Source organism: Citrus sinensis, chromosome 4 (genome assembly GCF_022201045.2).
Source record: "Citrus sinensis cultivar Valencia sweet orange chromosome 4, DVS_A1.0, whole genome shotgun sequence".
NCBI classification, from domain to species: domain Eukaryota; kingdom Viridiplantae; phylum Streptophyta; class Magnoliopsida; order Sapindales; family Rutaceae; genus Citrus; species Citrus sinensis.
In genome coordinates, this window is record NC_068559.1 from 17091693 (window position 1) to 17163781 (window position 72089).

General features: G+C 31.8%; 3 protein-coding genes across 6 annotated transcripts; 2 read left to right on the forward strand and 1 right to left on the reverse strand.

Moving 5' to 3' along the window:
* Positions 1–26855: 26855 nt before the first annotated feature.
* On the forward strand, positions 26856–33655 carry LOC102610610 (uncharacterized). Of its 4 annotated transcripts, none has more exons than XM_025100604.2 (6): positions 26856–26978; positions 28214–29948; positions 30087–30365; positions 31113–31193; positions 32154–32735; positions 33434–33655. In XM_025100604.2, the coding sequence occupies exons 2-6, from the start codon at positions 28680–28682 to the stop codon at positions 33488–33490; spliced, it is 2268 nt and encodes a 755-aa protein (XP_024956372.1). In that variant the 5' UTR covers positions 26856–26978; positions 28214–28679; the 3' UTR covers positions 33491–33655. The 4 variants fall into 4 exon arrangements, with proteins under 4 accessions (XP_024956372.1, XP_006485122.1, XP_006485126.1 ...); XM_006485059.4 differs by lacking the exon at positions 26856–26978 and adding an exon at positions 26990–27257; XM_006485063.4 differs by lacking the exon at positions 26856–26978 and adding an exon at positions 26991–27257 and having other exon boundaries at positions 30087–30338.
* Positions 33656–40119: 6464 nt separating this feature from the next.
* On the forward strand, positions 40120–41232 carry LOC102630470 (CASP-like protein 1F2). The gene is made up of 3 exons (XM_006485112.4): positions 40120–40430; positions 40523–40628; positions 40798–41232. Exons 1-3 carry the CDS (start codon positions 40216–40218, stop codon positions 41017–41019), a joined length of 543 nt encoding a protein of 180 aa, XP_006485175.1. The 5' UTR covers positions 40120–40215; the 3' UTR covers positions 41020–41232.
* Positions 41233–44979: 3747 nt separating this feature from the next.
* Positions 44980–47115, reverse strand: LOC102610303 (uncharacterized). The gene has a single exon (XM_006485058.4). The coding sequence runs from the start codon at positions 46957–46959 to the stop codon at positions 45274–45276; it is 1686 nt and encodes a 561-aa protein (XP_006485121.1). The 5' UTR covers positions 46960–47115; the 3' UTR covers positions 44980–45273.
* Positions 47116–72089: the final 24974 nt, after the last annotated feature.

Genomic DNA, 72089 nt, shown 5'->3' on the forward strand with positions numbered 1-72089 from the left:
CCACTCTTCTAATCTTTGAGCCCATTTATCTTATTCTATTAATGTGCATGCGCATCAGAGGCACATTGTGTAGTTATTATACCTAGAAAGAGATGTGAGAAAGGTTGGTCTGCGACATTTCCTATCCCTCTAGGTTCCTTCAAGGCAATAAGGGCTCGAACGAAATGCCATGGCCCTCCCGTTAGCACCCTCCTTTTATCTTCTTCTGAATAGAATTTGAACTCGAAGATTTTGTGTCGCAAGCTTTTTACCTTAATCATACCCACTGGACGCCATGCTTGTTGTAGAGTAGCTTTAACTCCTTCATGGCTAATACCTCTAGTAGAAAAGATTATCCCCACCAGGGAACCTGCTGCAATCTTTTCCCCTTTAGCCTTTATACTACCCCCAAATATAACTTTGTCCTCTTCTTCTTCCTCCAATGTTATCGCACTGCATTTTCTTATTAATTCTTCCGTTTCCATCATTTTTTACAGACCTCCTTGCTTTAAAGCAAGAGTAAAAGATCTCACCAACCTCCCCTTTTGACTTCACTTACTGAGCATCTTTTCGGATTATACAAATCCGATTTTAGCTCCCATTTGGTGTTTTCTCGTCATAGAGAAAAAGCACTCAAAAAGAGAACTTATGTCTTCTATTATTCTTGCACTTATTGGTCAATGGCTTTGCTTAAGCTTCAATAACTAAAAATGGACTTAAAAAGAGGGTTTGTTTTTTGTATCCTTCCTCTGCATTAAAAAACATCGAATCTGGTGAAACCAAGGAGAAACAAAGTTTGTGGGAGCAGGGAATGTGCTGCAAGAAAATAGGATACGGGGAAGAAAAATAGTAGATCTCTATCCAGATTAGCTTCGCGAGCTGTTGTGCCTACAACTAATAACAATATAAGACCAACGATGACTCATAGTCGCGAAGGAAGAGCAAGATGACCTAATTTAACAAGTCAAATTAATGATGCGATTCCATAATTGGCTCGTAGAATATATTTAGAGTAAGAAGTTGGTTCAAATAAGAAATTTATTAAAATGTAATTTGGCAAAATGTAATTTGGGAATTAGAATAAAATGTGTGGGTCCCACACAATTTGGGAATACGGAATGAGAATCTCATTCCCATGGGGGGTTGAGAATGAAAATGAGGGAATGAGAATGGAATATATATTTGCTTTTGTATCCCTCTGATTTTTTTCATATTTTCCAAATTACCCTAATTCAAATCACAATTAATTTTATTATTTTAAATGCCATTAATAATAATAATTATTATTATTATTAAATTTTATTAACTTTATTATTTTAGTTATTATTAATTATTTTTATTAATATTATCATTATTAACAATAAAAATAATGATAAAATCTGAAAAATAAAGACCTACCCTTTTTACCACATCACCTCCTATCCCTTCCATAGGTCCAACTTACCATCCCTTTGCCTCTATACTTTCACCCATCAGACAATATGATCCTTCTAAGTTATTCTGCATGACCCATACTCTTTTCAGAGACAATCCCTTACCACCACCACCTAAGCCTAAACTAAAGCCTAAACCACAACTACGACTCGTTACATTTCCTCAGTCATCTATTACCATCCCTAGCCAACCCTCTCCTGGTCATACTCCGGCATCGCCACCAGTACCTCCTCCACCCACTGAATCCCAATCACCATCTCAATCTAAAGATAAACAACCAATGCACCAGTTTAGTGCCCATACAGTCGCCCACTTTTCTACTACAGATGACCAAACTTCTGATTCAAATCTAGCTGTTTCTGATAGCCATACTGAGACTGACACAGAATCCTCAGTCTCCACTAGTGATTCTGAAAAGTCTTATGCTGATATCACCAGAATCTTGATGGCCCAACCTGATCAACCTCCTCAAGGCCAAACTTCCCATACAGAACCATATGTTGATATTCCCTCAGAGGTTGAAGAAGAAATGCCTGAATCCTCTGCCACAAACCAACCCCCTCCAGCTCAAGCCCATACCAGTTCACCCAGTCAAAAATCTTCAAATGGTCCATGGTTCACATTTGATGATCTTCCCTCTCACAAATGGCGTGATCGCCTTAATGAAATGTCTGCCTGGATTGACCTTCAAATGCTACGTCCAGGAGCCACAACTCAATCAGTCCTTAGAGAGTTTGCTACTCGTTTTACGGGTGCTCTAAGAGATTGGTTTGATTCTTTAGGCAACTACAGCTAATTGCAGTTTGTTCAATTACCAGAAGTCTCAAGTGCCCTTGCGGTTATCCATGATCTTAGTACTGTTTAAACCGGGTATCAAGCATAGCAAGACGAGCTGTAACCGGTAATCCTTTTCTCCCGTGAAGGGTAAGGATTAATCTGATACCTCCAAGATGAAGATGAGTATAACCTTCTCGTTTCTAGTTGGAGAGCAACTCAGAGGGAATCTCCAGAGTGACATATTGCTCAGCAGAGGTGGCTTGAAGAGCACACTGATCTAGGCGAGAAGACTAGATATATTCTTTAGGGTGAGGGCGTCTGGTAGAGATAAGGGTGCGGATACTGCAGGTAAAGGAGCTAGGGCGTTTGTACAACTGATAAGGGCTAATAAGAGGATAGGATGACTCACTGATTTGGGCTGATTCAAGGATATAGGAATATTCTACAAGGTTTTCAATCTTATTGGTGGTATGAGAAGTACAAGATCGAGGCAAAGAAAGAGTAGAAGAAAGAGTAACAGGAGGTGAAGATGAAGTGGAAGCCATGAAGGAGAAGTTCTCTCTGCGCCTGAAGTTCTAGAGAGCAAAATAGAAAAAGCCTTAAATTATACCATTTTGGTCAAGAAAACGAGAATTTAGAAAACATGAAAGTTTCAAGGATGGGTATGGCTCTGATACCATTTAGGGTACGTGACTTGTTATCCGACAGTGCAGACCAGACTGGTGCCTATTCAGGATCACCTCTGGAATTTACGTCGTCGGTTTCCCGTCGATATACTCAAATGGGGAATCAGGAAAAACCTTTAAAATAACAATTAATAAAAATATTTAATTTATCATTATTAACAATATTATCATTATTGTTGTTGTTGTTGTTATTATTATTATTATTATTAAAAATAGCAATAACAATATAATAATAACAATATTAATAATAACTAAAATAATAAAGTCAATAAAATTTAATAATAATAATGTAATTTTCATTATCTAGATATAAAAATGATGTTAATTAAATAATAATAATAATAAATGTTAATAATGATAATATTAATAAAAATAATAATAACAATAATTAATAGTAACTAAAATAATAAAGTTAATAAAATTTAATAATAATAATAATAATAATAATAATAATAAATGTTAATAATGATAATATTAATAAAAATAATATTAACAGTAATTAATAATAACTAAAATAATAAAGTTAATAAAATATAATAATAATAATAATAATAATAATAATAATAAATGTTAATAATGATAATATTAATAAAAATAATATTAACAGTAATTAATAATAACTAAAATAATAAAGTTAATAAAATATAATAATAATAATAATAATAATAATAATAATAAATGTTAATAATGATAATATTAATAAAAATAATATTAACAATAATTAATAATAACTAAAATAATAAATTTAATAAATGTTAATAATAATAATAAATGTTAATAATGATAATATTAATAAAAATAATAATAATTAATAATAACTAAAATAATAAAGTTAATAAAATTTAATAATAATAATAAATTTTAATAATAATAATAATAAATTTTAATAATGATAATATTATTACAATTTAATTATTACTATTACTATTATTATTAAATTGTATTAATTTTATTATTTTAGTTATTATTAATTATTGTTAATATTATTTTTAATAATAATAATAATAACAACAATAATGATAATATTGTTAATAATGATAAATTAATTATTTTTATTAATTATTAATACTATGGATATTTTGGTAAATTGATTCTCATTCCCATTCCTCATTCCTATTTATTTTGCCAAGTAAACACATCAATGACATTCTAGTACATTCCCATTCCCATTTATTTTTGCCAAGTAAACATTGAAATTTCATTCCCATTCTTCATTCCCATTTCAGCTCATTCCCATTCCCATTCCATGAAGTAAACGCACCATAAGTGTTTTAAATATTTCTTAAGAGACAAGTAAGACAAGAATATCATATTTATTCCTATTCAGATTCATAGGAATTATAAGAGAAAAGAAACTCTTATTTGGAAAGAATTAAAACATTTTAAAATTTGTGATTTTTGTGAAACGCTAGTACCTATATAAAAAGAAATATTTCACAATTAAATTCGCACCACACAGAGCATAAAGAAGAAAAACAAAATTCGACCTCCTCCCTAGAAAATTAGTATTTGACGCATAATGTTGTGTTGATTTATTTTCTTATCTTCTTCATTAAAAGTCTTGTCGCAAGACTATTTCTTTTCATATATGTGGAGAGTCTATATGGATTTTAGATCACTAGACATTAAAAAATTGAATAATCACTATTGATCAATTTGCGAAGTGCCTTGAGGATCATGGATCAAGAGGGATAACAAATCTTCAAGAGAAGCTGATTCAGTCTAAAGTTAAGTAAGATATATGGTGATAAATAGTAAGTAAAAGTCTTAAGTTTGGTAAATTTATAAGTTGTAATATCTCAATTCAGTGAATTTTTTTCATCTAGGCATGCCCTCGTAGATGTAGGATTCATTTATTCGAACAATGTAAAAAATCTTCATGTCATTTAATTTATGTAATTTATTGTGTTTTAGAAAATTAATATTTCTATGTAGATGAATAGTAACCGTAAATCTTGAAGCTTTTAGAAAATTATTTTAGTTTATTAATTTTGTGCTTAATATAATTATGTTAATTAATTTACTTTTTCCGTAAAAAAAAATGTATATGATCATAGGATGTTAGTTGTCAATAAATGACATTTTACATGGCTTTAAATATTCTCCTAACATTTTAAATTTTTATTATATATATAACAGAACGTGCGTGATATTGATTTGTTCTAAGTCAGATCTGGTCACAAAGGCAGATTAAGTTCTGCATCGATCTAGTCACAACACCACGTACCGATCTAATAAAGCTTAATAAATTGCTTTTGAAGTTAAGATTTTTAAATCTACTTAATCACACCCATCCTTCGATCCTATTTCCTACTGGTATCAGAGCCAAGGGGAGGATAGTGTAATATAGGATAGAGACTTTATGTTTAAAGACTTGTGTTTTAATTGAACATTGTTTGTGTGGTGAGTGTTACCTCTGTGTGCCTTGGTAGTATTTGGTCGTAAGTCCCGATTTGGTTGAAGGGTAGTAAAACCAATTCTTAGCCTTGGATTGTAGCCATACCGACAAAACTAAAATTAGAATATAGGTCTTGACCCATGGATTCTCTGCTCTGTAGAGCATCGCCCTTTTCTAGCTCTTCTTCTGGAAGAACTAGTGATTCAAAAAATGTTGTGAATTCGGAAAAATTTGTAATCGAAGACTTTAATAAAACAATTGATAATTGGGAATTACCAAAGATTAATAAAGAAATGATTTACAAAACAAAAAAGCTTGATTTTTTTAAAAATGATTATGTTATAAAAACTGAAGAACGTGATATAACACTTTTAAAGCCTTTTGAAACAATTAATTTGTTTTCAGAACAATCTTTAAAGAAATTAAAAGATAAAAATTTTAATTATGTTCACATTGGCTTAATACAAGTCGGCATAAAACCCTTTACTAAAGAAGGTCTTAATACTTCTATTCTTGTCGTACTGAGAGATGGTCGATTCATCTCTTTTGATGATTCTTTACTAAGTAGTATAGAATCAAATCTTTGTAAAAGTCCCATTTCATTTAATTGTTATCCGAATATAACAATCTCTTTAAAAGACAAAAACATTCTCAAAAGCATGATTTTGCAAATCAAGACCCATAATTATCACATGATTGAGGGATCTGTCCCCGTTGCCTTGATTTATAAAATCTCATACAAAGCCATGATTTCAGCATTTAGTACGCAACATAAATTCCAGTAAAAAAGAGATGAAACTCTTCTCTTGCAGACTGACCTGTCTAAAGCTAATACTGTTATTCCAAAACCAATCCAGTGGAAAGATATTAATCTTCCAGACGAATGGATTCTTGAAGGAGCCACTGCTCCAGTAATTCCAAAACAACTTGAGCCAAATACAGAGTTGTAAAATGTGACTCAGTATTCTGATGGTAAAGTCAAATCATCCTTTAGGAGATCTACATCTTCTAGATTCTCTGATAAAGATTCGTGTTCAAGTATTCCCTCATTGGAAAGGAAATTTTCAAAAGTCCCTTCTGTTGTAAGTCTCCCTTTCCAACCAGTAAAAAGTCAACCTAGGTTTTCCACCTCGGATATACCTAGTTCCTCTATACACTCTGTTGACTATACCACTAGTGTTCCACACCCAATCTACACTAGCTATCAACACGAACAAAGCTAGGAAGAGAAGGAACCTTCTCCTCCAACCTCTCATACGTTTTCTGCTGTCAAAGAAAATGTGATTAGTGTCATTGAAAAGGACTTCGAATTAGATAAAACTCTTCTTCATAATGATTTTTATTCTGACACTAATAAAGAAAAAAGACTTTGGTTTTTTAAAGATTTCTTAAACCAAAGAAAAGAAATTCAACAAACTTATTATGAGTTTGTAAATTTGCATAAAGTTCATATTCTGTTTTTTGATTGGTTTGAAATGTATGCTTCCAATAACAACATTTCATATCCCTTTAAAGAATCAAATCCCATTATTGTTAGAAAGAAAACCACTGAGTGGAACCTCTCTGGTAGTGGTGGAGTCATAGAATCTGAGCATCCACCTCTTAAGAGTCTAATCATTGAACATGGTGAGCCTCCTATTGAGATTAAAGCTTCACCCTATAAAATCCATAAAGATCCAGAATCAGATTTAGATAGCGTTATCCAACAGAATAATTTCTGTAATGCTAATCTAAATACTATAGGAAAACAGTTGACTAGAATAGAAAACCAATTCCAGAAGTCAACCATAGCTGTTTCTCATGTTTCGTCAAAATCGGATTCTGACAAAAAGCCTAAAGAACCTATTTTCAAACCTTTTCAGGTTTCGAAAACTAGTCAAAAGCTCGTTCAAGAGTCAAAATTAGATTTTGCGAAAACCATTAGAGACCAATTAAATAGAATAGAAGTTTCTTCTTCTTCTTCTTTTTCTTTTTCTAAGGTTCAGATAGCCCCAGATAGTGCCTAATCTAGTAAGATTAGTGTATTAGAATATGAAAATGTTTCTATAGCCTCTTCAGACATAGAAACATTTAAAGAAGAACCGTCTGTTCCTAAAGCTAACAAAATCCATTGGGAATTAGCCCTACCTACTGTCAAATCTCCACCTGACTTAGCCATAGACAATAGACCTAGTGCATTAAACCAATCTCGATTTAATGCATCTTCTGTCTATGAGTGGAATATTGATGGTATGTCTGAGTATAACATTCTAGGATTGTTGCAGCAGATGACCATGGCAGCCAATGCTTATAAAACTCAATCGGGAACTTCTGACAAAGTCATTGCAGAAATTCTCATTACTGGTTTTACTAGTTAATTTAAAGGTTGGTGGGATCATCTTCTCACCAAACAAAAACAACTAGATATCCTTAATTCTATTCAAGTTGATGAAAATGGAGCGCCCATCCTCGATGAATTCAATAGTCCTATTCAGGATGCTGTTGCTACCTTGATTCTGACTATTTCTCTCAATTTCATAGGTGATCCTTCTCACCTTAGAGATAAAAATGCTGAGTTACTACATAACTTAAGATGTAGGAAACTTAGTGAATTCCAAAGCTACAAAACCACATTCTTTACTAGACTTTTCCTTAGGGATGGTGCAAATCATATAACTTGGAAGGAAAAATTCCTTGCAGGTTTACCAACCCTTTTAAGAGAAAAAGTTAGGAATTCTATTAAAGCCTTATATGACAACCATATTCCTTATGATAAACTCACCTATGGTGAATTAGTCAGTTTTGTTAACAAGGAAGATTTAAAGATTTGAAACTTCAGAAACGTCTAAAATGGGAGCTTAGGAAATCTAAGCAAGAATTAGGCAGTTTCTGCAAGTAATTCAATTATGATCCCTTTAAAACTTCCACCTCTAAAGATTGTAATGGTAATTGTTCCTCAAAACCTTACAAAAAACATTATAAATCTAAAATCCAAAAAAACTCTTTCAAGATTTTAGAGAACTTCCTTATAAGAAACCTTTGAGACCTTATAAGAAGCCCAGCTTCTCTAAAAAGAAAGACTTTAGACCCAAACAAAAGACCCCTTTTAACTACAAAGAAGCCACATGCTTTAAATGTAGAAAGAAAGGCTACACTGTAAAATTTTGCAGAATGAACAGAAAGCTTCATGAGCTTGGCCTTGATGAGGAAATTCTTTCTAAAGTAGTCCCTTTATTGATAGAGTCTTCTGACTCTGAGTCTTCCATGACAGGAGACAGTGAACCTATACAGCTTGATGAGTTAATTGACTCAGATACATCTATATCTAGTGATAGTGATTCTGACTCAGAATCCTACTTAAAGAAAATTAATGTGTTGGCTAAAGAACAAAAAACCTTTCTTGAATTAGTTAAACATATCTCTGATCCAAATCTCCAAAAAGAATACCTTAATAAACTTTTAAAAACTCTAGAACTCAATAAAGCAAAAACTTCTAAAACCCCGATAATTAAAAAAGAATACTTATGATCTAACAGAAATCTTGGACAAAAAGAAAACAAAGAAAACAACAACTCCCAATATCCACGACCTTCAAAAAGAGATTAAAGAAATCAAATTTAAAATAAAAGAGTTAAAAGAAAAACAAAAAAATGACTCAGAAACCATCCAACTCCTGTTACAAAAACAGTTAAAGGATAACTCTGATAAAGAAATTGAATCTGATGGTGATAATGAACAAAACCTTGAGAACATTGAATCCGTACCCAATGATTTCCTATTTGTTCTTAAACAAATCACCACTCGAAAATATTTGATTAAAATCACATTAATTCTTTCTAAAGACTTTGAAATTGACACCATTGCCCTTTTTGATACTGGTGCCGATTTAAATTATATTAAAGAAGATATTGTCCCTAAAAGATTTCATGAAAAAACAAATGACAGACTCTCAGCCGCCAATAATTCAAAATTGAAAGTCAAATCTAAAGTTGACGCCTCCGTACATAATAATGGGTTTGAATTTAGGACTTCCTTTCTTCTAACGAATGATATTCATCATACTGTTATATTAGGAACTCCTTTTATCAATCTTATTACTCCCTATACTGTCAATTATGATAGTATATCTTTCAAAGCAAAAACCAAAAAACTCGTTTTCCCTTTTATTGAGAAACCTAAAACAAGAAATTTGAATATTGTTAAAGCATGTTCTGTCTATCAGAACCAAATCAATGCCCTCCTCAATTCTAAGCAAAATGACCTCATTTATTTGAAAAAGGATTTGAGTTTACAAAGAATTAAAATCAATTACAAAATGATTTTATACAAAGAAAAATCTTTGACTTTAAATCATTAATTGAAAAAGAAATATGTGCTGATTTACCATCTGCTTTTTGGAACAGAAAACAACATTTGGTAGATTTGCCTTATGAAAATTCTTTTGATGAAAAGCAAATACCTACTAAAGCCCATCCAATCCAAATGAACATGGAATTGGAACAACATTGTAAAGATGAAATAAAAGACTTAGAATCAAAAGGACTCATTGTAAAATCTAGATCTCCTTGGTCTTGTGCCGCTTTCTATGTTAATAAAAACTCTGAAATAGAAAGAGGAACACCTAGACTTGTAATAAATTACAAACCCCTGAATAAAGCATTAAAATGGATTTGGTATCCCATACCTAATAAAAAAGATTTACTTCAAAAACTGCATTCTGCATTCCTCTTTTCAAAGTTTGACATGAAGTCTGGATTTTGGCAGATTCAAATTCATCCAAAAGACTGTTACAAAACTGCTTTCACTGTTCCTTTTGGACAGTATGAATGGACTGTTATGCCATTCGGATTAAAGAATGCACCTTCAGAATTTCAAAGAATTATGAATGACATTTACAACCCTTTTTTCTGAATTCTGTATTGTTTATATAGATGATGTGCTGATTTTCTCCCAAACGATTGATCAACATTTCAAACATTTAAAGACTTTCTACCTTGCCACTAGAAAAGCCGGTCTGGCAATTTCTAGTTCTAAAGTTTCTTTATTTCAAACAAAGATCAGGTTCTTAGAACATTACATTTCCAAAGGAACCATTACGCCTATTGAAAGATCTCTTGCATTTGCTGATAAATTTCCTGATAAAATCCTTGACAAAACCCAATTGCAGAGATTTCTAGGAAGTTTAAATTATGTTCTAGATTTTTGTCCTAACATCAACAGGATGTTAAAACCCTTGCATGACAGATTAAAAAAGAATCATGTTGCGTGGACTGATGAACACACTAAAGCTGTTAAACTAATAAAAAATTCTGTTAAAAATATTTCATGTTTATTTCTTGCTAATCCTGCATTGCTTAAAATTGTTGAGACTGATGCATCAGACTTAGGTTATGGAGGAATATTAAAGTAAAAAGAGAATAGAAAAGAACAAATAGTACAATATGTTTCTGCCCATTGGAATGAATGTCAAAGAAATTACTCTACTATTAAAAAAGAAATTCATTCTATTGTGTTATGCATTTCTAAATTTCAAAGTGACTTGTTAAATCAAAAATTTTTACTTAGAATTGATTGCAAAGCTGAAAAACATGTTTTGGAAAAAGATGTTCAAAATATTGCTTCAAAACAGATTTTTGCAAGATGGCAAGCCATCCTAAGTGTTTTTGATTTTGACATTGAGTTTATTAAAAGTGATACAAATTCCATCACAGACCTTCTAACCAGAGAATTTCTCCAAAACAGATAATGCCGCCCAAAAGAAAAAACAAGGGCAAAGCTATTCTTAAAGACTCTGAGTCTCAAGCAATTTCCAAAGAACCCCAATCAACCCCCTCTAAAGAAAAATTACTTTCTTCTACCATGCCCATCAAATCTTGGATTGAGATGGTTGAAGAATAAGAAGCCTAATATAAAGCCACTACCTCTGAAGACTAGGTAAAAGAATGGATGAGCTTCATTACAAAGTCCCCAGAGCTTATGCTCGCTTTACAAAATATTTCTCAAACTAAAACCCTTTCTCAAGTTCCTGAGAAAGAAAAACCCGTTTCTAAAGGAATTACAAAAACTTCTTCCTCTAAAGAAATTGTTTCTTGTGAAAGCTCTTCTTCACAAATTGTTGTTTCTCAATCAAAGCTTTCACAGAAATCATCGAATTGGTTTAATAAAGCCTATCAACAAAATGTTTTATCTATGGAAGATGGGTTTTATCATTCTGATCCATTTCAAGCAGTTTCAAAGATTTTCCCGAAAGGGTGATTTTTCAAACCATGGGATTTATCAAAACCTCCAGTCTTTCTACCAAAGCATTCTTGAGTTCACTGAGTCAGTAAAGTTTAAACATTTCTTCCTTAGTGAGGCTCATTCTGAGCCAGCCTATTCCACGGCTACCATCCTTAAAGTCCTTAGCCCAAATCAGTGCGGTGACCAACTTCACAAACCAAAGACTTTTCCCACCAATTTTCAAAGACGTTTAAACCACTGTTTATCTTTCTCTTACTGGGACTATCAACAGGCCTGGTTTAACACATTTTTTATCCAAATCCCCAAAAAATCTCACTCTTGGTTATTTTTCTTTAATTCAAAAATAACCGTTCAAAGCCTTCCAAATTGGTTCCAAATTTGGTGGAACTACTTTGGGCCAAGCCCAGACATTCTAACCCAAAATGCCACCAAATGTCTAAATTTATTTAAAGCCCATTATATTCCTTCTGAGTGTGAGAAGTGATTTCCTCCTTTTCTCTATTTTTGTACAAACTTTTTCCTTCCCTGGGTTTGAATATGGAATTTCCAATACCACACCATAGACACCCAACTAGTCCTACAAAGAACCTTCAAAGTCAAATGGTGGTCAAAATTTGACGAACAGTCAAAATTGTCTGAAGCCACAGTTCAATCATGGCTTTCTTCAAGAGGCCTCCTAGCACCAAGTAAAGACATAACCAAAGCCAAAGTACTTTCCTCGCCCAAAGGGCCAAAGCCCAATCCCTGTTGGCCAGTGCCAAAACCGAGGATGAGTATTTCAAAGTAATGCAGCAACTTCTTGCTACAAGATCTGAGCCATCCGTTGCAAGTTCTTCATCAAGCTCCTCAGGAGAAGCTGAGCCGTTCATTTCCCTCGGAGATGAAAACGAAGATGACTGCTTCGGAATATTCTCTCCTTTAAAGCATTAAAGCTTTGTAAAAAAAAAGGTAAATTTTCACTTCCATAATTTTATTCTACAATTCCATTGTAATTATTTTCGGCTTGTTTACAGTTGTATTTGCATTTCCTTTGTATTTTCCTTTTTTGTATAAATACGTTGTATGTTTAGGTGGTCCCCTGGACACAAGTGAGAGCGCACATGTCTCTTCACCCAATTTTTATTTCTTTTCCTTTAAAGTCTGAAAGTCGGTCCCACTCATGTGCGCTCTCACTTGCTCCCATTTTAGACGTTTCTGAAATTTCAAATCTTGATAAATCTTTAAACCTTCCTTGTTAACAAAACTGACTAATTCACCATAGGTGAGTTTATCATAAGGAATACGGTTGTCATATAAGGCTTTAATAGAATTCCTAACTTTTTCTCCTAAAAGGGTTGGTAAACCTGCAAGGAATTTTTCCTTCCAAGTTATATGATTTGCATCATCCCTAAGGAAAAGTCCATAGTAAAGAATGTGGTTTTGTAGCTTTGGAATTCACTAAGTTTCCTACATCTTAAGTTATGTAGTAACTCAGCATTTTTATCTCTAAGGTGAGAAGGGTCACCTATGGAGGGAATTCACTAAGTTTCCTACATCTTAAGTTATGTAGTAACTCAGCATTTTTATCTCTAAGGTGAGAAGGGTCACCTATGGAGGGAAATAGTCAGAATCAGGGTAACAACAGCATCCTGAATAGGACTATTGAATTCATCGAGGATATCTAGTTGTTGCTGTTTGGTGAGAAGATGATCCCACCAACCTTTAAATTAACCAATAAAACCAGCAATGAGAATTTCTGCAATGGCTTTGTCAGAAGTTCCTGATTGAGTTTTATAAGCATTGGCTGCCATGGTCATCTGCTGCAACAATCCTAGAATGTTATACTCAGACATACCATCAATATTCCACTCATAGACTGAAGATGCATTAAATCGAGATTGGTTTAATGCACTAGGTCTATTGTCTATGGCTAAGTCGGTGGAGATTTGACAGTAGGTATGGATAATTCCCAATGGATTTTGTTGGCTTTAGGAACAGACAGTTCTTCTTTAAATGCTTTTATGTCTGAAGAGGCTATAGAAACATTTTCATATTCTAGTACACCAATCTTACTAGATTGGGCACTATCTGGGGCTATCTGAACCTTAGAAGAAGAAGAAGAATAAGAAGCTTCTATTCTATTTAATTGGTCTCTAATGGCTTTAGCAAAATCTGATTTTGATTCTTGAACAAGCTTTTGACTAATTTCGAAACCTGCAAAGGTTTGAAAATAGGTTCTTTAGGCTTTTTGTCAGAATCCGATTTTAACGAAACATGAGAAACAGCTATGGTTGACTTCTGGAATTGGTTTTCTATTCTAGTCAACTGTTTTCCTATAGTATTTAGATTAGCATTACAGAAATTATTCTGTTGGATAACGCTATCTAAATCTGATTCTGGATCTTTATGGATTTTATAGGGTGAAGCTTTAATCTCAATAGGAGGCTCACCATGTTCAATGATTAGACTCTTAAGAGGTGGATGCTCAGATTCTATGACTCCACCACTACCAGAGAGGTTCCACTCAGTGGTTTTCTTTCTAACAATAATGGGATTTGATTCTTTAAAGGGATATGAAATGTTGTTATTGGAAGCATACATTTCAAACCAATCAAAAAACAGAATATGAACTTTATGCAAATTTACAAACTCATAATAAGTTTGTTGAATTTCTTTTCTTTGGTTTAAGAAATCTTTAAAAAACCAAAGTCTTTTTTCTTTATTAGTGTCAGAATAAAAATCATTATGAAGAAGAGTTTTATCTAATTCGAAGTCCTTTTCAATGACACTAATCACATTTTCTGTGACAGCAAAAAACGTAGGAGAGGTTGGAGGAGAAAGTTCCTTCTCTTCCTGGCTTTGTTCGTGTTGACGGCTAGTGTAGATTGGGTGTGGAACACTAGTGGTATAGTCAACAGAGTGTATAGAGGAACTAGGTATATCCGAGGTGGAAAACCTGGGTTGACTTTTTACTGGTTGGAAAGGGAGATTTACAACAGAAGGGACTTTTGAAAATTTCCTTTCCAATGAGGGAATACTTGAACACAAATCTTTATCAGAGAATCTCGAGGATGTAGATCTCCTAAAGGATAATTTGACTTTACCATCAGAATACTGAGTCACATTTTGCAACTATGTATTTGGCTCAAGTTGTTTTGGAATTACTGGAGCAGTGGCTCCTTCAAGAATCCATTCGTCTGGAAGATTAATATCTTTCCACTGGATTGGTTTCGGAATAATAGTATTGGCTTTAGACAGGTCAGTCTGCAAGAGAAGAGTTTCATCTCTTTTTTACTGGAATTTATGTTGCGTACTAAATGCTGAAATCATGGCTTTGTATGAGATTTTATAAATCACGGCAACAGGGACAGATCCCTCAATCATGTGATAAATATGGGTCTTGATTTGCAAAATCATGCTTTTGAGAATGTTTTTGTCTTTTAAAGAGATTGTTATATTCGGATAACAATTAAATGAAATGGGACCTTTACAAAGACTTGATTCTATACTACTTAGTAAAGAATCGTCAAAAGAGATGAATCGACCATCTCTCAGTACGGCAAGAATAGAAGTATTAAGATCTTCTTTAGTAAGGGGTTTTATGCCGACTTGTATTAAGCCAATGTGAACATAATTAAAATTTTTATCTTTTAATTTCTTTAAAGATTGTTCTGAAAACAAATTAATTGTTTCAAAAGGCTTTAAAAGTGTTATATCACGTTCTTCAGTTTTTATAACATAATCATTTTTAAAAAAATCAAGCTTTTTTGTTTTGTAAATCATTTCTTTATTAATCTTTGGTAATTCCCAATTATCAATTGTTTTATTAAAGTCTTCGATTACAAATTCTTTCGAATTCACAATATTCTTTGAATCACTAGTTCTTCCAGAAGAAGAGTTAGAAAAGGACGATGCTCTACAGAGCAGAGAATCCATGGGTCAAGACCTATATTCTAATTTTAGTTTTGTCGGTATGGTTACAATCCAAGGCTAAGAATTGGTTTTACTGCCCTTCAACCAAATCGGGACTTACAACCAAATACTACCAAGGCACACAGATGTAACACTCACCACACAAACAATATTCAATTAAAACACAAGTCTTTAAACATAAAGTCTCTATCCTATATTACACTATCCTATATATTTTACAGCTTGGTACCTCTAGTAGTGGTCAACTAATACAATGTGTATAACACATGAGTACTTTGTAACATAAAACACAAAACACCAATCATGAAACTTTAGATGTCCTAAAAAACACCCTACATTAACTCATTTAATAAACCCTACATACCTAAATACCTAGTGCCACTACTGTTACGTTCTTTTTCGATGGAACAATACAACAATATAGCTAACTTGTTCTAAATGAGCATTATTATTATTTTTGCTTTGATTTTTAGTTTTTATGTCTTCCATGTAATCCCTAAAACATTTAATTGTTTTATAATAATAATAATAATTATTATTATTATTATTATTTTTATTATTATTTTTATTTTTATTATTATTATTATTATTATTATTATTATTATTATTATTTACAGATTGAGAGATTTTTAAAGATTCCCATTTTCTAATTTCGGGTGATGATGTAAAATCGTGCACCATTCACCCATGAACTAATTGAAAAACTTAGAAATTTTATAATAAATATCCTAAAATTGATTTTAATTTAATTGATTTCATATTGTCTGCTTATTTTATTTTATTTAGTACTTTACCATTTAAATTAATTTACATTTAGGACAATGGAATATTTACCTCTAAATCAATTGGTGATGGAGCTTATTGAGGCGGGCTTTCTGATTAGTGTTGATATTGTGCGTTCGACTAGTTATAGAGACCTGCATCTACTTGCTACCTCCTGATATTCATTGCTGAGTATGATTTTCCTATTGCTGGAGTGGAAAGCTTGACACCTGAACCTTCTTAGACTCAGTAGAAGTGTAAGGAGTAAATGAAGAGAATAGAAGAAATGAAGGGAAACAAATGTTAGACAATTGTTATCAACGCAGTACTACATGTATTCTAACAATGTTATACTATGCGTACACCTGGCAAGCAAATTAGTTGTGTTGATTGCCATATTAAATAAGGTTGCTAGAGTTTAGAATTAATTTATATGAGGTTTTCTTTGTAAATTGTAAGTTAAGTTACGACAGAAAAGAAAGAATACAACTACCTTTATGAATGATGCATTGTTCACTTTCGTCTCTATTAAAGAACTATAACCTATTAACTTATTATTTTGCTTGACATTTTGATATGGTCCCAGTCAAAGCGTAAGTAAGAGTTTGTTTCTACTTAGGGTGAGAAAAAAAAACCACAAGTTAATTGAATTTGAATAATATTGAATAACTTTATTCATGTTTGGTAGAGCTTATTTATAATTGAAAGAACATAGACAAACAACCCAACTACACAACCGGGATTGTTTGTAGATCCTAAGCTAACAACTTTGACTCAACAATTTAGCTTAATATTCTCACTAGCTAAGTAACATATTCGGAATTAAACATGAATAAAAAATAACGAATCTCCACTGAATCAACAAGTGATCCCATGTAGATTGCTCCAACGACTACACGTTCAACGTGTTGCATGTTGCTTGCACCGCATGCATGAATTATACGTACTTGTCATACTTGGTGTTAGACCTTGGAACTGTCGACGACTTCCGTGGCTTATCAATACCCCCTCCACGAAGAGGACCCTTGTCCTTAAGGGCCAGTTGAGGAAATTGATGTGCAAGTTACTCAGAATCTTCCCATGTTGCGTCCTCTTGTGGCAGATGTTTCGAACGTACAAGACTTTATTCCACAAACTTGCCACCTCTTTTAAGCTAGTGAGTATCAACAACTCTTTCTGGTTCTAAAACCATCACACCATTGTCATCAATAGAGGGAATATTTGTGCTAAATTGAGGTAACTCACCAACAAAGGTTTTGAGCAAGGACACATGGAATACTGGATGTATCCGTGAACCCCTGGTAATTGCAGCTTATAAGTCACGCTGCCTATTTTTTAAAGAATTAGATATGGACCAAAGTACCTACTCGCCAACTTCTGATGAGCACGACGAAATACAGTAGACTGCCGATAAGGTTGGAGTTTTAAGTATACCATATCACGCTCATGAAATTCCACATCGCGCCTCTTTCTATCAGTGATTTGTTTCATTCGATTAGTTGCCATCTTTAAGTTCTTAGTTGTCGTAATAGCTCATCTCGAGACAACAAAGTTTGATCGACATCATACACTAGTGACAATCCCACGTGATACATTCAATTTGAAAAAGGCCATGACTAGTACTCCTACACTAGCCATCTCTAATTTCAACGATACTTTTGTTATTGAGATAGACGCATCTGGTGACAGCATAGACACGATACTGCAGCAATAAAGATAGCCCATTGCTTTCATGAGTCGTGCCTTGGGAATCACAAAGAAATCATGGTCCACATATGCAAAAGAGATACTAGCGATTGTAGAAGCAATACGTTGGGATGAAGATTTATCATTCAAATCGACAAACGCAGCCTTAAGTATTTTTTTGGAGCAAAAAATTACCACACTCGAGCAACAACAATGGCTGGCCAAATTGATGGGATTTGAATATGAAATTCAATATCGACCAGAACGTGAATATACTGCCGCCGATGCTCTTTCACTCCGGCCTGAAAGACCTACACTTAACAAATTATTTATGGCACATGTATCTATATGGGAAGAGATAAAAAAAAATTGCCCATGATTATAAGTATATAAAGAATATTACACAACAGGCCCAGACGCAAGTCGCTGGCCCTTATTCCATGGGCCATGGGCTAATTTTCTTTAAAGGCAAAGTCGTGGTCCCTCTTAAAGTTCGTAAATCATTAATTTTGAAGCCCACGACACCAAGATAGAAGGTCATTCAGGAGTCCTACGTACTTATAAATGTTTGAAACAACAATTCTATTGGCCATTAATTTTTCAAATAGTTTATGATTATATGAGTAAGTGTGAAATTTTTCAGAAAACGAAAGCATAAACTCTTAAACCTGCGGGTTTCCTCCAACCATTGCCAATCCCTTGCCAAGTCTGGGACGATATCACACTTGACTTCATTGAAGGGCTGCCAAATTCTCAAGGTAAAAATTCAATTATGGTGGTGGTAGATAGGCTTAGCAAATTAGCCTATGTTATGTCTTGTCCCACCCATTCACGACTAAAACGGTGGCAGAGACATTTATTGATGGGGTTGTAAAATTACATGGAATGCCAAAGTCGATAACCGGTTACCATGATCCTATTTTTATTAGCAAGTTTTGGTAAGAATTTTTTAATATGTTAGGGACACAACTAAAGATAAGTTCGGCGTATCACCCATAAACTGACGGACAAACGGAGGTAATTAATCGATGCCTGGAACAATACTTGTGAAGCTTTGTTCACCAATGGCCGTGGAAGTAGAATTCTTACCTGCCTTGGGTAGCAATATTGGTACAACATAACTTACTACGAGTCCACATGAATGACTCTTTTTTTGGCTCTATACAGGCGACAACCACCTTCAATACCAATGTATCACGTGGGATCGTCACCAGTGCATGATGACGATCAAGCTTTGTTGTCTTGAGATAAGCTACTATGACAACTAAAGAAGAACTTAGAGACGGCAACCAATCGAATAAAACAAATCCTTGATAGAAAAAGGCGCGACGTGGAATTTCAGGAGGGTGACATGGTATACTTAAAATTCCAACCTTATTGGCACTCCATTGTATTTTGTCGTGCTCATCAAAAGTTGGCGAGTAGGTACTTTGGCCCATATCTAATTCTTCAAAAAATAGGCAGTGTGGCTTATAAGCTACAATTACTAAGGGGTTCACAGATACATCCAGTATTCCATGTGTCCTTACTAAAAAAAAATTGTTGGTGAGTTGCCTCAGTTTAGCACAGATCTTTCCTCTATTGATGACAACTGTGTGATAGTTTTGGAACTAGAAAGAGTTGAATAATGAATCTTCGTCCCAGCAAATAAGGTCTCCACATACGTATTGCTTCTACAATCGCCAGCATCTCTTTTGCATATATGGATAATGATTTCTTTGTGATTCCCAAAGCACGAATCATGAAAGCGATGGACTATCCTTGTTGCTGCAGTATCGAGCCTATGCCGTCACCAGATGCGTCTGTCTCAATAACAAAAGCATCATTGAAATCAAGCATGGCTAATGTAGGAGTACTAGTCATGGCCTTTTCCAAATTGATAAATGCTTTTTCTGCTTTTAGATTCCACCCAAATTGCCCCTTTTTTAGAAGATTTGTGAGTAGTCGATCCAATATCTCGTACTGTTGGACAAACTTCCTGTAGTAACTGGTTAGGCCAAGAAATCCTCGTAGTTTTGAGATTTTTTTGGTTGTGGCCAAGAGACAATAATAGCAATTTTCTTTTCATCCACCTAAACCCCGTGGCTCGTAATAATGTGACCGAGGTACTCTAGTTCTTGTTGGCCAAAGTTGCACTTACTCGCTTTAAGGAAGAATTGATGCTGTTTGAGAATTTCCTTTACCTGTTTAACATGCTCAAGATGGCAACTCCAAGAGGAGCTTGTATATTAGTATATCGTCAAAGAAAACAAGGATAATTTTTTTGAGATAAGGACGAAATATAGAGTTCATAATGGCCTGGAATGTCGATAGCGCGTTGCACAATCCAAACAGCATTACTAAGTACTAGTAATGTTCGTTGTGTGTGCAAAAAGTCATTTTATGAATGTCGGCTAGATTTACCCATACCTGGTGATACTCAGCCCTTAAGTCCAGTTTAGTGAAGTATGCGGTCCCATGTAACTTGTCCAACATGTTGTCTACCATGAGAATTGGAAATTAGTCCTTGACAGTGGCGTTATTGAGAGACCAATAATCCGTGCAAAATCTCCAGTTGCCATCTTTTTTTTTACTAATAGTACCGGTGAAGAGAATAGGCTTGTACTACGTCGAATAAGCCTTAAGTTCAGGATCTCCTGTACTTGTTTTTCGATTTCAGCCTTTTCGAAATAGGCATAGCGATATGGCCTAACATTGATAGGCTCAGTTCATTTCTTCAATGTGATCCTGTGATCAATCTCACATCTAGGTGGTAATTTGGTTGGCTTTTCAAATAAGTTAGTTTATTCCCTTAATTAGTTCTGCATGTCTGGAGATGTTGTGTTGAAAGAATCATCCATGTTCACGTGGAAGCATATGGCGAAACCCAACTGCCCTTGCCTCAGCTCCTTTGTAATTTCAGTTAATGATGTTGTTTGGATTAATTGTGGTCCAATGCCCTGTAACCGTCAGCTTTTATTTCTCCAATTAAAATCGATGGTAAGGAGTTTCCAATTGCAAACCACCGAGCCCAACATCTCTAGCCACTGAATTCCCAATACCAATCCTATAATAGAAAGTGAGTAGAGAGTTAATATAAAAGGGACATCTTGCAATAATACCTAAACCTGTTGGAATTTTCCCGTGCACGAGAGTGTTTCCCTGCTCGCTACTCGTACTGAAAATCCTGCTATGGGAATAATTGACAGCCGTAACATGTTAACCATTTGAGAGCTGATGAAGTTGTGAGTTGAACCGCTATTGGTCAGTACCATAATCTTGTATAGTCCCACCTTTGCTGTGATAAGCATGGTCTTTGGGGCTGCCCATCCCGACAAAGTATAAAAGGTGATTTTTGGGTCGACTAGTTCTCTGATGTTAATTTCTTTTTGTAATTCTTCTGAAATTCCTTCACATGCAACTTCATCGTTCATGGAGTCATTTTTTAGAAGTAATAGCTGAGGTTGGTTGCATTTGTGTCCTGTTGTAAATCAATCATTGCAATTGAAATGAAGTCCTAATGCTCAATGTTGTTGCATTTCGTCCCAAGTCAGTCGTTTGATAGTTCCTGTTGATGGGGCATGGGCATTGTTTGTTGGCGTTGGTGCAGCACGGTTGTTGTATTGAGGGCGCAACAACTTCCTTTGACGCGTTAATTGGTCATCCTTCATGCGTGCTAGGCTGATAGCTTCCTTTAATGTTTTAGGTCTAAACATCCGAATATCTTTTGAGATTTCTAGTTTCAATTATCCCATAAATGTCCCCACCAATGCCTTTTGTGTCTAGCCACGAACCTTATTTCCAAGTCTCTCGAATTCCTTCTAGTAGTCACGAAGTGATCTCATATGCTTAACCTTGACAATGCCTCGTCATAGTCTTCACATTCTATAGGACCAAAACGAGCAAAACGGGCCCACAATTTCTCCGCAAAAATTTCCCACGTCACCGTTCTTTTTTTTTCATGATAGGCTCGTTGCAACCATTGCCACCACTGGTTGGCCTCTCCTTCAAGGTGGAAAGAAGCTAAAAATACCTTATGTTCGTCAATTGCTTCTTGATACTCGAAGAATTCCGTTATCTTGTTGTACCACTCTGTTGGATCATCGCCGGAGTATCGTGGACACTCCAATTTGGTAGCTCTTGACGCAAACTGCTGGTGGCTCCCTTCATTTTCTCCACAGTTAGGTTGTGAAGATCTCGCCTGATCATAGATGTTGTGACTTGGTGTCCCTTTAGAAGCTGAGATGGAATTTGCCAGCTTGCTAATCTTCTCCTCTAGTCGATGCAACTTGTCGTTGAGCCCTAGCTCTATGCATTTCACGCCATCTTGCAAGCTACCAAGCTCTGCTTCCACACGTTCAATGCGTTCTTTGTTAATTATCATAGTAACCGCGCTCTAATACCAATTGATATGGTCTCAGTCAAAGCGTAAGTAATAAAGTTTGTTTCTACTTAGGGTGAGAAAAAAAAAACCACAAGTTAATTGAATTTGAATAATACTGAATGACTTTATTCATGCTTGTTGGAGCTTATTTAAAATTGAAAGAATATAGCCAAATAACCCAACTACACAACCAAGATTGTTGGCAGATCCTAAGCTAACAACTTTGACTCAACAACTTAGCTTAATATTCTCACTAGCTAAGTAATAGATTGGGAATTAAACATGAATAACGAATAACGAATCTCCACCAAATCAACAAGTGATCCCATGTAGATTGCTCCAACGACTACATGTTCAAAGTGTTGCATGTTGCATGCACCGCATGCATGAATTATACGCACTTGTCATACTTGGTGCTAGGTCTTGGAACTCTTGATGACTTTTGTGGCTTATCACATTTTAACGCTTGTTGATATTGGAATGGGATGGTATGTTGGAGATACAAAATTTTCAATGTCTCAAATTTTGTAAAAGTGCTTTCTAGATCTTGAAAGGTGAGAGCATTTTGATATCCAAGAGAAAGAATTCTCATAAAGTAGGTTATAAGGGTGATAACAAGTATTTTGTTATCTTATTGAAATATTAGTTTATTTATTTGAGTCCTTTTTATGACAAGATAGTTACCTATGACTATGATTTAGATGAGTAATTAAGTTATTAATGAACTCTATAGCACGTTTGTGTACGTTGGTGTGTCAAAACTGCATGACACTTGATGGAGAATAACTTAAATGAATGTGGAACTAAGTTAGTTCATGTGAGACCGAGACATACATCTTTAAAGCACTTATGAATTTCAAGTAGGTATAAGCCCATTAAAATGCCAAACTAAATAACAAAATTCAAAGAGAGTTTAGAGCTTTAAGTCTTTTACCTCACACAAAAAGAACATTAGGTTATAGAAATTGTAAGTTTCACCAAAGAGGCAAAATTAATTGATTAATATTTGATTCATAACCCTAAAGGCACCATTTCATATACACTAAAAATTCTATGGTGAAGAATGATAATATATTTTAAAATATGTGGGAGATTGTTGGAATTATATTGATGTTATAATAACATCTGGTATTGGAGAGAAGTGAGTTTGTGTTGGATTTAAATTAATCATGTGTTTGACTTATTTACAAATTAGAGTTGAATAAGTTAATGTTACATTTACTTCCCAGATTAGGGAATCAGAATCATTGACAACGTTTACTTCGCAAAATAGAGTTGAAATCAGAATCAGAATCATGGGCCCCACTACAATTTGGAAATGAAGAATGGGAGACTCATTTCCAAGGGGGAGTTGGGAATGAGTCTCTCATTCCCAGGAATGACTATTTTTTCCTCCCCAAAATTAAAAATGCCTATATTGTCGTCATTTATAATTAATTAATATTTTATTATAATTAATATAATAATTAATGGATTGATATATTAATATATTATTAACAATAATTATTAGTAATTATAAATTTTGATAAATAATCACAATAATTATATATTATTATTATAATTAATTAATTAATATAATTGTTATTGTTAATTAATGTATTAACATATTATTAAAAATAATTATTAACATAATTATTTTAATCAATTCATATTATAAATAATAAGATTATTTATTAGTTAATATACTATTATAATAATTATTGATATAATTATTACTGTTATTAATATATTAATATATTATTAACATTAATATATTAATAATTATAGTTTTTGAATAAATTATCACTATAATTAAAATATAAAATATTAATTATGACAAGAATTCATTAAGTATTTTTTAGTAATTTTGTTGCAACCTAACTCATTCTGATTCCGATTCCAAGTTAAAAATAAACACAACAATGGGATCCCAACCCATTCTAATTCTCATTCCTATAGATCAAGTAAACAACTTATTCTGATTTCTATTCCTCATTCTCATTCTAGTCCATTCTCATTCCAGCTCATTCCGATTACTGACAAGTAAACGCAGTATACATATACAAGTGATTTGAATTGTTCAAGTTGAATTAAATTGTGAGATACATGGATGCCATTTCATAATAAATAAGGAAATTAGCTATCTAATTCAAATTAAATTAGAAAAAGTAGAGGTTTTTTTCTTTTTCTTTTTTCATTTAAGGAGACGCATAAAGCCTTTAATGGCACTACAACAAGAACAAAAAAGAATAGTCCAATTATTCAAATTAATGCTTTCAACTTCTTTTGGCAGTTTTGAATTGTTGTATTCGAAGTGCAATCTCACAATAATATCATTATATCTTGGAGGTCAATTTTTTAATTTTATTTATTTATCCTTTTTTTACTGAGAAATCTCCTTTAGAGGAGTATAAAAATTAACCTTTAGGATAGTGTTCTGTGCACACCTCAAACAACTTTATATTTACCGATAAGGTAAAAAAAAAAGTTTCATGTTCTGGGATATAACTTCTTAGTTTTCAGTTGTAAGTTATTTTTTTCTCTTTACATCTTCTGAGTTTATTAACAAGGATTCTATTCTCAAGCCACTGTTCAACACGGTTCTCTGCTAATTGATGTCACTGTTACGCCTGTTTTTGGAAAACAAAAGAATATATATTGACTCAATAGTAGCGCCAATAAAGAGGCTGCTATAAGGAACTTTGGGATGAAATGATGGACGCAATAATAAAAAGTACCATGTTTTATTGAGGCGTGTGTTGGCCAAATGGCAATTACAATTTTATTTGATGATAACAAATATCGTTGCGACTAGTATGCTAGCTTGAGCTCATTTTGTAACAAAAAAAAAAAAAATGTAATCTAACCATGCCAGGTGACAAGATATATCAAGAGGTAAATTCATACAAGAGAGTATGCATTTATGGGTTGTGGTTAAGACGAATGCAAAGAGTGACTCAACATACCCGATCCACGTTAAAGTTATTTGGAATTATAGCATGTCTGTTAATTTTAAACTTGGAATATATTGAGGGTTTGAGGAATTTAAAAAGCTCGTTAAGTTCAGAATTTGACCTTAAATAACATTTATTTTTTTGTCTGAAATCTAAATGAGTTTGAATTTTTCTAAAATCTGAATGAGTCTGAATACGAAAATTTAAATGACATGTTTGTTTTTCTTTTTTTAATATCTGAATATAAATGACATCTTGTTTGTTTTTACAATAAAAATATCTTAAACTTGGTTATTTTACATTTATGTCCTTATAAATTAAAATAAAAAAGAGGATTAGATTTTATAATTTAGGAATTAAGTTATTTTACAAAAATATTTTTGGAAAATAATATTTACTTGTCATTAAGACATTTTACCATTTAAATAAAAGTCACAAAAATTTATTTTTCTTATTCATATGTAAATGTCTTACAATCAGACATAAATTTTAAAAAACAAACAGGTAAATTTTAGAAAATGTTTGAAATTAATAAAATTTTATATTTCAGACATTTAACAAACAACCTCTTATTTTACATTTGAGTTCAAGGAAACTTTTAGATTGGCCCCTTAATCTCCTTCGACACATCTTTAAGGACCAACCTTAAAAAGATATGAATCTTAGATAAATATGCTTGAACCGTAAATAGACCAAAAACCCTTGAGAAGCAAGTTTTGGGTTGAAAATCAAAGTGGGGCGTGTGATAGCTGATCAAGCCCTCGCGTTGGTTATCAATGGACATTTGGTCCAGTGGGAGAACCCTTACACTTACAATGTTGAATGCAAGGGTTCGAGCCTCCATAAAAATATTTATGGGGGTTATTTATAATACTCCCTCAATTATCAAATAATTGAGTGGAGCCAGTCTATCTCTCACGAAATGTGAGTGGAGTGGACAACTCTTGAATATTTGAGAGGGTTTAAAGAATCTGGGCAGCACTTTAGAGGACTACATGCCACGAAGAAGGTCACAATTATAGAATCTGTTTGTAAATATTAATTATAATATCTGATGTAATATCAGTAACAGTCTTATATAACATGTTTAACCAATAATAGGCAAGACCCAAAGAAAAATTTTCTATACCAGCGTTGCATTGATAGAAAACAAAGTGAATTCTATAATGCTAGGTGGCAATAGCAAAGATAAGATAGGGTCTAATAACAAAATTGTCCTTCTATATAACAATTTTTCTATTAACTATTAATGTCACCTCTTCAACTATCATCAAATTTTTATCCGAGTTCATCGTTTAAAAGGTCAATATGTTGTCTAAATAATCTCAAATAATGTTTGAAATAAATATTTTAAAGGATAAGACTCATTATGTTTCCCTCGTTAAGTATGTGTTTAATTTCTTATTAATAAAGTTACGTTATATAATAGAAAAGCTTTGAATTGGACCAAACAAAAAAAAAAAAAGCCACCCAAATATAAGTTGTGGCTTCGCTACTACGAGGTGATATCCTAACTTTACAATTGATTGGATGGCGTTTAAAGCCACATTACGGTGGCCAAGAAAAGGGTATGTCGAAACTGGTGGCACGCATTGGTCTACACCATGATTATGAATGAAAGTGAAACCAAAGGGCATCATAGCAAATTATTAATACACAGAGCAAGTTATGGCATTAAAGTGAGTTAACGTACACAGTACACACACAGACGTGACAATTTGACAAAGGCTCGTAAGGAAAAGAAAAAAGGGCCCCCCAAACGCAACTTGGAACACGAAAGCAAGCATGTGGTGGGGTGGTGCTGTGGGCGTTGCCAAAAAAAAATTGAGGTAAAAATTTTCAACAAACGCAAGCCAGCAATTACGCGCAACTTCTTTCAAACATGGGAGGCTTAAAACAAATCACTAAATAGATATCAAGAGATAAAATTATAGATATGGTGAGAGAGAAATTAAAAAAGAAAAAGAAAAAAAAAAGAAGTATTTATATGGAAATGTGTGGAACTGTAAAAAGAAAAGAGGAGACTGGCAGGAGAATAAAGAAGATTAGAAGAAGAAAGTTTTTGAGTGAAAAAAAAAAAATCAAATAAAAAGAACATAAAAAGCCATGTGGGTGTCTTTTTTTTTTTTTTTTCTTTGGCTTGATTTGATTGACCATAGAAACGCTTCTTGTTCTTGTTTTGATCTGTTGATGTATCTTAGGCGAGCTAGTTTGTTTGTTTTGTTGTTGATGATGATCAAGAGCTTCGCCGGTGGTGTGTTTTAATTGATTGTTTATTAGATGAAACTTGTGACTCTTGACTCTGATTGCACCGACTTTGTTAGTTTGAGTTGCAATCTTTGAGAGTGTTGGTGTGTTTTCTCCTGTTGCTATCTGTTTGGTTGCTTTGAAACTGGGAGAAAGGAAGGAAATAAATTATGGGTTTTAGGTTCTTGTTGTTTTGGTATTGTATAAATGAAGAATGACATTGAACGAATTCTTGTATTGTATTATGCTTAGCTCAGCTATGTGCAGAATCTATCTTTTTGAGCAATTAGTGCCTTTCCCTTCATTTCTTTTAGATTCTGATTGAGGAATTGGCTTTTGGATCTTATCTACTAATATGGCTGATTAATGCATTGTTGGTGATTAGGTTATTGTCGAAGTTTGTGTGAGAATGCCATCTGAGCTATCAAAAGATAATCAGTAATTCTTTAAAGGATAAAAATTTTAAGAAAATCTGTGGTTGTATTTTTATTATTTAAAACAAATGAATTTCTGTAATTCTATCATTTATTTTCAGAGAGAATTTGATCCAAGTTAAGTCATATCTATATGTCATTTACTTTTTATTGAGCTAAATGTGGAAGATGATTAATTGTTGTTTAGTGACAAGAGGGGTGCAAAAATGGTTTAACGAATCAAATTTGTTAATTTTATATCTTATGCTTATGAACTGATAGAGCTTGTTTTCTTGTGAATGTGTTTCCAGAATGGTTCATTGTTTTAGAGAATCAAGTTTGTTGACTGTATATCTAATGCTTACAAACTGATGGAGCTTGTTTTGTTGTGAATGTGTTTCCAGAATGGTTTATTGGTTTCTGATGAACCATGAATGGCACTTGTCTCTTTGCTGGCTGGTGCAGAGATGACAAAGCAAGAGAGAATGTTCTGCCATTTCTGTCTGGACATCTGGACTTTGCTCTTTTTTATTGCCACAATATGATGAAGGAGCTGTAGTTGAGATAGTGATGAATTTGGTAGATAGATAATAGCAGCCTAAGCCATAGGGTTAGAACCCGATTTTGGATAGAGTATTCCATTCATTTGTGGGAATTCTAGCTAGTCAATTAATTAAGTGCTGTTTAATTGTGATGATGTAATTTGGAGACTCAAGTGCCATTGGTTGATTGGGAATATGAAAATGGATTTTGATGTTTAAGCATTTGAATGGTTAAAAGGTTAAGGAACGTAGCACACGAGATTGATATTAAGGTAACAAAAAGAGTATCCTTTGAAAAATTTGGACTGACAATTACTCAGCTTCATAGATGGGCTTGCCTCAAGTATCTTCCACTGGTATTGCCGAGGAAGTGGCAGCATCACTGATCACGTTTGTCCAAACATCACCTCGAACTGTGAACGTAAGCAAATGCGATCTGAGTGGTGTGCATGGAGGAAACTTGGGCAATAGAATGCAGGTGGATTTGCCCTGCTCTTCATTTGGAGAATTCCGTAGTAAAATCATTGCAGAGCTTCCTAGCTCGGATGCTTTGCAAATGTATAAAGATGGCATAACAAATACATATAGGTTGAAGAAGGGATCTCTGGAACTAAATGGCCAGCTCACTTCCAAAACTGGGCAGATTCAAACACCTCTTCCTAGGATTGTGGGTTTTGAATCAAAAGAATTGCATTCTCCCGCCGGTGTATTCAATAGAAACCTGTCATCATCTACTGTGGTTAGTGTCACTGGCAATGCAGCTGAGGCCACTGGTTCACTGGTCAGGAAGCGTGTATTGTCGCCTTTGAGTGGAATGCTTAGACCTAATCAATTTGATGGTGACACTCTGGACATTGGTGGTGGCAATCTTCAAAGTGCCTTCGAGGACAAAAAGTGTGAATACACTTTAAATGTTTCACAAGAGCATAAAAAAGCACACATTGGTGACTCCAATAATTTTGATTCTCCAACCTGGTCTACATCTACTTCTCCAGAATGGAAGAGCTTGCAAGGCAACAATTGTGGAGAAAACTCCAATATTTTTACTGATGGTCCTTTCCTTGGGAACAAGGAGTGGCAATCTCATAATCACTTAAGATCTTCGAAATGTAAATATTCTGCTGAACCAACTACGGTTAAGTCCTCAACTGGTGCTATAGCTGTACCTAAGAAAAATGTGGGATCACCTCCCCTGTCTTTATCTCCACTTGGTCCAAAACTCCCTGAAAGAATAGAATCCATGGGAAGATGCAGGGATGTCGGAAAAGAGTCAGATGACGCCTATATAACTTTGAATGATATGAAACAGTCACTTGATGGAACTTTCTCGGGCATTTTGTCTTCCCAAAAGGATGAGGGTTTTAGGACTCGAAGTCAATCACTGGAAGATTTTGATTATTTGCAGAAAAACATTGATCTGTTTACTGCTGAGGCTGCCACTGGCACTGGATGGAATTGGGGTCCAGATTTAGACCTTGCTCCTCAATGTGTAAAGTTGGTTAGAAGTTTAAGTGGACTGCCGGTTAGGAGGTCTTTGGTTGGCTCATTTGAGGAGTCATTGTTGTCAGGCAGATTGTTATCTGGAAAAGTTAGCCAGGTTAGCATTTATATGATTATATCTTCTGTTTCTTTGTTGGTAGTAATGTGTTACTATTCATGGTATGATTGCCAAATTGTTTATTCTTCCTGTGTCAACTTACGTTTAATTTCTTCAATTTTCATTTCTTATATTCAGAGAATTGGTGGTTTCTTGGCGGTTCTCAATGTGACAGGAGGAAATTTCTCTCCTAAATCTCAGAAACTTCCATTTGCAGTAAATAGCGTCGATGGAGATAACTATTTGCTATACTATTCATCAATATATCTCGCAGGTCATTCACCATCAAACAAGTGTAGAGGCCCAAAACTGAAAAGGAGTCTTAGCACCGATGACTCTCAAGCAGAAAAGAGGCGCCTGCATATACCAATGAAAGGACGCATACAATTGGTAATCGATATTTTATCCTCAAGACTGGTTAGTTATTGAGTTAGGTACATGACGCTTAATCTTGTATTGCATTTAGGTTGAATGGAATGGCCTCAAAAGAGTTTTTGTGCTTACCTCATCTATTAGGAAATGTATTACGCACTTAGCCCACTGGTATATGTTATTATAAAATGAATTTTTTTATGGATATTACATTCCTTCTAGTTACACTTAGCCCACTTGTATATGTTATTATAAAATGATTTTTTTTATGGGTATTACATTCCTTCTAGTTACAGCCAGTGGTGTTGGACTATTCTGGTTTTTTTTTTTTTTCCTTTTTCCTTTCATTTTTTTGGTCTAATTTACTAAACTATGCTGATTAAGTTTTTGGACTTTCAGTTATTAAGTATTCTGCAAATATATTTTGAAAAAAGCTTCCCGCTGATCAATTTCTAATTGCTTTAACATTTAATTTTTGGAAGTTCTTTTATCATTTATTTGGTGTTGTTTTGGGCTTCTATCTTTGTTGTTTACTGAGCATTTTTAAAGATATGTGGAAGTCCCCTTAAAGAGTGAATATGTCATGAGGATAATCACATGGCTATTCAACAAGTGCTTGATGCCATCTGCTTCCATTATGTTTTATGCAGATGGCGATATATTGGCGGTTGTCTAAGACATATCTATTCATCTACAAAAATTGACCAAAAAATAGAAAAAGTATATAACTATGTATAATGGTGATATAGTTTGACAGCAGCCATCATATCTGACAGACTGAACCGTTTGCAGGTTCTCAGTAATCCAGAGAAGACACCTATTCACACTTTCTTCTGTAACTATGATTTGAGTGACATGCCAGTTGGTACTAAGGTAGGCCTGGATAAACAAGTTATGATGCTTTAATGCCATGAGCTATGCTGTGATTTTATGATTATCGGTTGTTTTCACTATGATCTCAATGATTTGTTCCATGGCAATATATTTTTTGCTATATACTATTAGATCCTGCTGCATCACCAATGGTATGTATATGAGTGTATGTTATATGGCACACAACCCTTTTTGTGCGTGTGTTCTCTCTGCTTTTAAAGAAGACGGAGTTTCTATATATGTGCCATAATAGGATAAATATTAATGTTTATTTGAACAGTTGTTCGGTTAGGGAACTTTTCTTTCCACTGGAAAATTATGCCCACAGATGAATTATTATTCTACCACCATACATTTATGTGCTTATGTGGATAATGTAAACATAAATGACATGCATGATATAAGGGAGGTTAGATGGAGAAGTTTGTGGGCGGTGCAATTGGAGCCACTAGGCCTAAATGACGTTAAACCAAGCACTGAACTTTCCTTCTGCAAAGTTCAATCTGAATATATCTCCGAGTATTTCTTTCCAAGCTGTCTTCAATTGAATAACTGAATTTCTGCTGTTTTAGGTTTCTAACTACATTAGTTGAATTAAAATCCCAAACTATCATGCAGCATGATCAGTATTTTGTATGATTTAATGTAATTCAAGTGCATCTTATGTAGAAACTTCTATAAATGATTCAGTTGACCAAAATTTCTGGTCAAGCAGTCTGAACATAGGTGAGTTAAGACCAATATAAAACACCTTGGGTTGTGAAGATATGTATAACACATTCACATTTCTGGTTAATAGTTTGTAAAGAGAATTGTGATTTTTATGTCTGAACCTCTAGTCTGATATGTGTGTGTGTGTGTGTGGCAATCTGTTTTTGTGTTCCTTATTTTTAATTTTATTGGTATGAGCTGTGGTTCTCATAATGGTTGCTTCTGTTTATCCTGTGCATATCCAAATAGACGTTTATCCGCCAAAAAATCACCTTAGCCTCTTCTGCGCCTGCCTCTATACCTGGAAATGGAAGACAACAAGGTTCTGAGATAAGAAACTTTGTCAAGCCATTTCCTGTTCCAGCCATTAGTCAATCTTTACCAATTAGTGGGGATTTTTCCAGTTCAAGTAAACCCGAAACTCTGTGTACGCCTCCAAATGAGAGTGCAAAAGAGACTAAAACTGAGGGCTCTGTATATAAAGGAAATTTTGACCGTTTTTCCTGTGGATTCAGCAGTAGTGAATATGTCAACACAGTTGGGAAGGAAAGCAATTCATCTACATGCCAAGGAAATGTGAGCAAGTCTGTAAATGGTTCTTGTAGGGTCAACAAGAATACTACTGGCTCCGGTGTTCTACGCTATGCTCTTCACCTTCGTTTTTTATGCCCTTTTCCAAAGAGATGTTCAAGGTCGATCCATAGGTGCAAATCCAATCCTTTATGTGCACCAACAGTAAACAAGGATATTGGAGGCGAGCGGCGCTTCTACTTGTACAGTGATATGAGGGTCGTATTTCCCCAACGCCACTCCGATGCTGACGAGGGCAAGGTATCATGTTTATGTGTTTTCAACTGATTTTTTTAGAATTATTTTATCAAGAAGTATGTGCTCAATCTGCTTATTATTTTCTTGCACAATGCTATCTGTTGGCTGAGCATTTGTGGTTGTCATATTTACTGATTGCTTGCTTGCTTTCACTGGGCATGCCGATATTTCCTTTACTAATGCTAAGATATGGAGGTTCTTAAGAGGATGCTGATATTTCCAGATGCATAATAGTTAAAACTAAATCTATAGGCTCCATGTTGTGGTAAAGATGTACATGGTTTGTTATTTCTGAGAGGTTATAATGTCATGGCATCCGATCAATGAAAACTATAGCCAAGAAATAAATGAGGCAATTTAGATTTATGCTTCCGATGTTTACTGGAATCATGTTCTTCGTTGTTGGAATTTATGATCTGGTGATGTGGTGATCAAATTTGTTCTTCAATCATGAGAAGAAAGGAATCGAGTATGTTCCCAAAGCATTTAAAATATATTAAAGCTGTTTTCACTTTAAAACTAGTTTTTTGAAGACTTAATTTCATGTTATTCAAAATCAATATGAATTTGGAAAATATTACTAATGGTTTGATATCTTGTTAAATTGTCTGGTAGCCATTTCTTAGCTTGCAATTGATAAATGCTGGAGCTTTGATTTTACCTTCGTCCTATCTAACAAGGATGTTCTTTTCTCTTTTCAGTTACATGTGGAATATGATTTCCCATCTGATCCAAAGTATTTTGACATCAGCAACTAGAGTTTCCAGTATCTTTTAACAGCTCAGAAGCTGGTTTGTACATTTCTGTATATATGTGTACAGATAATTTCCTATAATCTGGTCTCTGATGAGGTAACCAGCCGATTTTATTTGCACATAGATTTTATTCAATAAAAAGTAGATGATTTAATTTATTGATTTCAACCATTTTCCTGAATGATTATCTATTTTGTAATTTCAGTCATTTTGGTAATCAATCTTACACATGCCTTGGAGTTGTTGAAGTTAATGTTAGATCAGAAGTTCCAATCACATCTAAGAGTGTTAAGATCCTCCCATCTTGTATGAAAATTGAGTGAATCTAAAACAGCCCAAGTCTACATTTTTCATGATTGATGTAAAATGCTTATCTTCTTTCAATAGCTCTAATAGGATAACAGAGTAGGGCTTAGTTCTGCAAGGCTTTTGGAAATGAATTTGATACCATTGACATTTTCCACTTTCTGTCCTTTTCATTTTGCCAAACAATTCCTCAATTATTAGATGAATGAACTGAATGTCAAGGGGGTTGGCCAGTGGTTACTGTAATAATAATCCCCATCATTTTCACCAAAATTTGCATTAAATTGTTGAAACTTTGCTCAGCTTGTTCATTAGGTCCAGATTTGTTTCCATGCGACACCAGCAGCTGCATGAGCTTAGCAGCCCGTTTGGGAAGCGTTGAAGTAGCTCGGCTTTGGCAGCTTAGCAAATTTTATTTCTCAACTTCTACTTCATAGCTGTGGCTTTTATTCCACAGCAGCTACAGCTTAAAAGCTACGGCACCTCACTCTCAAACACACCCTAGATTTTGTTAGAACTTGCCTGCTTAATTACTATGAACAAAGCGTATTCACATTCTTCCCTTAAATGTAGTAGAGATCAAACAGGAAGACTAAAAAGCTCATTTCCTTTTTGTTATTAGATTTTGTTAGTCATCAATTCCAGCTAGGAAATCACAATCAACAAGTTAAGTGGATTAGCATAAAATTTGAAAATGTCAACTCCTAGTACTTTGGAAAGGTATCTATCCCTATCTGCATATGGGGATTGTTTGCATGGGTAGCTTTTGATAATGATCAATGGTTACCATGGATGTAATTTCCTATATTCTCATCAGAAGCATTAATTAGGAAGCTCTACTAGATGCTAATGCACCATGGCATGGCTTGAACTTTGAAGCTATACTTGGGGTTGGCAAAACTATCCGGGTCCAAATCTTCTGGATCTGGAAAAATTCAGATCCGCACATTAAAAAATGCGGATCCGGATACTTAAAATTAGGATCTACGCGAATCTAGATCTGCATTCGGATGTAAATGCATTCGGAAAATCAGATATCCGGATCCGCATTATTTTTTTAATTAAATTATTTATTAAATTAAAATTAAATGAAAAATATGTAAGTTAAATGAAAAAATATAATAGGATTAATTAAAAAAATATAGAAGTTAAATTAAATTAAGAAATATATTGGGATCCGTATTTTTTTAATCAAATTATTTATGAAATTAAAATTAAATAAAAAATATAGAAAAGTTAATTAAAAAATATAATAGGATTAATTAAAAAGTATAGAAGTTAAATTAAATTAAGAAATATATTGGGATCCGTATTATTTTATATGGATTTGTGGTGTTTTTATAATTTTATTTGTGAATTTGTGATGATGCTAGACTTAGGTTTATGTTATTCTTGAGGATTGATTCATATGTGGTATTTTTATTTGTGACTTTATGGCATTGTGTGTTATTCTAAGTATTAAATTGTTGATTGTTTAATTATGATTGGATTTTATTTGATATTATTAGGTAAATTATTGAATTTTAAATTACATTTTTAATTAATAAATTTTAATGTTTGTGATCCGGATATCCAGAATATCCGCCCGCAATTCGGGCGGATATTACTCGCATCCGGATCCGCATATATTTTTGCGGATCTGGACGCGGATCCGGATATAAGAATTTCAATTTGGATCCAGATGCACCTACATTCGGATCCGGATCCAAATTTTATCATCCCTAAATTGCTAACGCACCATGGTATGGCTTGAATTTTGACCATTAAATAGAAAGATTTATAGAGGGAATGAGTTCTCTTTGAAAACGGAATGATACATAGATCAAGAAAAGTAGCAAATTGAAAATTTAGGAGGTTGAAAAAAATGGTCATAGCTCCCTTAACGAGGAGAAAACTTAGGTGCTGTTTTGGCGCCTTCTTATAGCTTTTCATCCATATTTGCAATGTAGCTTATGCTTAACCTCGCCTTTGTATAATTTGTGCTTCATTTTACTGTTATTTATATTTATAAACTAAGAGCCAATTCTCAACTAGCTTTTAAGGTTTCTATAATAGACATTCCCTTTTCGTAGTACATTTAAAATGCTAAAAGAATGTTAGTATATGGCTTTATATGATATTGTTTTACAAATAGGAAGAGTGATTCCTCAAAAAGTAGGGTTGGCGATGGCACTTAACAAGTACTTCTTGGCTTTTGGTATGGTGATGTAGGTTTAGTGGGTGCAAGAAATTGTTTTCATATCCAAAATAAATGTAAGAAAATCTCTTGGCAATTTTTTATGAAAATTCGTTTGTCCGGATGCAAGAAATAGCAAATTTTACTAACGCATCAAAAAATGAGTCCAAAATGATCACGAGAAAGAAATTAAGGAAAAAAAATTTCAAAGCAACGAGCGAAAATATTTTTTCAGAGAGAAATTTATGTATGACAATCACACAACCCGACCATATGTTAGGGGTGGGCATCGGTTTGGTTTGGAAATTTTAAAAAATCGATTTGGGTATTTCTATTTAGTTCGATTTCAATATTAATCAATTCATTTTTTTTAACCTATAAAATACCAAATTGAAATTGAAAAAATAGAACCAAATCAAAAAAATTGGTTTGGTTCAACCCATCCTTAAATGCCATGAAATCAGTTTGGTTCAGCCAATCCCTAAATGTCACGTGGCATTTTTAATTTAAAAATTATTTTTTAAAAATTTTTCGGTTCGGTTTTTGAATTTGAAATTTTAAACCGAAAATTAAACCAAAATATTCAGTTTGATACCGAATCAAAATATTATGTTTTTTCTAAAAAAAATACCGAACCAAACCACCAAAAAACCAACCGAACCCGAGACTTTTTTGGTCCAATTCGGATCTGCCCACCATTACCATATGCAACAATGACCTGTCGTTTAGCAAGTCTGATAAGTTGCATTATAAAACCCAATTTTTTCTCTAATTTCTTGGTAGAAAATTAACTGGCCATTGATAATATCTGTCATAAGATTGGTGCCATGGTCTACCAACTTTTACCGGAAGATTCCGAAGGAATTGTTTTTAACCTCTGAAAGTGTTGCATCGAATTAAATGACTCAGCATAGCATCGTCTACATATCATTATTTAAAAAAAAAAAAAAAAGAATTCAGGATTTGGTTTGTTTTGTTTGGAGAAGTAATGCGGTATCCCAATTTATGCAATTCAGTTCTAAATTCAACTCTTCAGTTATACATATTTTTATTTTGTCTATATCAACTAAAACAGTGGTTTTTTATTTTGATGAATTTCATTCACCTCAAAAGAGTTTTCGCGTAGATATGAACAAGACTCTTCTATTTTAGAAATAAAAATGAAAGTTACTTATAATTAATTCTATGGAAATAGTTGAAAGTATACTATTTCGAAGCTCTCAGATCATGATTACTAACTTGATACAATTCGTAAATTTTATTAAAAGAGTATCATGTTAGTGTTTAATAATAATAATAATAATAGATATATATAAGCTTAAATTGTCGACCTTTTTTTTTTCTTTTGCAGAACCAAATTTATGCAAAGGGGGTAAAGGATCACTCGAATAAAATCCATGGAATAGTGATGATAACCTAGCGGAAACGTGATGATGATGATGTGAAAATTCCCCATGAAAAATAAAAGTTTCTTTGATCAAAGATGATTAACCGTAACATAAATAGAGCAAACCCATGAATCTTATGAACTTAATTACGGAAATAGAATTTCACATAAGAGAAATTTTAGAGACTTCAACTATTATCTTAAAATTTGAGTCTTAACTAATGTGAACAGTTAAATCAATTAAAACTCAAATTTTGAGATATTAATTGAGATCGTTAGTATTATTATTCACCTAAATAATGTGATTTTATTATAACTTAAAAAAAATGTCAGGATTATGAAACAATCTACAAACAATTCTTTTAGTGAAAAAACTTATGAAGTAACTGAGGCATTCATTTTGTTATAAATTTGATTTCGAAGGTTATCTATAAAAATATGGGAAAGATACTCAAATGATTCAAATACTTTCAGCTTAATTAGCTCCATCATCAGCCACTTGGCCAAAGGCCGAGTGGTTAGGGCCGCTGACCTCCAAGTTGGAGGGCAGTAGGTCAAACCCCCACAAATACAATGTAGAGATATTTCCTTCCTTAATTATAATGTATAATTGAGTGAAGGCAGTCTTCTCCCTTACCCTAGTGTGAGCGGAGTATATATTTCTCGAATATTAGTGAGGGTTAAAAATTTGGGCAGAGCTCCATAAACATTGATGTAGTTGGTCTTAGTAATAATCTGATTTGTAAATATCAGTTACAATCTCATGTAAAAGTTGTAGTTTGAGAAATAGTCTCATGTAATAAAAAAAAAAAAATAGCTCCATCATCATTATGATAACCATGTAATAAATAAGGAAAAAGAAAATGCATTGTTTGCATGATTGATAGCTAAATTTTAATAACATAAATAAGAGAAATTTGAGAGTATTTTTGTTGTACTACATTCACTTAATGCATGTATGATATGTGTCTATTTATTTTTAAAAATTATTATGTAATTAATAATTATATTTAATTCATGCACACATATCATATATACATTAAACGAGCGTACTACAATAAAAATACTCTAAAATCTCTCTATAAATGTTAATAGAGTGAGTGACCTTACATATATATAATACGACAACAGAAAACCCAAAAAATTGTAAGAAGCCAGCTTGTAGCTTCCAAAATTACTAGCATTCAATGTGGTGGATAGCAAAGGACCCTCTTCAAAACGTGGCGTGTCTGCCTCCAATTGCAGAAACGGGGATAAACATCTTTGCAATTGGAGAAGCAACCATTTCGTTAAGATCACGTTTGGAAAAATAGATAAAGATCAGCATGAAATTCAACAAAAGGACAAGAAAAAATAAAATAAAAAAACCAAGCAAATCACAGAAGAAAACTAAAATCAAAATCAATTTTTTGAATAATTTCCATAAATAGGATGCTGCTTTTATTAATGGAGGGTTAGTTGACTAGGCAGAATGATTCTAATGTTAGGCAGTAGCCACCTCTTTCATTACTATGTAAGGCTTCAATCGCCGCCCTTAATGCTGGTGTTTTGATTGATTTGAAGGTTCATTTCATTAATCCACTATTTGATTTGTATTAGCAAGGATTTTAATTAGAAGCATTTCCTCTCTCTTATGCATTACTCAAGTACATAACTTAATATGTGTGTTTTTTTGCACATGAGAATTTTCAACAAAACTAAAACAATGTTGGATGATGATGATGATGATCATAATAACAATAATAATAATAATAATAATAATAATAATAATAATAATAATTAATTTTATTATTATTATTATTATTATTATTATTATTATTATTATTATTATGTTGTTGTTGTTGTCGTCGTCGTCGTTGTCGTCGTCGTCGTCGAAGAATTTAAAATAAAAGAGTGAAAAAAATATTATTATATTGTTGTTGTTGTCGTCGTCGTTGAAGAATTTAAAATAAAAGAGTGAAAAAAAAACACAAAATTTTCGTTTTATTTGGCTCTTACCTATTAATATAAGTTTTTAGGTCAAACAATTTTTCTATTGTAATATCTTATAAAAAAATGAAGAAAGAAACTTATATTATACTCAATGAACTGTATTTACAACGAAGGGAACTTCATTTGTGCTCTATAAGAATAGAAAGGAAATACATACACATATCTTGGGGATTCCATAATCGTGTAGGAATTTACAGACAAGATGGAGATTGTTTCCTTGCCAATCATAGTTGTTTTCCCCACACTCAGCAACAGAATTTGTACCGTAATGTTAGGCGTAGATCTAACTTTGCATCTGATTGAATTACTTCTCAAGCTCTTTCATGTGAGTGAAACTTTATAATTATAATTGTGGCACATGTAACGGACACAAGAAATTTAATTACTCACGCACTTAATGAAATTTTGTTTGATTATAAACGGCAGGTTTGTGCTATTCAAAAGCAAAAAAGTGTTACTTTTGAAGTCATCTTTTAATTTTCACTCCACTTTCTTTCTCTGAAATAAATGTAAATAAAATCCATTAATAAATCAGTCCAAAATCCAAATCCTACCGCTAAGTCCCGGTATACAAGAGTCAAAAAATCAAACGACCTACATGATCATCCAGAACCAGAAATCACGAGGAAGATTTCAGATTGTGTTCGGGATTGAAACTTGACATTCTGACCCCACCACCAAATTTGGCGCACCAGGGGAAGATTAATCACATCATTATATTTGCGCTTAAAATGTTGCTTAGTTTTCTCTCCTATAAATAATACTCACTCTCTTCTTCTTGAACCGCATAACCCTTTGCTTTCTCTTTGCTCTTTGCCCCAACATTTCCTTTGTTTTCACTTGCAAGTTTTCCAAATATATCATAATATGGAAAGCTCCCAAGCCATTAAGTTCCCGCAAAGCCAACCTCATCATCAACCTCTAAAATATCAAAAACGTTTCCATGTTGCACAAATTTGCTTGAGGATTTTGGCCATAGCAACTGCATTGGCTGCCACCTGGGTGATTCTCACTAGCAAGCAACACCTTGTCATTTTTGGGATCCCATTTGATGCTCGATACAGCTATTCTTCAGCTTTCAAGTGAGATTTTTTTAAATAAAAAAAAGAAGGGAAAAAGACCCTTTTAGTTTAACCCCATGTTAATTACTAATCCTCCATTTAAATTATTGCAGGTTCTTTGCTTTTGCAAACGTAGCTGCAAGTGCTTTTTCTCTCCTCTCATTGCTCTATCTTCTCATTGTACCCGCAAGTTATTTCTTGTTGTTCCTTCATGATCTGGTATGTGTACATAACTTGTTTAATTTAAAGTCCACGGACGCTGTTGAGTGGCTTTCAGTCCTTTTTTTTTTTGACTAGCCACTTGAGTTCATTCGACTCATGAGAGATAGATGTAAGGTAAAAATTATAATTTTTGTTCTCCAATGTGTGATGATGAATCATCATGCAGTTCACGATGTCCTTGTTACTGGCCGGATGTGCGGCGGCGACAGCAGTTGGATACATTGGACGGTACGGTAACGAGCACATAGGATGGATGGCAATTTGTGAACAGTTTGGCAAATTCTGTAACAAGGTGACGGCTTCAGTTATGTTATCATACTTCTCCTTCCTTTGCTTGCTGGTTCTCACAATCATCTCTGCAAGCAGATCTAGGCAATTTCATGCTTAGAATTTGATTAAGTTTTTTTTTTTTAATGTGTATGTGTTTGTAATGTTACCTGATAAAAAAGCAAAACTCCTTTATGCTTTCTCCCTTTTGTACTAAATAATATGTGTGAGAATAACCACAAGATGTCACAAGGCTATCTTTGTATAATTTCTTCTCCTAGTATTAGAGAAAATGATATGAAGAGAACAATAAATATGGTGTTAATTTCTCTGAGCTTGTTTTTTAGATCTATATTGTAAGATTTTTTTTTTATAAAATTTAAAACAACAATGTATAGCACTTGTGAAGTGTCCTCACATTGTGGATTATTAGAGAAGTTTCATACGATGAGGATGTTTTATGGACCATCCAATAGAATTATGATATATGTATTTTAAATTCTCTTAAAGAAAAAAAAATTATGTGTACTTAAATCTTTCATAATGTATGATTGAAAAAACTACATATTATAAAAGTACGAGAATTCAAAAAACTGAGTGTATCCAATAAAATTATTACGGTATAAGTTATAAAATTTTATTTTTTATTAAATTTTTAAAAAAATAGAAGTGATCAAAGCCAAATTGATTTTTTGAGTGCATATGTCTCTCACATTTAAACAAGGGCTCAATCAAACAAAATTATTTAAAAAGTCATTAGTTAAACCCCCGGAGGCATGACATAAATATATTAAACGGTCTATAAATAATGAATTCAAAAGACGGACACTTGTCCCAACTGTACATTCATGAAGGGAGAGGACAATGGGAATTAATACTCTCAAACCCAATTGGCTATAAAATTGTTGACACAAATGAGTGAAAATTTATTTGATGGTTAATTTTGGAAGAGCATAACATGCAATGCAAAAAAGAGACTAGATAATGTACAAACAAATACGTTGAGATGAAAAGACCCCTCGTAAATAATGTCATGTATTCGTTCAATGGCATTATTTGACTTTCACTCAATAGAAATCTCAATTAGTTTAAATTTTATCTTATATGATATATCATTTATTAAGTGATTGATAATTTTTTATAAAATTTATATAAATCAATTATATTATTTCACCAATTAATTTATGAATATCATACATTATTTTCAATAATTTTTTAAAATAAAAAACTTATGATAAGCAGCCCTACTTTTCAAAGAAAATGTCAAGTTAATTGAGTGTGAGCATGAGCCAGACTTGAATTTTGAGAGAACAATACACAAGTTTAAGCCATTGGAGCATGGCTTTGTGCACTTTCTTGGTCAAAGAAATTATGAATGTAGTGAGTTCAGTTACCATCAGCGTAACCACGCATCATACTATCATCAACTGATGTGAGAGACCAAACAATAATGCAAAAAAAAAAATCTTTCCTATTTTTTAGGGTTTTAATTACGTCAGAATTGGCTTTACCACATTTGTTAAATGAATTGGTGGTAGTTATTTAAAAGAGTAAGAATTTAATTGAAAGTAAGTCTTATTTACTTATTTACAATTTATTTTTTATGGAAGAAATAATTATGTGAAATTTTGATAGATTATTAATTTTATGTGCATGTTTCCTTTTCTCGGTATACTCACCTACTTTTGGTGAATTTGTGGAGTCAAAATGATGACACGAATTTAGAGAGACATCGATGTAACTCAACTCAAATAGAATAATAAGTCGCATTGATATAGGAAGTCTTTGTTGACACCTTAGTATTTCAAAAATGAATATCTTTTTATAAACATAATTCAAAAACAGAAAATATTCTATATATTGAGAATATGATCAAAATCGATTGAATTTTGAAGATTTGAAATTCGAAACAAAAATTTAAATTTTCTTTTGACTTCCTTTTATTTAAAAAAGCCCGAAACGTGGTGAACACAAAAAGGTTTAGGAGACAATCCGACTTTTGTGCATATATTGTTTTTATTCGAAATGAAATGAGACGGAGAGAACCGCTCATTGGAGTTTATTGGTGAAGAAAAGAAGCAGATAAATGCAATAACAAGAAAATGTTGGAAAGAGTTGAAATGAATGAGAGAGAGAGAGAGAGAGAGCGAGTTGCTCGTGGGGTTTATTGGGAATAAACAATAATTAAATAGGATACAAAAGGAAGGCTTTGAAAAGGCTGATAGAGGGGTGCGAATAGCACCACTCTTTTAATAGTAAAGTACCATTTTAGTCATCAATGGGCTTGGAGGAAAATATGTCATATTGCTTTATTGGGCTTTTCTCAATTGGGCTTTATCCATATAAGTCTTGCAAGAAAATTGAAACTGCAGTGATTCTCCATCATCTTTAGTTATCTCTATATTATTGAGGTTCTTCTATTACACATAAAGTCACACTTATAATCTATATAATCTATAAATATCATACTGATAATTTAATATCATGTCGAAATTATTAAACTGCACTATTCTGGTATTGGAAAGATGATTCTCTGTAAATCCCAATGGACATTTTAGAGTTGATTTAAGAAAAGCTTTCTCAATTCTCAATTCACCTTTATCCAATTATTTTCGCTGTGCTTTCACATGCTATGATCTTTATGCAAAGCAAACTCTATACCATGCCTAAACCATATGAACTTTTAGTCCCCACCTCTTGAATGCATGCTTACATTTAATCTAAAGATAAAGCTAAACTTTCCCAGTACTTTTTCATCTATGCATAGGATGCGTTAGGAGTCCAAATGTTGCGCCTTCTAATCCACAACGCCGTAAACTAAAATCACCAGGCGTCAGGTGAAAATGAGTGACATTTAACGCTAGAATTACAAAATGGTTCTCAATCCATGTGGTAGTTTTGAAAGAAAGTCCTGATAAATTTTTATTCTCTCTGGGAAAAGATTCAAGTTATTAAACAAAAATTATAAAAGAGAGATGCACGGTGTCGAACAATTAAATAATTGAAAAAGAAGGGCCACCAAATCCTAAAGGTTCACAGGGGAAACAGCTGTTTTATTTGATTTTCCAACTGGGTTAGTGACATTGCAAGCAACAAAGTAAGGCTACTAATTTTAATCATTCTTTTCCAAATTCCTATGTGAAAGAGAGAGAGGTTTTCACGGAGCTGCTTATTAGCAATGCCAAGGCCCAAGTCAGTTACACAAACAAATTATTGTAGGTCCATGCCTGTTTAAGTAACAGCCAACAGAAGAGTGTGGTTGTGGGAATAGCAGTGAGGAAACGCACATGCTCAGGAACAAATGCACATGGTTTAGACCCACGGTTTTCTGGACGGAAATCTCCCATAAACTACCAAACAAGTCTAAAAAAATAATGACAGTCTTAATCACTACCAATAAGGAAATAGACGATAAGGAATGTAGATTGAGTAATATCATTTTGGGAGCTGAGAATATTGACAGTTCAAAATTGAAGTTGGAAAGAGTAGGCACTTACCAGATTAGAAGATCGCAGATTCCCTGCAGCTTGAGGGATGAATGATGGCAGGCAAATGTACATTGCCAAAATCTTAGCAAAAACAGGCACATCTTGCATATAAAGAAACCAATTAAACCGCAGGAGAAAAGTGACTGTCTAAAATTATTAACACATTCTAATTTAAAACTTGTGTAAAATCATTAGAGTTTATTCAAGTTAAAGACGAAATGGCTTTAAAAGCTTGGATTTGAGATCCTTGACCAAAACGTAGAGGTTAGGCCGAACAATCTCGGTAAGCCCTGAGCGTCCACTGTCCGATGCACCATTTAATTATGGGGATAAGTCAATAAATCGCCTATAGGGCCTAACAAGAAGAGTTAAAAGTCCACAAATCATGCCATGCATATCGAACAGAAATTGCAACCTCCTACAAATGGTGCACAAATTTGCAGCAATCTTCTCACTTCTGCAACTTCAACATGACAAAGACAGTCTTCCTTGCAGAGTGTGTGGAGAAAAGAAAGCCTGAACCCTTACATGGCATAAATAAATCTCAATTGCCCAATCACCATTAATAGCTAAAATAATAAACAGACATCAACTCAAGATAATAAAGCAGTATTTTTTAATTTAGTTCTTGGTGAACACATGAGTTCAAATCTAATTAGATCAACAAACCAAGATTATGTCTTTACAGAGAAATTTTTCATTGGAAGTTTGACTAGCAGCATCTGCTTCTACACAAATTAACAACAATATGAAAAAAAAAAAAGGGACAATAAAGAAAGGAATGTGCAAAAAAAAAAAAATATTCAAGAACTAAGCTAAACACAATTATTGTAAATACAAACGGATGAATCATCCTCATACTCCTGAATGCTATCAAGTGTAAACTGCTATGGTCTGGCAAAAACACCCCAAATTTTACCACGTCCAAGATTTTCCAATAGCTTGTTAGCTCCCTCAATGTCCATCTCAACAAGTTTCCGCAAGTGTAAACAAGCACCAGCAGCAACCATTTGCTTTCTACACTTACGACAATGTACAAGAGCAGCCAAAATTGCAACAGGGTATTTCTTATCCAAATTCTGAATCAAAGGATCCAACAATTGAACTACAGTCACAATCCCTCTCTCGTCCTTTCGAAGAATCTTTCTATTACCTGCATACAACATAAGTGTCGACAATGCTTTAGCAGCCGATTCTTTCTCCTCAACAGCCTTTCCATCCAACATCTTAATCAAAGGTCCAATGCAACCACATTCACCCATTTCTTTCCTGGCCTTAGAATTAATCCCCAACATATAAACAGCTCGAGCAGCAGCAATTCTCACGCTTAAAACACCACAATTCAACACATTAACAAGCCTAACAACAAACCCATCGGAAACTAAAACTTCAGCAATCGGAAGACAAGAGGCCAACTGACTTAGCAATTCAACAGCCACTTCAAGACTCTTAACTGCAGAAACTGAATCCCAGTAACTCTTCAAAGACCCAATCCCTCCTTCTCTAACAATTAAAAGCTTCAAACTTTCATCATCCGAAACCAAATTACACAAACACCCAAATACATTTTCTTGAGCCAATGCAGTCCCAGAAGCCACAAGGCCAAGAAGCACCATAACAGCATTCTCCTCGATGAAATTCTCTTTAATCTCACTAAACCCAGCAAGATTCCTCAAAACCCCGGCCGCAAAAGCCTGTGAACCCGGCGTTCCCGCTTGACAAATTTCTAACAAAGACGAAATCCCACCTCTAGAACCAATCGCTCTGGCGTTTTCTTTCGAAAAACTCAAAGCTTGTAAAGCAACACAAGCTCTTTCCTTCGCAAACCCACTTCCAGATTCAAGAACTCGAATCAAATGATTCAACAACAACAAGCCTTCAGCAATCAACACGTGTTTGCTGCTATCAACCATCGAAACCCTAGCAATTGAGGCAACGGTTTTTTCTTTCATTTCTAAAGAACTCGAGTCCATTAGCTTAACAAGAACCGGAACCACGCCCTGAGCCACGGCAATCACCACATTCTTATCGTCCTCTTGTAAAAGCCCGAGCAACGAGTCCATCGCCGAGTTCTTGGACTCAGCACTCCCAATCTGCAACCGAGTTATCAAATTCCTCGACTCAGCCCTCACGGCCTCCCTCTTCGAACCGGACGAAACAACGCCGTCCTGAAGAACCCCGCTCTTAATCAAAACGTCGCCGTCCTGAAGAACCCCACTCTTAATCAAAACGTCGCCGTCTCTCACGTGCCGGTCCAGCTTCGCCAGAACAGAGTCGATATCGCTCTGGGTTTTGAGCTTCCCTTCCGTCAAACTAACCCCTTGGCATTTCTGCGCCACCGACGCGGCTTCGATTAAGGTGTGGGAAACGGAGTGGACGTGGTCGAGGCACAGCGTATTGGAGGCAGCGGCTGGGAAGTCGGAGAAATCTTTGAGCTGGGTTTCGAGATCGTTGAGTTTAGTTTTAACGATGACCCATTTGCCTTTGAAGTGTTTTACGAGTGGGATTTGGTCGAGGAGGGAAGATAGATGCTGAGTTGAGAGATTGATCGGGTCTGTTTCTGGTGCTTTCATGGCTGTTTTATGTTAAGTTATGCGTTTGTTCCCCGGCTTCCTTCTCAAATTTTATTTTTGCTGGAAATATAAAAAGGCCAAAGAAAGAAAGTCAGAGAGATTAGGGTTTAGAGTCTACGCGGTCCAGAGAGAGAAAGACTCAGCGAGAGTGAAAGTGAAACGAAGATATAGGTGGCTCTATGAGGTTGAGAACCAGACGCAGATCCTGGAGCGTGCATTGCACGATTCTTGGGTCTCATTGATTGCTGGTTCCCGCCAGTCGCAAATTTCTTTTGACCGCCAATTAGCCAAGTAACCCAATGTCAATACAACTTGTACATAATAAATCGATATTTAAGCATACCCCAAAGAATCGTTAAGGAAGCCTTTAATTACTACAATAATCATCTAAGTAGGGATGGCAATTGTGCCCGTAAATTCGTAAATTCATCTAAATTTGTCTGTTAAAATCTACCCACTACGCATAATTTTACAAGTTGCGGGCGGATTTGGTATGAAAAATTGAAGCTCGCACTTGGATGCGGGTAGGTTTGGTATTAGCCTAATATTCGGTGAATACCCGTATAGATATCCGTCAGACCCGTAATATTTTTTTAAAATATTTTTAATTTAATTTTAATTGAAAAAAACTTAAATCTAAAAAATATATAAAGTAAATAATGTAATTATGTAAAGTGCCAAATAACATTGTAGTAGACTTCATCCAAAGATGTTGGAGGCTTTAATGTGTGCTGAATTTAGTGGTATGAAAATGCATTTTTACTTCAATAGAATATAATATATGTTATACATTACAAACTTATAATCATCTATCTTTTTTTCTTGATATACTTGTTATTTGTAGATGCAAAATCTTCGAATAGAGTAGGAAATAGCAAATTCTCCGAAAATAAAGATATTGTTAATGAGGTAAGGAATAAGTTTTTTTAATTTAATTCGTGGATTATTATATAGTTATTATAATTTTTTATGTACTATCTTTCTTTAACTTAATGCATGAATTATTTTATTATTATAATTTTTTTCTTTGGATTAATATTTGAAAAGTATTATTCTTTGAAAAATATTAATTTTAATCATTATTGTAGGCATCATGTTGGACGGGTGCTAATGGTGATGAATGAAATAAAGATATTTTCTTAGAGCTTGTGTTGAATGATAATATGAAATGTAATTGTTATTTTAATATACTAGTTTATGGTTTTTTTTTTTATGAATTTGTGTATTTACACTTAAATTTGAGAATTTTGTGTTGGATTGATGTTGAAATTTTAATTTTTCATTTACATTGGTTAAGTTAAAAAATTGAGTATGTTATGTGGAATTTGAGGTTATTATTGTAAATTGATATATTAAACAATTGTTATTTTAAATGTACAAACCCGCAAAAAATTCACTGGATACCATTGCAAGTTTGGTAATTGTTAAAACCCGCAGCGGGTGGGTTTTCTTTAAAAAATTAAAACCCACTGCGATTGCTAATGGATTTGGTCATGGTAAACTCGCTGTGGGCGGTGTCCATTACCATCCCTACATATAGGTTTCATAATAAAAGGAAGTGCAATTACTAACATGCTTTGCAAATGATCCAATAAAAGTACTATTATGACTACAAAAGACATTATCACATTACCTATTGTATTTTCTCTAATTAAATTAATTTCGTTTTTATTTGAATGAATTAAATTTTAAATACAAAATCATGTAACATATTGTATAGTTTAGTCAATTTTGAGTTATGATTTAAAAACAATATGCAAAACTTTCTAAATTCAAATCCTTATATTATATGAGCTATTTACGTAAGTTATAGATTTAGAAAATCGGCATATTTCTTTGTCTCTCTACATTTCTAAGGGTACAAATATATCTCTGACTAAGAGAAATTAATTTAATTTAGTTGCTACAATTTAAGTGTAAGGTTGGAGTACTATATTTGTGCTGTGTTTTAATTATATCATCTCAAATTAAAACTGACATGAATCTAATTCTTTTATTAATAACATCGTAATTTTATTATCATCCTTTTAATAAACAAACTTGTAATATATATATATATATTTAAAATAACATGTGTATATATATTTTAAAAAATATTTATAGCATTACCTACCCAAAATTACAATAAATTTGAGTTAAATATAACTAAACAAATTTAAAAATACAGAAATATAATGTATTGATACTTGATTAACCAAATAGTTAATTGTTTACTAAGTGACTTGGTGAATGAACTCTAAATTTGATACCAGAACATTTGGTAAACGAGTTACATACATACTTACATAGGACTTGATTATTAATTTATCATTTTAATTTAACCCGAATCTTTTATTTCTTGTCCTATATGTTCTTGTGAGATTGACGGATCATTAAAAAAATACCGTTCTTAGGATGATTTAATGGATAAACAATTTGATTTCTATAACTCTATGTTGTCAAAGCATTAAGGGATTGTTTGGAATTGTATTATAAAAACTTAAAAATGATTTTAAAGAATTAAAAGTTAATTTTAATATGTGGTAAGTTTTTTTAAACTTTTGACAAATTATCTCATTTTGTTACAATTTTTAAAAAGCTAAAGCAAGTAGCTTTTTAAAATTTATTTTTGAAAATCAGTTTTATACTTAATACAATTCTATATATCTTAACATATATTATAAAAATCTAAAATTATCCTTAATCAATTAAGAAATAAAGTAATTACATTTAAAAAAATTATTACTATAATCAATATTTATTTAATTATCAATTATTATGTACACACGTATTTATAAATGCGTGTGTAATATATTTTATAGAATTTATAATTTTTACAGCATTTTAAAAATTAGATGCGTTAAAGACATATTTTTAAAACTCACCAAAAATTTCACTGATTTTCTTTATAATGAATTATTTCAATAACATAATTTACTATAATTATTTTAAAAGCTCCAAAAAATCATCTGAACTTCTCATAATGGTAGCATTATTTATTTTCAGGAGCATTGGAACTTGGAAGAAATGAGGGTCACGTGGCGTTACGCATGTCTAATTGGCACGTGCAACACACTCCCAATGAACGCACGTAAAAAAGGCCGACACCGTTATACAAATCGAAAATTGAGCCAAAAAAGGTAACCATGAGAAATCAGAAATGATTCAGAATCAGAGGGCCGAGAGAAAGAGAAAGAGAGGGAGCAGGAATTTTATGAGCGTATCAGAAAAACAAAGAAAAAAATCGTGGGGCCCATTCAATAATGTGAAGCTTTTTCGACAAGTGACAGGTAACAAAGCGAAAGCTTCCAAAAGTCCACCTCCCCCCATTCGTCGCAGCAATTTTACCACCGTCAGATTGATGTTAAAAAGATGATGGGTGGCTCGGCTGTCACCGAATCATTTGCGAGAGACGCTGTGTCTGTAGTCTCAGTTCTTGTTTTTTCCTAGGGTTATTTTTACATACCTCCCCTAGATTTCACGTAATATTAGTTTAATAAAAAGTATCTTTGTATTTTTATATTCCTCCCCTGCAGTTAATATTTCCGTCAGTTGACCGTTACTAGACCAACAAGAGGACGAAAATACCCTTTCAAGGCTGACATGTATAATTTCCCAGCAAATTTGGCAGTGCAAACATATTCAAAAGCCGAAAATATTAAAATCAAACATAAATTTCACGGTGCTTAGAAGTTGGAGATTTGGGGTCAAAAAAATTTTCTTCTCCCTGCTAATATTACCGGAACACATAAGCAACCCCGTATAGCTCACTGAAGAAGAAGACACTATATAAGAGGCAGTTGAATCCGAACCAGCCCACCCACCAGCACTAGTAGAGGATTACCCACCAAGCGATTCATAAAAATATGAAGTTTATGCCGCAACAGAAGGATGATAAACTTTCTGTAGAAGAGTCCTCGGGAGCATTTTTCTCTTCTGAATCGAATGTTGGGGGCCAAAGGAAAGGCAAGATAACGCGACGAGGATTTGACACACACACACAGACAGAGTCAGGAGCTGAAGTCATTTGCAACGACATCGAGTTGTGCAGAGGTGGAGAGGCGTGGAGGAACTGCCGAATCGAGAGGAATGACTGGACGAGAAAGGATGTAGCTTTTAGGGCTTGTTTTGTTTTGTGAAATTGGGAATTAGGGGAACGAAATCGTGGGCTGCAACGGCGAAACATGGTGCGGCATAAAGGAATCACCGAGAGGGGTGACCGGATCAGAGAGGAAGTGGTTGTTAGGCTGATTTGTGAATTTCTCTTGTCTTGCTGACCCGAATTGAACTGAAACCCGAATATAATTTCGGATGATACTTGGGGGTGAACTTTTCGTGCAAGTGTAAATCTTTTGCGTGCAAGTGTAAATCTTTTTGCAAAAGATTTACACTTTTGTGAAGGCATTATTTTTTTGTTAATGATTTGGACCGGATAATGAAGTGATGCAGCATGTTTTTCGCGATTACCCATACTAGTACAGTGAACTTTTTAAGTTTTTTTTTTAAATTTTAAATGAGCTTTTATGATTTTAGCCTTGTGTATTGATGCTATACATAACTTTATACTAACTGCAGGGGAGAGATGTAAAAATACGGAGATACTTTTTATTAAACTGATATTACGTGAAACTTCAAGAGAGGTATGTAAAAATAACCATTTTTCCGAGAGACATTTTGTAATATTTTTTATTTTGTTGGATAAAGACATTTTGCAATTACTTTGCGTTATGTTCTAAAAATTGAAGTGCGCTATGTACCTGCGGCCTTGGCTACGTTACCGAAAAGAGTTAAATTTTATTGATAAATTACAGTAAGAATATAAATAATTAAATTGGATATATTATTAAATAAAATTTATTAAGTATTTATAAATATGTACATAATTTTTTTATTATATGTATATAATAATTAATAATTAAAATAAATATTTTACATCATTAATTTTATATTTTCCTTTTTATCTTAATAATAATGATAATAACCTCTTTTAAAGTTAATGATTTTATTTCCTAATTAATACAGATAATCTTAAAAATTTTATAATTTACAAGAGGACATATATGAAACTATATTATGTATAAAACTTATTCTTAAATTTAGATTTTGAAAAGCTCTTTCTTTACTTTTCAAATTTTGCTGTAGAATATGATGATTTTACCAAAAGTGATTTCTAAAAAAAATTATCTAACTCCAAATTCAACTTTTAATTTTTCAAAATCACTTTTAAGTCTGCCAAAAGTAATTTCAAACGGATCCTTAATTTTGGTGTTCAATAAATTTTTTTAAAAAAAACTTTTGGCAAAATCATTTCATTTACATCATATTTTAAAAAGAAAGGAAGGAATAACTTTCAAAATCTGATTTTCAGAATTAATTTTATACTTAATACAAAACCGTATATATCCTTGCATATGTAATAAAAATCTAATATTATCCTTATTTAATTAGGAAATAAAGTCATTAAATATAAAAAGATTATTATTAATACCAATTGTACTGAGATAGTAAAATTAAAAATAAAATTAATAAAATAAGAATATTTCTTTTAGTTATCAATTATTATATATATGCACAATAAAAAATATTATATATTTTTATAAATATGTGAATGAGTTTTATTTAACATCATATCCATTTTAATTATTTGTATTTTTACAGTAGTTTAATAATAATATTTACGAAACACATGTGATTACTTTTAAAACTCATAACACTTAAAAATAAATTTTACCAAACGTTTATTTAATTCTCTTCAGAGCTAATTATTTATACTATACAACTAACAACAATTATTTTTAAAGATATAATATTATCAAACTGACCATAAAACACAATCGTTATCAAATAACTTTTTACTTATTTTAACTCCGTTTACTAAATGAGTCTTATTAAGTTTTCATCTATAATTTACATTATTTTATAACAATAAATGGTGTTTGTTATGTTACATAAAAGTGTTAGTAACAAAAAGTGATTTGGGTATGTTATGTAAGTAAATAAAGGAAGACAGATTCACGAGTCCAGAAAAGATCTACGAGTTTTTTGTTTTTTATTTGAAGTCTAAATTTTAATTATTTTCACACATTTAAACCTTTTAATTTGTTTATTTGCTATAACTTATATATGGTTATAAGACGCTTCTATCTGAACAAAAAAAGTTAAATATTATAACTTTTATTGCAAAACATGTAAACAAAATTTTAATATTCTTTCTTAATAAAACCCCTATTAAATGCATTTATTCCTTACTATATCAATCATTCTTTTGTTTTTTTTTTCATTTATCCATTTTCTTTGTTATGTGTATATTCAACTGTCCATTTTTTTGTATTTTTTATTGTGAATGAGAATTTTAAATATAACAGGACTTTATGTGAGTGTGCTTTATAATAAATTCATCTATTTATATTTATAATTACTATTTTTAATAGATTTTGAATATTATTTAATTCATTAATTTTAATTCAAACGATTTTTAGTTGGCTTATGTAACTAACAAGAAAAAATATTATATAATATCCGTACAAATAACATTATAAATATCATATATTAATGTCAACAAAATGCATGTATTAGGTATATTTTTCATGTTTCATGCTTTGTTAAGGTACACATATCAGAAAATTTTTCAACTAATCAAATAAATTTATTTCTAATTTGTCATGTGTTTAACAAATCAATATAAGTATTGTTAATACTTTTAAGGTTAGATATGTCAAAATATTACATTTTAGATGATTTATTTTTAAAAAACAAACAGTTTAACTTTAACACTTATATTCAGATATTGAAAAAAGAAACACAAATATATTATTTAGTTATATATATTTAGACTTATTCAAACTTAGCTAAGTTTAAACTCATCCTGATTTCAGATAAAAAAAAATAAATAAACGTTACCATTGAGTCATTACCTAATGACTCATTTCTTTAAATAGTGATTGATTTTTTTTTTGGGTTAATTTGTGTTTTTATTGAGAATAGATTTTTAAATTTAATATTTGATAAATTTATAAATTATATTACAATATAAATACATGTATCCATTATCCTAATAAATTTTATTTTGCAATATAAATACTGATTGTGGTTATGACTATAGTGTCTTAAAAGTATTATATATATGTCAAAACTTAATTTATCAAATGATCAAATTTTGTGCCCCATAATTTCATACCATCAATATCAAATGCGTCAGATTTTGTAAATTTTTTGACTATTTGAAAGGGTAACTAGCTGTTGATGAATCATCATAGATTGCAATAATTAAATAAAAAAGCCGGTGGGATTTTTTTTTATTATTATTTAAATGAAATTGAAATGTGTTTGCGTGTGAGTACAGTTAAAATTGTAGAGATGATTAAAGACGGCGGCCACATGCCCTAAGTAAACGGGCCTACGTTAAGCAATTGCTTCGATTTCGACGTAAGATAGTGGAAAGTATGCGGATGAGGTGACCCAGCCCAGGTCAATGGTAGCTAAAACTAACCCAGGCAAAGTCACGTTGACAAATTTCCGTCGGTTACATTTCAGTTTCACGCTCGATTTAATTTCACTCCTTTAATTTAATATACTAGCATTTGTAAATGAGCATCGAGCAGTTGGACCTCTCAAAGATTAATCGTGTAATTTTTAAGCAGGACATAATTTTGAATCATTAAAAAAAAGAAAAAAAAATTATAATCTCAACTAAAATTTTCATCTGAGAATACCACTACTAAATATATACAGAACATTAATTATTAAAATGTAGGCTTGTCTGAGATTACCACTACTAAATAGATACAAAACATTAATTATTAAAATACATGCTCGTTTGAAATTATTTTTAGGAGACTCAAAAATAATTTTGAAATGCTAAAAGTTAATTTTAATAGTTAGTAAAATTTTAAAAAAAATCAGATTTGGTAAAATCACTTCAACAGTTTGTAGATTTGAAAAGTAAGGAATGACTAACTTTTTAAAATCTAATTTTAAAAATAAAGTTTTATACTTAATACAATTCTATATACGTCCATCATATATATTATAAAAATATAAAAAATTATCCTTATTAATTAGGAAATAAAATCACATACGTAAATAAATTACTATTATTACCAATTATATTAAGTCAACAAAACAAAAAAATAAAATTAATAATATGAAATATTTATTTTAGTTATTAATTATTATATATACAAAATAAAAAATATTTTATACACATGTTTATGTCCAATTCAATCATTAATATTTTTACAGCGGTTTAACAGTAAGATTTACCAAACACATACAGCTAAATTTAAAACTTAGCATTTTTTAAAATACATTTAACCATACATTTAACTAATTATCTTCATTGTTGATTATTTCTATAGTACAGTTAACATAAATCATTTTAAAAGTTACAACATTACCAAACTGGCTTGTAATAATATTTAAATGATGACATTTACTTTTTTATCATTTTTCTAAAATTTGCGCTTAAGTTATATATCAATATCTTGGTCCCGGGCATCTACCAATATACACACAATGGTCAACCATATTGTTGCTATCCATAATGGGAAAAGGAAGCATTTGCCTATTTATATAATAGATCATATGATAGGACATAAATCGGGAGAATTTGCTTGCATTATCAATTTCGGTGGAGTCTACCTATTCCTATGTATGATCAAGCCTGTTTATGCCTCTCTGGACTTTTTGAGGACCTCGCAATAAAAGACCATGAACTTTCAATACCATATTTGTTTTATAATATGAAGTTCTCAGTTTATAAAGAAAATGATAAAGAGTCCTAATCATGACACAATGATGGTAAAACTAATGGTAAAATTGTGCAATGTTATAATAATAATTGAAAAATAATGCTAATTTTTTACTTAAACACCATAATGCCATATATTTTTATAATTATTCTATAATCATTGTGTCAGATTATTTAGTTCAAATATCAGATTCATTTACAAATTGTGCGGCTTTCATTGTAGAGAGTCCCGATCAAAAGGGATCAGACAACAACGTAACAATACATAAAATCATAATCAGATAATTCGAAAAAGAAAACATAATCGTCCAAATCAAAGAGTGTGAAAAGAGTTAAATTAACTAACATAATCGTCAATAATGTTTCTAGAGTCTAAAGGTTTGTTTCTTCTGGTGGTTCTTTGAGCTTCATATATGGATCCATTTGTTTATTGTAGGGTAATTCAATTTTTTCGCATTAATAAATAATCAATTATATATTATCTTGACTAGTTACAAGTTACATTATTTATAACTTACAGTTGACTCAAAAGTAGTTTTCATGATCCTTTAATTATTTGGTAACTAATAATTAAGTTATACAAAAAAAAAAAAAGATTTTGAATTGATGTAAATTAAAAATAATGTAATTTACAATAACATCCTCTTGATCTACCACAAGAGGAAGGTGTCGGTGTCACCACTCCCCAATTACAGTCACAAATGTTTAATTACTCACTCAATTGGTTTGGTGGCTCTTCGAGATGCTTGCGCATATAGAAATGGAAATAGTCAAGGGTCTTATAGTCCTTGTCAGGGAAAATCATAATAATAATAATAATAATTGCTATAGCCATTGCAAAGTATTGAATTAGTCAAGTTATTATCTCGTTACATGTATTTAAAAATGCATTAGCCTGCAATGAAGTAGGACTCTATAACCATTGAAAATTATTTTAAGCAATATCCTTAACTAATTTCAACTAATACCAATTTGATTTATTGAGCGAGAATATGGTCTGCAAATCCAAACGGACACATAAATTATTAAATTTGATGCGATCATCATTCGCATGCAAATACGTAAACATGCAGGCTGAAATCTGAAATGATCGATCGATGGAGAAATTAATCGCACTCCGTGTGTTGATTGGTCACCTTCAACTTAAAAAATAAATTACACCGACGGTGGTTGAATTGATGGATCATCAGCATAATATAAAATTGCGTCCTGATTATAGAAACCGTACACCAACTAGTTATTTATTTTTATTTCCCCTTTTGTTTAATGGGATTTCGAGGAAGGTTGTGGAGAATCCTTCACTTGCTATTATTGTCAAATTAATTTACCTTAGTTTATTATAGAATTATTATGAGATGCAGAAAGAATATTCCAAGGGTAAAAAAAAAAGGGAAAAATGTGGGCAATTCATTAGGTATGACTGGAGGCGGAAATTTTTGGGTTTCTGTCAAATTTGAGTCGTTCCGAAAGTAAACTTGCATATTAATCATGGGAAGAATTTCAAATATTAATGCAACTAATTCGATACATATCATATTCGTCTCATCAATTTAATATAATTCTTAATATTATTTAATCTAACGGTACACAATAATTAGAGTATTGATATCTTAGTTTTAATCACGACATCATAAAATTTTTCATATTTAAAACATGTCAAAACATATTGGAAACATCTCTTGTCTTGGAACTTGGAATCACCCTTTTCTCAGTATCTTAGTATGGAACACCTAAGAAAAAGCGGATTGAATCAAAAATATCGACGGATTCTTGCGGAGTCCAAAGAAATATCAAATAAAAAAAAAATCTACTGTTTGAATTTCATATGTTGCCCGAGTGACTAAGTGACCCATTTGCAATTTGATTAGGTGAAATCAAAATATCATGATTCTTTTGCCAACCAACAAAGGTAAAAGGCATAAGTTAAGCTTGGAAAAAGCTAAATAATATCTAGGAATTTCCAAACACAATTCTCAAATTATTCTGTAGAAAACAGAAATATGCATTGAAGAAGGCTTACATTAGTTTACGTTTGGCTGATCATCACAGCCATTTCATTCAAGAAATGGCCCATGTGCCAGCGGATTTGGGTTCGAATTCGGCAGATCTTGGCTTTGCATTTTAGAGAGTTGAGGGAGAAATTCATATTTGGGAATGAAGAATATAGAGAGTGTTTTTTGTTATTGATTTTCTTTTTCTTTTCTTCTAAGGTGACGTTAAAACTTGAGAGCATGCTTTTTTACCGCCTTTTACTTGAAAAAAGAAAAAAGAAAAAAATGATTATTATTAAAAAAAGCAACGACGACGTTGTTTTAGTGAATTTTTAATTTTGAACCTTTTTGTTCTTGATGATGTCATAATCGTTATAACACAAATTTTTTGAAATAATTCAAAAATAAAATTGATAGATTTATGATTTTATTATATATATATATACACACCTAAAATATATATAGAGCCACAACTGCCTTGTAAAAAAAATACATACAAACTGATATTGCATGAGAAGATTAGTTGTATAAAAATATTGTGGACACATATAATTAACAAAAATAATGGTATCACTGTTTAGCTAATAAAATTAATAAAAAAATGCAAACAAACTGATGTCGCATGAGAAGATTAGTTGTATAAAACTATTGTGGACACATATAATTAACAAAAATAATGGTTATCACTTTTCGGCTAATCTCTTTATGTCACATTAATTTGTACAAAACTGATTGTGGTTATGTCACTATCAATTTCCAAAATAATATTTTAATATTTTAATCTCAAACGATAGGACATTTTTTTGACATATTGAACTCTTTTGGGTTTAATGATATCTTTGTATATTTTATTTATTATTTCATCTAACATTGTTTGATGAGTGATGATAGAGTTATAAACTCTTGTATAAATTTACTTTATATAAAAAATGACATAAAACTTATAAACAAAACAAAAATTTAGACAAACGACATAAAACTTGTAAATTGACATTAAGTGTGAAATGAAACAAAAATTTTGTAAACCACACTTAGAACTAGTAAATTGATGGAAAAATGAATAATTTAATGTTGAAGTTGTAAATTGGAACAAGAAATTGTGAACAGAACAAAAATGTAGAAAAATGACATAAAACTCATAAATTGATATTAAGTGTGAAATGAAATGAAAAATTTCTATTTCACACATGGAACTAGTAAATTGAAGAAAAAATGGACAAATTAATGTTGGAGTTGTAAATTAAAATAAGAAATTGTAAACAAAACAAAAACTTAGAAAAATGATATAAAACTTGTAAATTTACATTAAGTGAGAATGAAACAAAAAAATTTGTGAATCACACATAAAACTAGTAAATTGATGGAAAAAATGAATAAATTAATGTTGGAATTGTAAATTGGAACAAGAAATTGTAAACAAAACAAAAACTTAGAAAAATAACATAAAAATGGTAAATTGCCATTAAGTATGAAATGAAACAGAAATTTTTAAACCACATATAGGACTAGTAAATTGAAGGAAAAATGGGTGAATAGTGTCGGAGTTGGAAATTGTCTTTGGAATTGTAAACAAAATAAAAACTTAGAAAAATGACATAAAACTTGTAAATTTACTTTAATTGTAAAATGAAACAGAAAATTTGTAATTCACATATGGAACTAGTAAACTGGTGGAAAAAATGGATAAACTAATGTTGAAGTTGTAAAATGCAACACAAATTATAAATAGAACAAAAATTTAGAAAAATGACATAAAACTTGTAAATTGATATTAAGTGTGAAATGAAATAAAAATTTGTAATTCACACATGGAACTAGTAAATTGAAGGAAAAATGGGTAAATTAATGTTAAAGTTGTAAATTAAACAAGAAATTGTAAACAAAACAAAAACTTAGAAAAATTACATAATTGTAAATCACATTAAGTGAGAAATGAAACAAAAAAATTGTGAACCACACATAAAACTAACAAATTGATGGAAAAATGAATAAATTAATGTTGGAGTTGTAAATTAAAAAATAAATTGTAAAGAAAACAAAAACTTAAAAAAAAATCATCAAACTTATAAATTGACATTAAGTGTGAAATGAAACAAAAAATTTTAAACCACATATAGGACTAGTAAATTGAAGGAAAAATGGATAAATTAGTGTCGGAGTTGTAAATTATCTTTGGAATTGTAAACAAAATAAAAACTTAAAAAAATGACATAAAACTTGTAAATTAATATTAAGTGGAAAATGAAACAAAAAAATTGTGAACCACACATGAAACTAATAAATTGATGGAAAATGGATAAATTAATGTTGGAGTTGTAAATTGAAAAAAGAAATTGTAAAGAAAATAAAAACTTAGAAAAATATCATAAAACTTGTAAATTAACATTAAGTGTGAAATGAAACAGAAATTTTTAAACCACATATAGGACTAGTAAATTGAAGAAAAAATGGTTAAATTAGTGTCGGAGTTGTAAATTGTCATTCGAATTGTAAACAAAATAAAAACTTAGAAAAATGACATAAAACTCGTAAATTTACTTTAGGTGCGAAATGAAACAGAAAGTTTGTAATTCACATATGTAACTAGTAAATTGATGGAAAAAATGGATAGATTAATGTTGGAGTTGTAAAATGCAACAAAAAATTATAAACAAAACAAAAACTTAGAAAAATGATATAAAACTTGTAAATTGATATTAAGTGTGAAATGAAATAAAAAATTTGTAATTCACACGTGGAACTAGTAAATTGAAGGAAAAAAGGGCAAATTAATGTTGAAATTGTAAATTAAACAAGAAATTGTAAACTAAACAAAAAACTTAGAAAAATGATATAAAACTTGTAAATTCACATTAAGTGGGAAATGAAATAAAAAAATTGTGAATCACACATGAAACTAATAAATTGATGGAAAAATAGATAAATTAATGTTGGAGTTGTAAATTGAAAAAAGAAATTGTAAAGAAAACAAAAATTTAGAAAAATATCATAAAACTTGTAAATTGACATTAAGTGTGAAATGAAAAAAAAAATTGTTAAATAACATATAGAACTAGTAAATTGAAGGAAAAATGGGTAAATTAGTGTCGAAGTTGTAAATTGGTTTCGCAATTGTAAATAAAACAAAAACTTTGAAAAATAACACAAAACTTATAAATTGACTTTAAGTGTGAAATGAAACAGAAAATTTGTAATTCACATTTGGAACTAGTAAATTAATAGAAAAGGGATAAATTAATGTTAAAGTTGTAAATTGGAACAAAAAATTGTAAACAAAATAAAAACTTAGAAAAATGATATAAAACTTGTAAATTGACATTAAATGTAAAATGAAATGAAAAATTTGTAATTCATACATGGAACTAGTAAATTGAAGGAAAAATAGGTAAATTAATGTTGAAGTTATAAATTAAAACAAGAAATTATAAATAAAACAAAAACTTAGAAAAATGACATAAAACCTGTAAATTCACATTAAGTAAGAAATAAAACAAAAAATTTGCGAACACACATAAGACTATTAAATTAAAGGAAAATGGGTAAATTAATGTTGAAATTGTAAATTAAAACAAGAAATTGTAAATAAAATAAAAACTTAGAAAAATGACATAAAACTTATAAATTCACATTAAATGAGAAATTAAACAAAAAATTTGTAAACCATACTTAGGAGTAGTAATTAAATTGATAAAAAAATGAGTAAATTAATGTTAGAGTTGTAAATTAGAACAAAAAATTGTAAACATAACAAAATTTTAGAAAAATGATATAAAACTTGTAAATTGACATTAAGTGTGAAATGAAATAAAAATTTTTAAACCACATATAGGACTACTAAATTGAAGGAAAAATAGATAAATTAGTGTCGGAGTTGTAAGTGGGTTTACAAATTTTTACATTAATCTCTCAAATCTTTGTAGTACAACATATTCCTAATCTAATCAATTTGGTTTTAAGTATAACAATTTTTTTTTAAATTTTTTTAAAAAGTGGCAAATGTAGAAACTTCTACTCTAGGATAAATTTTCTTTTAGTCTATATATTTTTGGGTTAAATACCCGGTTGATCTTTATATTTAAAAAGATATCTCAAGACATTTATGTGTTAAATATATTACACTTATATCCTTATTTTCCTCAAATTTTTAAAAAATATCATTTCGATAATCTTGGGGACGTTGATAAAAAGAAAAAAAATGTTAATTTATTAAATTAACCATAAAAATAAATAAAAATTAATGTAAACATTTCTTTCTATTATTTCACTTTTAAGGTTAATTTGATATTAATTTGGTATTTGTAAATAAAAATTATTGTAAAGATTGTTGCAAGAGTATTATTGTAAAAATAAAGAAAAGTAAGAGTAAAAGCGTAACGTATTTAACAACAAAGATGTTCGAAGAAATTTTTTAAAATATAGAGATTAAACTTAATTCAAAATATAGAGACTAAACCAAATAGTTTCCTCAATATAATATAATTAATCAAATTATTAATCGTCTTATAAATAAGTTATCGTGTAAGAAACTCTAAATCTAAACCCAACATAATTATTAAGCAGCTTTTGTGAATCATGACTTATTTTATATCAATTTTGATTCAAACCCATTGTTTTGCATAAATTCATTAGTTATGTCAAAAATTGCTCTTTTTTTTTTCAGATTTGATGAACCTAAATAAAAAAAAAAGTATCATTTTTCTTTTGTTTTTGGCTCTCAATATTTTTTTTTTCCTGGTAGTAAGCTTTTAAATGCACATCCGTAATATTTCTCATCACATTCTTTAGTGATAAGGAACAACACTTTTTGCACGAACATTGATGGATGTATAGAGAAATAAGAGGGATGCATTTAGAAGCCGGATAGATGATCCAGCAAATAGGCCCAACAAATAGGGTCTCTCTTATGCCCATAAATTTTCATTCGTTTCATCTATTGAGGGTCCGGGCAACCTAATTAACTTTGAAGCCTCCTCATCTGTATGGCAGTGAGCTAATTGGCATTTGGAAGAGACAAGTGATGGTGGGGGGAAAAAGTGCTAACTGAGCAAAAAAAGAATGCGAACTGAGCCAGCTACTTAGCTTAGCTAGGTTTGCCAAGTAGGGCAATAAACGCTATTCCAAAGGCATAAAGTTGAATGCAAGTGAAGGAATGTGGAGTTAACTTTATTACTGAAGAAGCTTGGAATAATTGGGGCAAAATAAAATTCTTCATGCATTATGCATGCTAAGTGTCTGATAGGCAAGAGTTGAAAATCTAATCGACGATGTGACGAGAATTGCGGTATTGACAGATTTTCAAGTCAAAATAGACCGACATCTAAAGGGTTTGGTACTCCTTGGATTTGACATTATCTTGACCCTTGAGGAGAGCAAATGGCATTAGTTGGAATAATTAGAGAGCTTACAGTAAAAGTGTTCAAATTACAAAGGTGGTCAAGATTTTGTTATGCGATACATTTTTATCATATATATATATATATTATTTGTCCCATCGGTAAACTTTACACCTAAACTTTGTTGAATGACTATTTCAAGATCACGTACTGTTTTTGGTTGTTCTTTTTAAAATACAATTTGTTCAAATTGTATTATTCCTTTGAATATAGCAATTGGTTAATTCTCATCAATGTGGCAGCTGTAAATCGGTAGGTTTAGACTTATTGGTGATGAATATCATTTTCAATTAAAAGTTACAATAATTAAAGATGAAAAGATTCACAGCAAGTTGCTTCGTCAATATGCTTACAGTTTTCACTTACGATCAAGAAGTCTTTGCTTCTTTTTGATTATGTTTATGCAGCATGTCAGCCCATGAAAGCAACACCTAGCTATCCAAAAAATGCTAAAAGAACCGTTAATGGATATAGTTGGTCTCTAGTTGTATTCACAAGAATATATTCGAAACACTATATGGGGTCAATGGGACACAGAAGTACTGATCTTGATGCATGGCTATAAATACATATTTCAAAATGCAGCAATGGCAAGCAGCAGCAAATTCAATCTGAGTGAGATTTGAGGGAGAACTGGAAGAGAGGTCTCGTATGGAGATGAAGAGCTTTGCTTTGCTAGCCAAGGATGACTTGCCTACGTCCATCATTGAGGGTTTTCAAAATAAAAAGAATGAGAATCCTTTTGTGGGTTATGTTGAGCAAGCATCCTGGGCTAATTGAGTGGCTCTTATCTTTCATGTTAGGCCAATTTCTCTTCCATTCAGATGATACCTGACAACTTGATTTTGAACATTTCATTCAAGGTATGACCATTTGTGTTGCTTTGGGAGAATGCCCGATAAATTTTAAAATTGTGATTTTTGGCAAACAAATTAACTAGTATCGATCAGTTTCGTAGAGGTCACAAATAATTAATTTTTATGTGTTTTCTTTTATAATTATTTTACACAAATGTTTAAAGGATAAAATACGATATTTTCTTTTGATGGCATGTGCCGTTTTATGTGATTATTGATTTAATGAAAAGGCTAAATATTACTTGTATAAAAATTATTTAAGTTTGATTTTTGAATTTTGATGTTAATAATCAATTAAGCCAACATTTTTAACTAGATTTGAAAAATAAGAAAAGGTTAGTGAGAAAGAAAAAAAAAAAAGGAGAGGATCCCAATCCTATTTTACCAACAACAATAAAAAACTGACCAACTTTATTAAAGTTTTTTATTAGTTTAAGTAAAATGTTATTTTGGGTTTTGAGTAGGTGTTTACCACTCAACCTATTGGTGGTTTGCAACTTTATATTAAGTTGGAAGAGAAAAAAAGGAAAAAAAACAAGAAAAAAGTAAGACAATTTTTAGCCTTTAACATATGAGTAATGCTAAGTATCCTAATATTTAAGTTTCAATTTGAATTTTAATTGATGTGACATTCATCTCTCGAATTGTTGTTAAGTAATTTTATAAATTATGAAATCTATCATTCAATAGATAAGTGATACATTAGAAACCAAATTGAAACATAAATATTGGGATCTCTAACATTATTGTTAATCTATATATACATAATAGGTTGTTAAAAACTTCAATCCATAGATGACATGTCGTAAAAGTTTATTTTATTTGTATGACTTTCCATTTACCAATTAAATAAGTAGATGACAAGTGCAAAAAATACATGACATGTCGTTTATTGATTAATTGCATAGATGACTTATCATATTAGGAACTGATCGAATTATTTTAATAAAATTTATTAAAGCCTGACTGGTTCATATTAATAAGTATTAATTAAATATGTATGATATAGATAATTAAATTAGTAATATAAATATTGTAAATTATTTATGCATAATAATAATTTAGTGACTACTATTATATCTTGAATTATATAATTAAACTTAAATTAATATTCAATTAAATGAATACTAATTTAAGTTTAATTATTATTTGTTGATTAAACTTAACACCTTAATAAATAAATATTTTCATTTGATCAATTAAATACAAATTTTATGGTTTAATATTTAAAGTTTTATCTTATTTATTTATTTATTATTATTATTATTATGAAGTTTTACCTTAATTGAAAGATCAATTAATATCAAAACGTCAATGACTGTTCAAATACTATTTACAAGTTTACCTAATTCGAAAAGATCATTTTGTCCATAAGTATAGATGTTGATATGACCGTTGGAAATAAAATTCAAAGAGTTATTGAGTGTGAAGTGTAAACCAATTACCCATGCTAAAATAACAATAAAATTGTACAACATTGTAAAAGTCTAGCATCACTACAGCCATTCAAAACACAAACAAACACGCTATATCTACAAACTTTTGCACTAAAAAACAACATCTACAAAATTTTGCACTCAAAAACAAACTTGCTGTTGTGGCTTACGGGTAACATTGGAAGCATCACAATCACCAAGGAATCCCAAAAGGCTCTATTAGAATTGTGCATGTACACCAAAAAAAAGTGGGAATATATATATATTGGGTGAAACCATGTAACAGAGAGACGAGGCTCATTAGAGGAAAAAAAGGCGATTAGAGTTTATTTTTTTCTTGTCAAAGTACCTCTAAACATAAAAACAATGTTTGATTTCTTGGCAGTGGCTGTAGCAATCATATGACTAGCAATGAAAAAATCTTCCTGGATAAGAATGCTTTACTTAACTCGCAAGTAAAGACGGGGAATGGTGTTTTGGTACGAGTAAAATAAAAAGGGAAAATTGAAGTTCAAACCAACATTGGAACCAAATATATAAAAGATGTATTGCTCGTTCTAGACTTAGAGCAAAATTTGCTTAGCATTAGACAACTTTTAGAATATAGATATGTGGTTAATTTTGAAGATAACGGCTACATTATTTATGATGAAAAAGACAACATGCATCTTGTAAAGAAGGTAAACATGGAGAAAGCTTTTATCTTTCCAGTTGCTTTCAAATATGGGAGAGATGAGGCTTTGAAATTAGAAAATCTTAAAGAATCATGGTGGTAGGATAGAAGATTTGGGATTTAAATTCCCATGGGCTGAAATTACTTCCTCAATATAATACGGCTGTGGGGCTGCCAAGTTATATTGAATACAAGGAAAGAGTTTGTAAAGGTTGTGGACTTGGAAAGCATCATCGATAGCCTTTTCCAGGAGTTGCATGAAGAGCCAAGAAAGCACTTGAATTCGTTCTCACGGATGTTTGTGGACCTATGACTACACTTTCTCATGGCAAACACAAGTACATCATCCTATTCATTGATGATTTTACTGACATGAGTATTTTTTATGAAGCAAAAATCTAATGGTTTTACCATTTTCTCGAAGTTTAAAAGTTTTATTCAGAAACAAAATGGAAATTGTATAAAAATTTTGAGAAGTGATAGTGGTAAAGAATATAGTTCAAGAGAGTTTCATAAGTTTTGTGAAGATGAAGGTGTTGAAAGATAACTTACTGTTGGCTATATTCCATAATGAAATGTACTACTCGAAAGGAAAAATCAAACAGTGATGGAGATAGCCAAGTCAATACTTCATGAAAAGGGGCTGCCTAAAGCCTCTTGGGGTGAAGGGGTTCATACGACTGTATATTTAATAAATAGGTGCCCAACAAAGGCATCTCAAAATATTTGGCTGTATTTGCTACTCTCAAGTTCTAAAAAAAAAGAGACACAAGCTTGATGAGACAAGTGAAAAGTGTACTTTTATGGGCTATAGCTCATAATTTAAAGGCTATAGATTGTATAGCTTGAAGACTTACAAGATTGTCATAAATCGTGATGTGTTTTTTTAATGAAAAAGCAACATGGAATCAGGAGCAAAGTAAAGGTGAACAAAAGTTTATTAATGTGGAAGAAATGAAAGAACAGTCGACGCTTGCTTTTGAAAACAATGAAAGGTAATCTCTAAGCCTTTCCACCATCAAGTCTATCGTCAGTAACAAGTAGAGGTGTTCAGAATCTAATTTTAATCTACCCAATCCATTTGATCTACAAAAATCTGATTCGTAAAAAAAATAATTTGTAGATTAGTGGATTGGATTGGACTGAAAATTTAAAAATTCACAGTCAATAGATTGATTATAAATTTATTTATGTAAATCCGTAAAAATCTGTGAATCCGCAAATTTTTTTATTTAATTAAAAAAACTTAAAATGTGGCATTGCTACTTACTAATAAATAAATAAGTTAAAAATATAGTTAAATTAACACCATGTTATATCTTATTCGATAATAATATAAAATAAAAATTAAATATTTAAATAATTAAATAAGCAAATATAGCTTCCTAAACATTAAAAATTCTAAAGCAAAACAAGAAACCCTGAGCCAAACAAAACATTTTAGCACATAGCATCAAACCTCTGCCCGCCGCATGCACAAGCCATCACTGTTTCACTTCACCACTTGAGGTATTTATGATTTTTTACTTTCTTTTCAAACTCTTCAAGTTCCTTAATTTTTTTCCTGTTATATCTAAGGTCTCAAGTTTCAACTTTTGTATATATTTAAATTCATAATTTTAGTTAAATTTTATATATTGATTTAAATAAATAAGAATTTTCTTTTCGACGTGTTATATTTTGAAACTTTGAATGTATTTTTTAGTTTTATTTAAACAATTAATTTCTTTGAATTTTATTCAATTTTGAATTTAATCGGTATTAAAATTTTTTATATTAGATTTTTAATTTAATAACTTCATAGATTGGATAAAATTAAAAATTTTAAATTCACAAATCAATCTGCAAAATGATGATTAAATTTGGATTAAATTTCACCAATCCGTGAATTAAATTAAATTGAAAATTTATAATCCGAAAGTTCGTGGATCATATATGGATTGATATCCAATCTACAAAATTCGATCTGCGAACACCCCTAGTATCAAGTAACTCATCAAGTTCTTCGAACCTGAAAATTTTGAGCAAGCTATAGAAGATGAATCTTGGAGAAAAGCCATGCAGGAAGAAATCAATGTCATTGACAAAAATAAAATGTGGCAACTTGTTGAGAGACCAATTAACAAAGAAATAATTGGAGTAAAACGAGTTTATGTGAAGCATTATTCTGATGGAAGCGTACAGTTAAATAAAGCAAGATTGGTGCCGAAGGATTATTCCCAACAACCCAGTATCATTATAGTCAAAATTTTGCTTTGATCACTCTCCTTGACACCATATGAACTCTTATTGCAGTGGCTGCACAAAGAGGCTAGTTATTACATCAATTTGATATCAAATTGGCATTCTTAAGGCTACAAGAAGAGTGCTAAGATACTCACAAGGCACAATGAATTATGGCTCGGAATTTAATAGAGATGTAGATGTAAAGTTGATCAATTTTTGTGACAGTGATTGGGGTGGCTGTCTTGATGATATGAAAAGCACTTCGGGTTATGCTTTTTCACTTGGTTCTTGGCATAATTTCTAGGGCATCAAAGAAGCAACAAATAGTGGCATTATCCACTGTTGAAGCTGATATATTTCAGCTCCATTAACAACTTCTCAAGCTATTTGGCTGAAAAACAATCGGGAGAAGCAAGATGAAGGTATAAAGCTGTTTTCTGGCAACAAATCAGCTATATGTACGGCAAAGAATTCAGTTTATCACAGCAGAACACGAAATATAGGCTTTGTTGAGTCCATGTCATTTGGGTGGCACAAGCCCAAGTTCTATTAATTTGGGTATTTAAATAATTAAAGAAAACTTGAAGGAGGCAAATAAAATTTGACTTTAAAAAGCAACCAGCAGCCCTAATTATAAAATCGCAAAAAGTGGAGAAGAAAAAGACGAAAGAGAGAAGAAGACAATGGCTAGCTGTAATTTGGGATAAGATTTTCAATCTTTAATTGGATGATTGGAAGGCGAAATTGATTCTGATTTCTCCCAAATTTTGAGGGTAAGTTATTGGCATCGGCCTCTACAATTCTACTGGTCTTGATTTTTGTTTTATCTTTTTGTTGGCTGTTATTTGAGATACTTATTTGTTAGAGATAAATATTAGACTGTTACTGTAAACCAAAAATATTGAGATTTTAGATGTGTTAGCCTCTAGTATTATTTAAAGTAGAATTTGTGCTGTAATCCTATTAATATAATGGAAGATTATATTAGACTACGGTTCTATGATTTTTTCCACTTTGGATTTTCCACGTAAAAATCTGTGTTTTTAGTGGTTGGTTTATTCTTTGAATTTTGTTGGTTAATTTTTCTGCCTATTTATTTATGATACACATTTTATTTTAATCACACAAAGAAAAAAATAATTTTATTTTCCCTTAATCTGCAGCTGCTTATGTGAGTTCATTTCCCAACAAGCTTCAAGTATCACTTTGTACGAGAAGCAATTCGCAATGGAGACATTTAGCTTTAGCATTGCAATTTAAAGAGCAGACGGCTGACATATTCACTAAGGCTCTGCAAAAAGTAAAAATCAATTAAGGAAACTTTTGGGAGTTAAAAAACCTCACATTAAGGGGGAGAATGTTAATTAACATGATGTTCAAGTTTGTTTAATACTAGCCATATTAGAAATCTTAGTTTAATATTAAATTAGATTAGATTAATTTTTTAGTGTTAAAGGATTGAAGCTAGTATTTATATGTCTCAGTTGTAAGACAAAGATTATCAGGAAATAAAATAAATAAATTACTCTCCTCTTCTGTATAAGTGCTCAGTTTTCTTCTTTATTTTACCAATTTATTTGTTCCTTTGGTTCAAACAAATAACCACTACATAGGGATGACAAAATCCTCCGCGGGTTTTGGGTCCTATGGAGCCCCAGCCCAAATAGAGAAAATTTTGGGGAATTGGGGGAAAATAATTCTCAAATTTTTAACGGGGTGGGGCTTGGTTTTGTACTCCCCACCCCACCCCCACCTCCACCCCCACCCCAATTCCCATTATATATAAATATTTTTTAAATTCTTATTTAATAATTTTTATTTTATCAAATATAATGTCAATTAATAAATTTTATTTTTATTTTTATTTTTATGTAATATAAATAGGATATAACTAAAAGAAAACCCTACAATATAATTTTTTTTTTACTCTAAAATATTGTTATTTTTTTCTCTTTTATTGTGCTACTCTTTTCAAACATTTTTCAGTTTTGATATCGTTTTAAGATATTGTTTTAAACTTTTAGAGGCTTTTTTAAAAATAATTTAAATACTTTATAATATGGCATTAATTTTATTATAAGTCTCTCATTTTTAATTTACTGAAATTATATATTTATACCTACTATAAAATATGTAAATAGGGAATGAGATGAGGATGGGGAAATCATTCTCTACATAGGAATTCCCCATCCCCACCCCACTAAATTTATTGAGGAATAGAGGCAAAATTTTTTAGTGGGGTGGGGAATGAGGTAGGCCTCCTCACCCCCACCCCACCCCACCCCCATTGACATCCTACCACTACATTTTTACCGAAGATGATGCATTTTATGAGGCTAGTCAGAAGCAATTAACCAATTAAGTCTATGTAATTTCATCTTTTTCTGCTTGTGTGGTGCAGAGCATGGAGTCGCAAATATGGCTGACTGACATCAATTGTATTCTCATTTTTGGGCATCTGTATTCTTCATAGTTTATACTAGCTTTCTAAGATGAGCCTTGGCATTTGTAAATTAGTGGGTTTAAAAAATTGTATATATAAGATCAACAAAAGTCTAAGATTACGATACTTGTTCAGCTATAATAGAGAAAAAACAGATACAAGTTCAAGGTGAAGGCTTATCAAATTAAAAGAACTACAGCAATCAAATTAGTTAGTTAACTGTTATCTAAAGCAACTGAAAATGAACCAAAAACTATACTGAGTAATTAATGTCGGGGCCAAAACAATTCTTTTTCAACTTCAATGCTTTCACTATCTGTTTTAGCAAGTCATATCCTTTTTAAATATTCTGTTGGTCAGCGCTTGTATGTGTCTCCAGTTAGATTAGACAAATGGTTATGAATACCATTTTCATCCTTTGCAAGAATTAAAAGGTCAATATAAATGAACAGATCATTCACAGCAAGTTGCTTCATCAATATGCTTCTTGTTTTGATCACCTCATGATCACGAAGTCTTTGCTTCTTTTTCATTCCATTTATGCAGCATGACAACACATGAAAGCAGCACCTACCAAACAAAAATGCACAAAACGAACCATTAATGGATGTTTATTAGTTGGTCCCGTGAGTGTTGTATTCCCAAGAATATATTCGATGCTTCATTAGGTCAATGGGAAAGCAGGAATCTAATCTAATTTTCTCATAAGGTTTTTCTTGATGCATGGCTATAAATACATGTTTGACAATGCAGAAATGGCAAGCAGCAGATTCAATCTTAAAGAGATTTGAAATGAGTTTAGAGGAAGAGGGTGTCTTGTATGAAGATGAAGAACTTTGCTTTGCTAGCCAAGGATGACTTGCCTACGTCCACCATTGGGGTTTTCCAAATCAGAAGAATGAGAGCCCTTTTGTGGGTTATGTTTGGCAAGTGTCCTTGGCTAATTGAGTGGCTCTTGTCTTTCATGCTAGACCAAATTCTCTTCCATTAAAATGAAACCTGTCAGCTTTTGAATGCATGTCAACTTCTCTTCCTTTTCATTAACTACTTGTGTTGCTTTAGGCTGTATGGTTAATTAAATTGATCATACTACAAAAATTCTACCAAATAACTCCTATGGTGAATCACCCATTGTCTTTTTTTTTTTTAATTTTATTTTGTCACCTCCTCTCTGAGAAGGTTTATTTGTTTTAATGAGGAAATTGACGTATCAAGTCATTTTCACGGTCTCCAAAAAAAAATTAGGTGAGTTATGAGTATTTCAAAATTGTAATGAACAAAGTGCCGTTAGGTTAATTTATGACATAGTTTAATGTGATTTTTCCTACTTACTATATTCAATTATTTTCACATTTAGTTCTTGAATATTTGATTGAATGTTTT

Excerpts from the sequence above, each read along its gene's own strand:
- LOC102610610 (XM_025100604.2), top strand. The coding sequence starts at position 28,680 with ATGGGCTTGCCTCAAGTATCTTCCACTGGTATTGCCGAGGAAGTGGCA. Across the intron at positions 29,949-30,086 it reads TATCTGGAAAAGTTAGCCAG|AGAATTGGTGGTTTCTTGGC; the intron begins GTTAGCATTTAT and ends TCTTATATTCAG. Across the intron at positions 30,366-31,112 it reads ATATTTTATCCTCAAGACTG|GTTCTCAGTAATCCAGAGAA; the intron begins GTTAGTTATTGA and ends AACCGTTTGCAG.
- LOC102630470 (XM_006485112.4), top strand. The coding sequence starts at position 40,216 with ATGGAAAGCTCCCAAGCCATTAAGTTCCCGCAAAGCCAACCTCATCAT. Across the intron at positions 40,431-40,522 it reads AGCTATTCTTCAGCTTTCAA|GTTCTTTGCTTTTGCAAACG; the intron begins GTGAGATTTTTT and ends AAATTATTGCAG. Across the intron at positions 40,629-40,797 it reads TGTTGTTCCTTCATGATCTG|TTCACGATGTCCTTGTTACT; the intron begins GTATGTGTACAT and ends ATCATCATGCAG.
- LOC102610303 (XM_006485058.4), bottom strand. The coding sequence starts at position 46,959 with ATGAAAGCACCAGAAACAGACCCGATCAATCTCTCAACTCAGCATCTA.